Source organism: Furipterus horrens, unplaced genomic scaffold (genome assembly GCF_987537825.1).
Source record: "Furipterus horrens unplaced genomic scaffold, mFurHor1.1.pri manual_scaffold_13, whole genome shotgun sequence".
In the NCBI taxonomy this organism is placed as follows: Eukaryota; Metazoa; Chordata; class Mammalia; order Chiroptera; family Furipteridae; genus Furipterus; species Furipterus horrens.
The window spans coordinates 13,558,513-13,629,987 of NW_028327183.1; the positions used below are offsets into that span (position 1 = coordinate 13,558,513).

General features: G+C 49.9%; 1 protein-coding gene, 1 non-coding gene and 1 pseudogene across 2 annotated transcripts; all 3 read left to right on the forward strand.

The window, feature by feature from the left end:
- Positions 1–11,178: 11,178 nt before the first annotated feature.
- LOC149994041 (small nucleolar RNA SNORA66) lies at positions 11,179–11,311 on the forward strand. Its single transcript, XR_016507921.1, has one exon. It is a non-coding gene; the product is annotated as a small nucleolar RNA SNORA66 (small nucleolar RNA).
- Positions 11,312–26,073: 14,762 nt separating this feature from the next.
- On the forward strand, positions 26,074–51,324 carry CDH5 (cadherin 5). Its single transcript, XM_090260254.1, has 12 exons — positions 26,074–26,181; positions 30,702–30,921; positions 36,211–36,499; positions 37,409–37,525; positions 38,354–38,518; positions 39,202–39,389; positions 40,755–41,005; positions 44,054–44,196; positions 45,149–45,273; positions 45,608–45,716; positions 47,794–48,039; positions 49,909–51,324. The coding sequence occupies exons 2-12, from the start codon at positions 30,721–30,723 to the stop codon at positions 50,427–50,429; spliced, it is 2,355 nt and encodes a 784-aa protein (XP_090116380.1). The 5' UTR covers positions 26,074–26,181; positions 30,702–30,720; the 3' UTR covers positions 50,430–51,324.
- LOC149994043 (protein mago nashi homolog 2 pseudogene) lies at positions 33,862–34,319 on the forward strand (annotated as a pseudogene).
- Positions 51,325–71,475: the final 20,151 nt, after the last annotated feature.

The following is a 71,475-nucleotide window of genomic DNA, read 5'->3' on the forward strand; positions in this document are numbered from 1 at the left end:
TTCAGTTCCCTCCCCATCCTCTCTGCTAGAACCCCCCGGGGTCCTCGCAGGCTGCAGTATCACCTTCTCCTCCACACGTCCCTGCCCACTCAGCCTCCTGTATCTGAATGCTTAGTACTTGCTGAATATTGACCAGCTGCCCCCAGTGCAAGACACTTGCACAATCAAAATCCCACTTAACCTCAGAACAAGGTTTTAAAGCTGACTGTAGAATTATTCCCACATTTCAGATGCAGACACTGAGGCCCAGGGGCTTCAGGTCCCTGGACAGTTGACAGCAAGCAGGTCACATGGCTGGAGGAGACTCAGGCTGTGTGCTCCTCCTCATTGCCAACAGCATCGCTATCCCCACTGTTGGAGAGGTAAAGGGACCGTGCAAGCTGGTGCCATAAGGCCAAACAAGCACAGACTCTGGAATTAGACAGACCTGGGATAGAAGCCTGACTGCCACCCAAAGGCTTTGGACCTGAACAAATGGCCTCATCCGGCAGGGACTCAACAGTCGCAACTGCAAACTGGGGGCAATGTCATCTGACCTCATCGAGTACTCAGCAGGAGATGATGAGGTCAGGTGGACAAAGCTCCTTACACTGGGCCAACAGAGGTGGCATATGGTCATCACCACTGTGGTGGCATGTCACAGAAGAGGAAACTGAGGCCCAGAGAGGACAAGCAACTTGCCCCAGATCCCATGGCAGGCGGGCGGCCGAGTGGGGCTTCAGGCTCAGGTCTCATGACCCCACGTTCAAGGCTGTTCTTTCCCCCTCTGTCTCCCTCTGAACTTGGTTTCAGGACAAAGAAGACTGAGTAGCCCAGAGCTCAACTTCTGCAGAGACGAACAAACGAGGATTTTTGTCTCAGCCTTGGATTTGCTTACAGAGTAGCCATAACCCCCCCTTCCCCTCATCTCAGGCAAAGAAGACAAAGCTCATCAGAGACTGTTCTTCTGGCTGTTCCCCCAAGGCTGGCTGGGCATTAGCCACAAGTGAAACTTTGGCAGGGGACTCAGGAAGCCACCACGCACCAGGCATTTCGGAAGTGCTGCCCTCCAGTGTCCCTGTGCAGAAAATCAATAGCTCCCACTCCTGGAGTTCATGAGCCCAAGAGAAAAACAAAAACAAAAAACAAAACTGTTGCGTGGTGGAGAAGGGGGTCGGGGGAAGGGAGGAGAACTACAAAGAAAGAGTTGCGATGCTTTGCTACTGGTGCAAAATTGGATTGTGCCACTTTCACTGCTTGCCATCCTCTAGTGCTGCCCTCTAGTGGTGGATCCAATAGCATCACTATTAATCCCAAGTGGCTGAATTTAAATTTAAAGTTATTACAATTAAATAAAACTAAAATTCCAGTTCCTCAGTCACACTAGCCACATTCCAAGTGCTTGGGAGGCACATATGGCTAGTGGCTACCACCATGGACAGCTCGGATACAGAACGTCATCACAGAAAGTTCTACTGGACGCGACGCTCCAGCAGCTTCCCAATGTTGTGATCAGGTAGGGACGGAACTCCGGCACCGAGCCAGCCAGCCCTCCTTCCTCTCCAGCCACGTCTTGGGCTCTTAGCCTCCTTCTTACGTGGGTCTCATTACCCCCAGTTGGCAGATGAGAAACTGAGGCTCAGAGAGGGGCAGCGATTTTCCCACAATCAACACAGCTAGGAAATGCCAAAACTCAGACTTGAACCCAGGTCTGGCCCATACACCTTTGCTGTTTCTGTCAAGTTCCTTATTGCCCCCCAACATTCAGAAAGAGCCCTTCATTCTGCCTTTCCCCAGCACAGCTCAACCCCCTTCAGGCTCCTGCCCAGACAGCCTCTCACACAGCAGGAGCTGAGGTGCCCCTCTGCCCGTGAGAGGACCAAGGTCAAAGTCAGAATGTCTAAGGTGTGGCCCAGGCTCTTCTCTTCTATCAACAGAAGGAGCATTTCCCGGGTGGCTGGCTCTCGTTGGCCAAGAGACAAGCAGACAGCAAAGGGGCCAGGGGACCCTATTAAAACAAGAAAATGGCTTCAAATAAATTTCTTGATGGCAATACACGTAAACACATGTTTACACACAGGAATGCACACGCTGGCTGGCACACACTCAGGGGCCTTCACATATGAGTGCATTCAAGGACACACAGCTCATCAACTCCAATGGCAGTGCCCACACCCAAAGCATTTCAGAATGACAGCCAGGAAAGTGCCCCACATGTAAGGCAGAGCTGCTTCTCTGAAGGCAGTGGCCAACCCACTTTTCTCTCTGCTGAGAAACATGCCCACAGCCTTCCCAAGTGGCTGACAGTCAGTCCAGGCCGGGTACAGGGGGAGGGACAGGGCAAAAACACCCCTGTGGGGAGCCTCGGTACTCAGAAGGGAAACTGACCACAGCCATGAATACAACTGCTCACAGTTTCCAGGGATTAATGTGGACGTATTTGGGAGGCCATTCATTCTGCCTACCACAGCCCCTGAATGAGTCATCGGCCCTGGACATTAGTGTTCCCACTTTATAGCTGAGAAAAATGAGGTTCAGAGAGTACAAGCAATTCACTGGAGGTCACACAGCATGGGGCTGAGATGTCAGCTCAGTCTTGACTGCCTTTGAAGTCAGGGGTGGGGTGGGTGGCTGTGGTCAGGGTTCTGGGGTAAGCCACAATGGCACAGTAAAGCCACCTGCACCTATAGGTGTGGCACCTGGAAGGGCTGGGTTTGGTGGGGAGGGTGGGTGGCTGGAGGGCAGGGGCTGGCCCAGCCCTTCAAAGCTTCCAGTGCTCAAGCAGGAAGGGGATACTGGCAGGCACCGACAATGCAGGGAGCGGGGATGGGGGTGGGTTTGCCAGGGGCCCAGCAGATGCCTCCCTGCACCAGTGTGCTGATTGTTAATAAAGTACATTCGTTTATCTCTGACATTTATGACCAGGGACAGAAATCATGTTGAGGAAACTGTATTACTTTTCAAATGCACATTTGTTTCCTTCTCATCACCTGCCAGTAAGCAGATGCAGGTAAGAGTTATTTATCTGAGATTCCTATTAACTGGTAATTAAGTTGCTAACACACTATGACAAATACAGTGAGGCGGGCAAGGGCATCCTTTTCGGGACAGGCAAGCAGGACTGCAGAACTGGCCAGAGACCATGCTATATCCCAGAGATGTGGGGACTGTGACCCAGAGCCCAGAGAGGCCGAGAGTTGGAGGGGGTGGTGTGTGGAAGGTATGTCCAGCAGAAGTCAAGGACCCTGAACTCTGAGACTGGGAATTGCAGTGCTCAAGGGGCACCAGGGAAGGTGACAATGGATCATCCTGGGGTCACAGTGGGGCTGGCAGCAGTACCCAAATGTGGCGAGGAAGGAGGAGGGTCCAGGACTTGAGGGTGGGGGCCCAAAGCTTATAGTGCACCCCCAGAAGAGTAACACCTGCCATTCCCACATCTACTGCGCGCTGGGCACTTGGCAGACAGATCGCAGTGTGAGCCGCAGCTGACACGTCCTGGCATCTGACTGTGGGTGGCAGTGTCCTGTGTCTCACAAAATCCTGCCAGATTCATATTCAGGTGAGTGGGCACCAAGGGCAGGAGGGGCAGACCTCCACCTGCTCTGTCAGGCTGGTCTGAGCAACCAAGAGTCCCAGGGGGACCCCAGCTCCTCCTCCACTTCCCCGAATCTACCGCCCACATCAGGCAGCCCTGCCAGGTCTCTGTGGCTGCCGCCCACCCTACCATCCACAAGGGTCTCAGGCTGGGAGCAGAAGGGAGGTGGGTGAGGGAGTCGGGAATCACCCCCCTTCGCCTGCTGCCTACCCTGACGCCCTCACAGATAATCCCCCTCTGATGTTTACTGCCTTTGCGCTTATTTATTAGCCCGGCTGACTCAGAATTTACGCCAAATCAATGTCGCAGGAACAGCTCAGCTCTGAAGATTGAATTCTCCTATTTAAGGTGAAACCAATTTGGTTTCTAGGCCCCGAGCAAAATCCTCACATCTACTGAAAAGACGTTGCTTGGCAAAGGAAGAATCCAGAAAGCTGCAGCCCTCTGGGTGAGCTGCCAGCCTTCAAGGCTCCCAGTTCCCGAGGCAGCACCCTCAATGCCAAGGACAAAAGAATGTAAAGATGTGTCACTGAGGACAAGAAGTGCCACACATGGCACCTCAGTAACGCCAGGAAGGCATGCCTCCTCTCCTCCTATTCCTAAATGAAGAAACTGAGGCACAGAAATATCGAGAAGCTCATCCAAGCCACATAGTGGACTAGGTCTGTCTACCTCTAAATCCATAGGACACTCCCTGAACCCAGTGGCAGCAGGAATTTTTTCCTTAAAGGAAACTTGCTATTTCTGTAACCACATCCTAAGACGAATTGCCATACAGCAGGCCACGCGTTCCCACAGGAATGATGTAAGATGCTCAGCTTGGGTCTCTGAGCAATGACTGGGCCTCCAGGACTTCATCCCTATGACTAACCCTGTCTTAATAATCAGCTAAAACATAAGCTCTAACTGGTCACGCAAAATTTTATCACAAGTCCCAGCACTTGGGAATAAATACAGGGTACATATTTGTCATAGGAGAAGCCCTGAAGTATTATAAATAATGCATACATTCAGGGCGTAAAAAATAGAGTTTTCACGTGTCATAAACTTGACTTTAAAGTAATAAGCTGCTGTAGCAGAATTATAGGATCGCAGAGGATGGAGGAACCTTAAATATTGTTTATCCTAGTCCCAATCTGATGTTGTTATCCTCACCGCAACAGTGCTGTCAGGCTCTTCCAGCCTCTGCTTGTACATCCCCAGGGACAGGGAGCTCACTACCTCCATGGCCTCCTAGCCTTCTTGAGGTTCAAGTTCCCTGTAGCTGCTCCCCATGCATCCTATGGTTGCTTGAAAGGAATGAGCACAGCCCTTCACCCAGGGTCTGGTCAGGGCAGGGCCAGCAGGCCTTGAAGGAGGTCCTGTCCTTGATTAATGCTCTGTCACCTACCAGTTATGTGACCCTAGGCAAGTTATTACGCCTCTAAAAGCCTCCATCTTCCTATCTATTGAACGGGCATTGGTAATAGTACCTACCTACCTACAATAGTACACTGTTATAAGGGCCAAATGAGGTAATCCACAGTAGCCAGCATTATCTTTATTAATATTAGTATCCCAGCCACTGAGCTGGTGTCCTCAGTCTCTCCTCATAGGTGTCTCCCCTGTCTTTGGGCAGCTGCTACTGATTTTTTTAAAGCCCAAACGCAAGGCCTTCGGTGCATCCCTGTAACGCTGCATGTTGCTGTTTTGAACCATGTCCTCACCCTGCCAAGACACCTGTGGACACTAGCCTGTTGCCCAGTGCGCTCTCCATCCCATCAGGGTTTAAACGGCCTGCTGAGTTGATGAGCAGACAATCGGTGTTTTTTCTGTTACTGATGGAAAATGCGAACTGAGATGGACCTGGATAGAGCGCGGTGGCCTACGGCTGCAGACCTCCCTCTGCAACACTCCCCAAACTGTGTCCCGTGGAACTTTTCTTTTCCGCGAGCTACAAATATGTGTTTCGGAATAAAGGAGTCTGTGGTCAGGTGAGGCTGACACACAACAGGTGCCAACGCAGTACTTTCATGGGAAAGCGAAGAAGGACTCCCTGTCCACACAGAGGTTTGACAGACCCTGAGGGTGGGTGGAGCTCCACTGCAGGGCAGGGGGGGTCTCTCTACATTTTAGATCCCTCTCTGTCTCCCCTTCCCTCCCCTACCTGGGAGCCAGCCTCCCCAGGGTTAAAGTAAAAAACTAGTAAGACGGTTGTTAAGATGGCAAGGCAGACTCTATCCAGGCCCACCACAACAGGTGCAGGGACCACTGCAGCAGGGTTCTGCAGTCAGGGGTAGAGCCCGGGCTCAGCAGGGGCAAGTGGGGGTTCACAGGCAGGTGGCAGCGTGAGCAGGGGTCAGTGGATGGAGAACTGCTAGGAGGGAACATCAGGGGTAAGGGGCTTCCTGGCTAAACCAACCCAACAGGATTCTTGCTGATCAGACGTCATTGGCGGGGGGGGGGGGGGGTCGGATCAGACGTCATTGGGCGGGGGGGGGGGGCGGGGGGGAGGGGTGGCAGGATGAGGGACCTGATCAGATTGGAGGATGATCATATATCGAAGTTGGAAGGTCCTGGTTAACCTGACTTAGCAGGGTTCTTGCTGAAACGGGACTTTCCAAGGAAAAATGCACAGATGGGCCTCGGAGAAGATTCTGGAGCGTGACCAAAGGTTAAACTGAAACCCACCGCCATTCCACTCTCATTTTCTCAAAGGATGCCTTTTGAAAAAATGGGCCCAAGTCTCCAGAAAAACGTCTTTCTAAGCAACTATAAATGGTCCCCTTTCCTCCTGCCAGGTGGCCCCTGAGAACAGCCATTTGAAGTCCCGAAAATGCTCGGCAGTTCTCCTCAATTGCCACTAGATGACGACGTTATGCATCGTTTGCTCTTCCAAAGAAAGCAGCCTGGGAACCAACACACAGGTGATAAATTTTCTGTGATTATTTTTAACAGGTTCTAAATTAATCAGAAGGTTATGAATGGAAGGAAGGAAAGGACGTGGAAGGTAGGGACTTTGAATTCCAGCTCCCCCTCCTTCGTGGCTATGGAACCTTGGACAGGTCCTTTAATCTCCTAGCACTTCTGCACCTATGAAGTGGGGCTGGGGTGGTACCTACTCCCAAGGCATTGACCACATCCCTGGGTGCATATTATGCTCTTCTGGGGAGCTTTTTAAAATGGTGTCCCCACCCAGACCAATGAAATAAGAATCTCTTGGTGTGCCCCCCCCAAAAAAATTCTGGTATTGAGAAACAAGAACAAAACAAAGCTACCCAGACAACTGCAGAGTGTGGGGGTGGGGCCAGGGCGGGGGCACTGCTCTAAGGCAGCAGTTCTCATGCTTGAACCCCATCAGAATCCCTTGAAACTCTGGGCCCCACCCCCAGAGTCTCTGACTTAGCAGTTCTGGGGTAGCGACCCAAGAATTGGCAGCTGCTGGTGGTCAGCGCCACAGTCTGAGAGCCATGGCCGTGGAGAGAGAGAGGAAATGAGTTAATGCATATGTAAAGCACTGCGCCCCTGATTACTCCTTTCCTTAACCCACACCTGTGTTTCCAGGCTACGTGGGGGTCACCCTGGCACCCACCCGGGCCCAGCTCTGAAGCTAGTAGACACCCGGCCCTCTACTAGCTGTAGGCCCAGCAATGAATCTTTGAGCCTCGATTTCACACCTGTAAAATGGGAGTAAAATCCCCTGCCCTGCCAGGCTGAGATGAGAGAAGATGATATACATAAAGAACCCGGCACAGGGTAAATCTCAGGAACTAGTTGTTAATCTTCCTGACCTTGGACTAGACCATGATTTCTTAGGTTTTATACCAAAAGCACAAGAGACAAAAGAAAAACTATATCTAAATTGGACTTCATTATATTTCAAAGGACACCGTCAAGAAGTGACGACAACCCAGAGATGGGAGAAAACATTTGCAAACCTTATATTTGATAAGGGGCTTCTATCCAGAGCATACAAAAATTCTTACAGCAAATAATTTGAAAAGACATTTTCCTAAACAAGATATACAAGTAGCCAATAAGCATGTGAAGATGCTCAATAGTTTCAGTCATATGAGAAATGCAAATCAAAACCACGAGATACCACTTTATGTCCACAAGGGTGGTTAGAAACAAATATTTTTTTAAAAGCAGATATTAACACGTGCCGGTGAGAATGTGAAGAAACTGGAGTGCTCACATAAAATGGTACAGCTGCTTTGGAAAACAGTTTGACATTTTCCAAAAGATTAAACTTAGAGGTACCATATGATCCTGCAATTTCACTCCTAAATATGTACCCCAATAGAATTCAAACTAGCTTCACATAAAAACTTATACACGAGTATTCATAGCAGTCTTGTTCATAACAGCCCAAACAGAACAACCCAGGTGTCTACCAACTGATCAATGGATAAACAAATGTGGTATATCACACACCAGAGTATTATTCAGCCAAAAAAAAAGAATGAAGTTCAGATACATGCTACCACATGGATGAACCCCAAACCATTGTACTCATTGAAAGGAACCTGTCACAAAAGGCCACATATTACATGATTCCATTTGTATGAAATGTCCAGAACAGGCAAATCCCTAGAGACAGCAAGTAGATTAGTTGTTGCCAGGGCTTGGGGGGGAGGGAATGGGGAAGACTGCTAATGGGTACTGGGTTTCTTTTGGAGGTGATGCAAATGTTCTAGGATTAATTGTTGGTGACTGCTATGCAAGTCTGTAAATATACTTTAAAAACACTGACTAGTATGCTTTAAAAGGGTAGCTTTATAATATATGAATTATATCTCAATAAAGCTGTAATTTTTAAAGGGAGAATATTTATATTCTTTATTTATCATGGATATATTTAGATTGGATTTCAGGGAGCTGGAGGGGCTAGAGGTTCTTGGTGAAGTGGAATTCTAGGCAGTGGAGGCAGCACATGCAAAGGCCCTGTGGCCCAACAGAGCACTGCGCTCACAGGGAACACCATCCCCAAGCACACTGGGGGCAGCAGGGCCTTGAATGCCAGGCTAAGAAGCCTGTACCTTGCCCCAAGGGAAGATGGTGGCCGTCACATAGGAACTGGCGCCAACAGCAGACTGGTGAGAATAAAGGTAGGATGGGAGGAGGCTATGCATGACCCGCCAGGGTGAGGGAGGACCAGAGTGGAGATCCCAGGACTGAAGGCCCTGCAGGACTGGCCTACAGGGCAGAAGGGGAGGTGGCAAGCCATCCCCCATTGAGCTTCCCCAGTCCCAGGACTCCACATGCCCCTGCCACCCCCAAAAACTTTGGCATCATAACGCCATTCCTCCTTTACTCCAATCAAGACCCACCATGTGTTTCCTGTGAGTGGTCCCAGCCAGGACTCAATAGGAAGGAAACTTCCAGAAATACAAAGAGGACTGAGGGAACTGTTCTCAGAGATGGCCCCTTAGCCCAAGCAGGGAAACCTGGGATGGTGGCCAGATTCTCGGGCACAAGGGAGTGCAGAAACAGCACATACAGAGAAAAGATCCCCAGCTTCTTCCTCTTGGCCAGTCCCCCCAAACCCACCCCCACTGGTTCCGACAGAATTGCCCCAGCACTGCCTCGCCCTTGCTTGCCACCAGACTCGTTAAAACTGTATGCAAACTGAGAGTTAACAGGCACAGAAACACCCCTGTGAGTACGAGCTTTGGCACAGGGGCAGGGAGGATTCCTTCTGGCTGCTTAGAGTCTCTAGTTTCCCCCTTGGTTCTCAGCAGCATGGCAGGTGGGCAAGGCTGGGGGATTCCCCAAGACCTCCACCAGCCTGAGCAATCAGTCCCATCCTGTCTGCCTTGGGTTCTCCCTTCCCCAGGACCAGCTCAGACTCTCCCTGCCCTACCTGGACTGTGCCCAGAACACCTGCCTCAGGCTACAGGGTCAAGGGCAGTATGTACTGAGGAATCTGGGATGGCCTGGAGAAGGGACAGACCAGGACAGGCAGGAGGCAGAGGTCCCAGGCTCACCAAGTTCTGGCCCTGCTGCCACACAGCCATGCCTCAGGCAGGTGCCAGAGCCACATCTGGATGCCCCATCAAGAGGCAGAACTGGCCAGCCCCTGTCCCACCTTCCTGCCCCACAGATGATGAGGCCTCTGACCCATTGTTCTCCAGAACACTTTGACGGAGGACACAAGGAATGTGGGGACTGGAGACAGGAAGTCCTGGCTTCCGTGGGGGGGAGGTCTCTCTGCCAAACTCAGACCTGTCCTCCAAACAGAGAGGCCTTGGTCCCATCATGTTCTAGCTTGCTGAGCCATGCTGCAGCAAGGCCTTGACCTCTCTGTGCCTCTGCAGGAGACGAGGGCACAGAAGGCTTGGTCAACAGGGTAACGGGCAGGTGATTCCAGATGATGGAGGAAGGTGCTGCCCCAAGGCCTGGCTCTCCCTTGGCTCAGCTGCACCTCTCAGCCCACTCATGCACCCTAAACACACACACAGTCACATCCATGAGGGTGCCTCACAAGTTCCATGCATGCCCTTCCATGTACACCTATAGCTACACAGCTGCCAAACAAAGACACAAATGGTGCCTATGCTCACACCCTGATGTGAGTACACATGTGACAATGATGTGGCATCACTGTCATGACTCATGTTTATTGAGCACCTACTGTATGCCAGAGACTACTCTAGGCACCTTATTGGAATCTTCTCAATGCCTCCTTCCAGCAACCCCATGAGAAAGACATGCAATCACTCCCATTTTACAGAAGGGGAAACTAAGGCACAAAGGCCGTGTGGCTTGGACAGGATCGGCAGGACTGTAAGTGGCAGAGGCAGATGCGTCCAGGATATAGCACGGGACACCCTCCGCACCCTCACGCTCATCTGCTCCCCCCTGCTCACCAGCATGGTTTCCTAACAGGCTTCCCCGGACGCTGTGAGAGAAAAGTGAGGCACATCTGGGAAAGTGCTCCGCAGATGAGGTATTGTTCCCAGTGCCGGGAATTCAGCCCCGGGTCGGCCAGTCCTTTCCTGGTCACAGAGAAGCCTCTCTCAGCTCCCGTCCCCCCTCCCAGCTCCAGCAACCACCTGCTCTGTGGCGCTGGCTTGTGGTTCTCTGGCCTGTGGCCTCTGCCTGGGCTGCCCACAGGACACCAGCCTGGTCGGGGCGATTCTCCTAAAATTCAGGGCTCCTTGGACCCCTGCTTAGGGTGAGGCACCCAGGGTCCCTCTACCTGAGCTCTCAGTGAGGCACAAGAGGCCCCACCACCTGGCCTCATCCCTAGACAGTGCCTCCCTGAACCTCAGGGCTTCCTTCTGATGGAATGGCTTCTCCTTCCCAAACAGACCTCTGTGCCTTTGCCCTTGCTGTTCCCTCTGCTCGGCCAGTCCTGCTCTGCTGGGGACTCCATGGGCCAGCTCAGCTTGGGGACTCAGTAGTCCAGTGGCTGCAAGCACACCCAGCAGGGGGTACACACCTCAGCCCCCAACCAGGTCCTACCCAGCACAGCACACACTGGGCATCTGTCTCTCCCATCAAAGTCGGGACCCATAAAGGACAAGGACCCAGCCTGAGTCACCTCTGTGTCCTCCATACCCAGCACAGAGCTATGCAAAGTTTGGGCACTGTTAAATGTAATTTTAAATACTGATGGAGTACAAACTCGATCACTGACTCTGCATGATGTCGCAGAAGTGAAGGCAACCAGGTTTACTAAAGTAATCGTGGTGATAGAAATGTATTAGCCTCAGAAACTACTGAGGTGATCCATTCTATCCTAGTCGTCGGCAGCCATCCGTCTCGAGAGACGATGGTGTAGCTTCTTAAGAGTCTATCTGCACCGCCGAGAATGGCTGTGCAGTCCGACTCGGGAGTGACACGGTATCTGTCTCCTCCCGTGTTGAATCGACATCTTGCGATGACGCTGGAGTGTCCTCTCCAGTGAAGCTGAAGCTACAGAGCCTGGGCAGGGTGATATGGAGGGTCTGCTGTTGCCCATGCAGCAGACCCCCCCTCTCTTCGCAGCTGAAGGGTCCAAGGGAAAGACGGAGTCAATAAAGCTTGGCTTCAGGTGCGCCGCAGGAGTTGCCGGTGATGACTACAACGTCAAACCGCCTTAGGGACTCCGGCTCCGGATTTTCTGTCGGGGTTTACTCCCTTAGCCTTTCCCCTGAAGAGGTATGCCGCAAGGCAGCGGAGGTTTTTTGGAGTCAGAGTTTTCCTTCTCTGATGTGCCCTGACTGGAAGATCGAACCAGCGACACTTAGCTCGCAGGCCGACGCTCAATCCACTGAGCCAAACCAGCCAGGGTTCTATCCTAGTACAGTGTAAAAAATAAAAATAAATAAATAAAAATTTGAAAAAAAAATATTGATAGAGCATAAAACATTGTGAAGCAATGACAGGTTGTCAGGAGTAGGATGACGTAGAGTAACCACTAAACTGGGAACCGAAACATGAAGGTTGATCCTTGCTCTGCTACTCAGGAGCTGTGTGACCTTGGGTAAGTTGCACAGCCTCTCTGAGCCTCGGCTCCCTTACCAGGGAACATGGAGAGTATGTACAACTCTCTCGGCTGTAGTGAGGAATCATTAGCTACATGAGAAAATCGGGGAGGGGCCTATTTAAATGGGGTGCAGGGTGGGGTGTAAGCTTCCCAGGGGACAAAATGCTTTCCAGAATGGAACTCTAGGAGGGCTGGATGGAAGGGTAAGCTGGGCACTGGAGGGCTAGGAGGGCTTGGGCTGGCAGGGTGGAAAGGGAAGGGGACCCGGGTGGCAGGGAGTGTGTGGGCACAGGCTAGGAGGCAGGAACCTGCGGCATCTCAGCCTAAGAGCAGATCCAGTGTGTTCCACAAGGTTCAGCATGCTCGTTAGAGCCCTGGTTCAAGTGGGCAGGGACACGGTGGCAGGCCACTTAATGCTGTAAAACGGGCACATCCACACCCTACCTCAAGGTCACAGAGTTCAGCTCATATCGGTGTTAGTGACTGTAATTAACTCTACCCCAGTGTGTCTTTCACTTCCCTGCGTGCCACCCTCAGTCTGGCACAGAGCAGGCAGAGACTGATTGATTGACTGGATGACTCCCTGAAGCCTTGAGAAAAGGACTCACTGTGCGCAGAACACAAGTTCACACCTGGCCCTGCGCCTGTGTCTGCCTCAACGCGCCAGTGGCTCATCCACTCATTCATTCACTCATTCGTGTCCTCATTTGTTCAGCGCCTCCTGCTCTGTGCCCACCCCAAGCTCAGCTCTGGAAACTCAAAGGTGAGCCCAGCCCTGTCCCCCTGCTCTGAGGTGCTCTCCCTGTTTCTGTGGGACCACAGCCATTCCTCCTTCCTGCTCCTCCTCCCTCCGGAGCCTCCAAAGACCACCCCACACTGACCCCTATTCTCCGTTTCCACCCTCATCAGCAAAGCCAAGGAGCTTCTCCAAATCCTGCTGGGCAGTAACGCAGCAGGCCAGCAGGTCAGCCCCCAGGCAGTGCTGCCCTCTCTCCCTGCAGTCAGGAGCCCAGCGGGCTGCCTGTGAGCCCAACACATGCAACTGTCCCCCTCTGCCAGGGCTTTGCGTAGGGGTCCGGGGCCACTCGGTGCAAGGGAAGAGGCCCACACCCATGTTGCCCCTACAGAAGCTGCAGATCTGGCCCACGGTGTGCTGACTGGCATTCTAAGGAGCCCAGTTTCAGATTAGCATTTATGGGGCACCCATCCTGCGCTGGGTACCCACCAGGAACACACATACTAAGGAGACACACTCTGGGGGTGATGGGGAGCGAAAATGAGCAGATGAGGGAGGTGGTGGGTGGTGAAGGGGTGCTTGTAATGCTCCCAGAGCCCAGAGAAGGGTGTGAAGCAGAGGGGGCAAGATCTGGGTGGAGAAGCCTTAATGGCACTCTGTTTGCAGGTGAGGGGCAGACAGAGGCCCCGGGGCAGGCGGCTGCATGGCTACAGGCCCACGACCTCTGCAGAAACCAGTGGCACAGCCTGCAGCTGTCCTTGGGCCTCCGTGACCACCTTGGAAAAGAAAGAAAGGGGAGTGCAGCGGGGCAGGGGAGCCTGGTGGAATGGGGGCCTTGATTCAGAACTTCCATCCCACCATGGCCAGCTCTGATCGTGGGCGCACTTAATTCCTAGTCTGTTTCCCCATCTGTGAAATGGGGGTGACAACAGTGCCGCCGCCCAGGGCTGCCTGGAGACTGAGGAGACCCTGGAGAGAGCCCAGGGCACTGCCAGCACATACAGACCACGGCCCTCGCCACGAGCGCGCGAACACTGCCGGGAGCTGCAGACTGTGGGTCTCAGGGTCCACGGCCAGCAAGCCTGACCCCACTGGCCTGGCGAAGGGCCCAGGAATCTGCATTTCAACACACTCCCTCCACCACAGTTGTTCTAATTCTGAGACAGGTGGACAGACACTTGCTCAGCAGATGCTGTTGTTACATTGTCTCACTTGATGCTCAGGACAGTCCTGCAAGTCTGACCTGTAACCTGCCTCCCAGGTGCAGAAAGAGGCTCGGAGAGGTCAGCCAACAGCCCGCCGAGTCAGCGGTGGGCCAGGGAGGACCTGGACTGGGTCTGCCAACCCCCAAGGCTGGGCCTCTCCAAGCAGGACATACATGCCAGGGCCCCCTCCCCAGGCAGAGGCTGGGTGTGTGTCTCCAGGCTGCCCCACCGCCCCATTGTCACTTCCTCCTCTGGCTGCTAATCAGGTCTCGCACACCATCCCGTTTCCTGCCGGCCAACCAGCTGCCTCCTTTGCTCCTGATGGCACTTCCTGGCCTTGCGCCTTCCCATTACCTCCTTTGCCTCCAGAGGGGCTGGAGCAGGGGATGGGCAGTGGCAGAAATTGGGCATGAGATCCTCAGGGGCACTAGCCTCCCTCCTGGGGCCTGGACGACCTGTGTGTGGTGACCCTGTCCCCACCCCAGGGGCATATGCCTGGATGGCCATCCCTTGTTTACAACATGACAGGAAGAGCAGATTTCAGGGCAGAGTCAACTTCCCCACAGAGCAGAAACACAAAGGGAACTGGCAGAAGGTGCCAGCACAGACCCCGCCACCATCGGCCACCAGCGCCAGGTCTGAGACCCAGCAGGAAATTATGCCCTGTGGGCATGTACACCAGGAAGGCAGGCAGCTGGCACAGGCAGGGGTAAGGGGCTGGAGCACCAGGGACAGAGCACCGGCCTGGCCTGGCTCCTCTGCGGTCACCCCCATGCTCCGCGGCAGGAGAAGGCAGAGCTAATCCTGTTGGAGAAGGAACCACTGAGCCTTCTTTATTCCACAAACAGTGATCAAATGTGCTGGACCCCATTCAGAGGCCACCTCAGGACAGAGACCTCCAGCATCACCTGGCCTCCAGACAGCTGGACATCCCCTTAGCACAAAAACACAGCTTTATAAAATGTCTGTAAAACCAGGAAACCTCCCACTCCTCTGCTCCTGTTTGCTGCAGGCCCTATGACAGGAGCTGTGATCACTCAGGCCTCCACTTCCTTGCCCCCCTCCTCCAGCCCCCCAACTTGTCTCATCCACGTCTGTCCATTTAACCTGCTCTGGTCACAGTCATCGTTGGCCTCCATCTTCCAAATCCAGCCTCACTTTTCCAAGGTTGACCCCGCTGATGCCCCATTCTGGCCTTGCTTCCCTGGCTTCCCTCCTTCGATGGGCTCCCTTCACTAGAAGATCTACACACCTCGGAGGCCCACGGCCTCCCTGCCTGTAAGCGCATCCACTCCCAGGGCTTCCAAACCTCATCTCCAGGCCAGCTGTACTCCCCCATCTCCAACTGCCAACTTGACATCGCTGCCTGGGTGTCCGAGGGCCCCTCAAACTCAGCATGCCCAGAAATCTTTATCTCCCTCTCCCCAGAAAACAACCCCCCATTCCATGCCCCATCTCCAAACCAGTGTCCACTTGACTTACTGAGTGACCTGGGCAGGGCCCTTCCCCTCTCAGGTCTATCCCGCTGTCTGACGGAACCATTTGGGGACTTCCCAACCATTCACTGACTCGTGGAAAAACGGGGGCAGCTCTTCAAAGGACAGACTCCCACTGCGCACCCTGGGAGATTCCAAATTGGTTGGCCTAGGGTGGGGCCCAGTATCTGCAGTTGGTAAAAGTTCCTCATATGACTTTCATATGCATCAGAGGCACCCACTCCCACCTGCCCACCCAGCTTCTTGGTTCCCATGAGCTCTGGTCCTGCCTCAGCTTCCCCAGCTTCCAAGCTGCAATTTGAGTCCTGTTTATCTCTACAGCCCTGCAGGGCTTCGGCTCTGATTATCTCCATTTTGCAGATGAGGAAACTGAAGCTCAAGGGGACATGACTGGCCTACAGTCACATCAGGAGCAGAACCAGGGCACTTGACTCCCCCTGATATCCCTAAACCCAAACAGCCCCCACACACCCAGGATGGCACTCTGAGCTGGAACCCACGCCACCTTCACCACAGAGAAGCTGGTGGGCCCTCCAGAGCTGAGAGATGCTGTCTGTTCCCCTTCTCCCCCTGCCCAACCACCGCCCCCCTGAGGCCCCTGAAGCCTCCCCAGATCCTGCAAAGTCTGCTCCGCCCTCGGTGTGTCAGAGGTCACCTGGGAGAACCTGGGTCTGAGCCCAGGCTGACCCTGGCTGGATCTGATTCTGCTGTGCCCCAGCTGGGTGGACGGGCTTCAACTGGCTGAGCCTCAGTGTCCTGAGCTATAAAATGGCAGTGATAACACCTGCTCTTGGGGTTACAAGAAGGATGGACTAAGGCCCATGGCAGGTGCTAAGCATGGGGCCCCAGGTTTGAGGCCCGGAGTCGGGGTGTGAATTGAGCGTCCCAGGCAGGTCCAGGGCTAGGCCTCTGTGGGGAAAGCATTGCGGGGCCGGGCAGCCGCCCACCATGGGGCCTGCCTTGCTGCAGCCAGCCCGGCCCTCACGCAGAAACAATAACAGGAAACCATCCCGGGGGGAAGTGGGCCAGGGCCAGCTGGAAACCCTGGAGGGGCGGCGGCTGGCCTCCCTCGCTGCCCTGCGGGTGTGGCTCCCCTCGAGAGGCCGCCAGAGCTGCTCCACAGAGCTGCACAGCACTCAGCCCCGACATTCTGACCTGCGGGACACGACAGCTCCAGCCCAAGGCGCGGTGAGTGAGCGCTCCCCAGACCCCGACCCACCCACCGCCACGTGCCCAAGGCGGGAGGGTCCTTGCTGTCCCCACCTGTAGAACGGTTGCTGTTGGGGCTCCTGGGAAGAGCCAGGCCCCAGGGCACGGGGTCTCCTCCTGGCCCAGGGCAGCACTGGGAAGCACACAAATGGGCGTCCTCGGGGCTGGGGGAGTGAGCAAGGGTAGGCTCTCCCACATGTGGACTCTCCCACTCGTGACTCGCATCGGTGCCGGGCTCAAAGAGGGCAGGGTGCCACCTGAGTCGCCAGCAGGCCAGGGCCAGAGGACTGGCACCCAGGTCTAGGCTCCCCTTGGGGCCTCTTCCCTCAAGGCTCTGTGGTGGGGCTGGGAGAGAAGCCCTGGATGGGGAGCTCTGAGCCTCCCCCCGCACCCCCCCATCAGAATGTGCCCCATTTTCAGAACAGGCAAACTGAGGCTTAACTCTGGGTACTTGAGACTGTGCCAGTGGACGCCCCTCCTCTACCTACCCCGCTCAGAGCTGGGGAGCTGGGGTCAGGAGGGCTGCCCACCCTTTCTCCCCTAACATCCAGATACCCACAGCCCTCATATTTTAGGGGAGCCCCTCGAAAGGACTTGACTCGGGTGGTATAGGGTGAGAGCCCAGGCCGGAGACAGTCGTCCTGGGGGCAGATCCCAGCTCGCCACTCACTTCCCGCGTGACTTTGGGAAAATGACTCCACATTATCAAACCTGTTTGCTTGTCTGAACAATTTGTGTGGGAACTGGAGGCGACACACAGAAGGCACTTATACAATGGAACGCCTTATCTCACTGCCCCCAACCATGCCATGGGTTAGCTACAGCCTTTCTCCATTTCTCAGTGAAGGAAACTGAGATCTGGAGAAGGTAAGCAAGAGCTGGGGTCCGGGGATCGGACCAGGACCTCGTACCGCAGAGCTCAGGCTCTTTCGGGTACCACATAGCTTCTCCATGTCTCAGCTTTCTCATCCATAAAACAAAGGAAATGATCTCTTTGTGAGTAAATTTAATGAGGCGAAGTACACAAAAAAGGTCACAGGTTCCATCCCCAGTCAGGGCATGTACAGTAGGCAACCGATCGGTGTTTCTCTCTCACATCCATGTACATTTCCCTTTCTTTCTCTTTCTTTCCCTTTCTTCCTCTCTTCCTCTTTCCTTCTCCCTCCCTGCCCCCCATTCCTTTCCCCTCTCCTCCTCTCTCCCTCTCTCTCTAAAATCAATAAACAGGCCTGGATGGTGTCGCTCAGTGGATTGAGTGCCAGCCTGCTAACCCAAAGATAGCCTGTTTGATTCCCAGTCAGGACACATGCCTGGGTTGTGGGCCAGGTCCCCAGTGGGGGGGTGTGAGAGGCAACGGATTAATCATCTTTCGCATATCAATGTTTTTCTCCCTTTCTCCCTTCCTTCCCTTCTCTCTAAAAATAAATAAATATTTAAAATCAATAGACATATCCTTGGGTGAGATTAACAACAACAACAAAAAATTACAACTGAATTGACCTGCTACCCCAGGGCTGACCAAGGCTGTGAATGTCATAAAGGTGTTGGCCCCTCAGGTCAGGAAGCCCCCAGCAGGTGAGAGCAGGAGGGGAAGCGAGAGGACCTCAACTCAGCTCTGCCTCTGGGGAGCGCTGGGGGAGCTACTCTGAGCCGAGCGCCATGCTTGTCCCCCAGCCCCTACAAGGACGTGTCCGCCATGAGTGACAGACAGACAGAACTGACAGGAGAGAAAGGGCATTCTGGGGGAGGCTGCTGTGGCTGGTGGCTTGTGTGGAGCAGGGCGTGGCAAGAGGGCTAATGATGCTGACGGCCAGGAGTGCCAGGACCAGGCGCCTTGGTTCACCTTCAGGGGACAGGGGGCAGGGTCTCTCCCATCTGGCCTGAATCCAGCCAGCTGTGGGCTTCAGCCTGGAGGGCAGCAGGTGGCCTCCAGCGGCCTGGCAGCCCTGCCAATTCCGGCTTACTATGGTGAGGGGGCAAGGGAGGCATCCACTGGCCTCGAAGGGGTTAAACTGCCCGCCCTGCCGCCTGGACCTGAGCGATTGTGCTGCTGAACAAGGGCCGGACATGGCCACAGGAAGCTAGAGGGGGCCATGCTTGTTTTCTCCCAACATTAGATGACTCACAGCTGTGCTGCTGCCTCAGGGACGCAAGGTGGACCCAGTGGCCACCAGCTTGGGAAAATCTTGAGCCCCTTAGCCAAGTGGACCCATGCCTGCTACATCCATCATTTCTCTGCACCTCCCCAGCCCCAACCCCCCACCCCCAGCAACCCTCAAGCTACTGAAAGAATGCCCATTTGACAGACGGGACCACAGAGGCTGAGTGGTCAGCCCAGCGTTACAGGATGAGACGAAAGTAGGATATGAGTGAGACTAGATCCTTCTGACCCCACAGCACCTACCCCACTCCATAATCAAGCTCAGCAAAGGGAGAGGTCAGGGAGGATTGTACCTGACAGTTCAAGCCACAGAAGCAGGTATCAGGATGAGCCAGGAGCCCAATGACCCTAGGGAAAGAATGTTCTAGGAGACAGCTCCTACCCTGAGGAGCTTGGATTCTGGCTGGAGAAATACTGAAGAGCCCATCCTCACGCAGGTCCAAGATGATGCTGGATGGAGAAATCATAGATGGCTTCCTGGAGGAAGAGCAGAAGCCCCATATATATTGGCAGGCCTTGGTTCCACAATCTGATTCTCAGCCTTATCTCTCTAAGGCAGTGCATGAACCCAAAGGGCCCTAAACATATTCAGGGACCTCCAGATTGCCTGTGGGGGACCCAGTAGAACAGTCAGATCCTGGCAGGTATAGATACCAGGAAGAGGAAGAAGTGGGCCCCGTGGACCAGGCCAGGCAGGCAGTGAAGGAGACGTCCTTCTGGGGAAGAACAGAGGGGAGTAGAAGGTGGACCAGGGCAGAACCAGGAAATGAGGTCAGGTATGAGTCGGCCAGTCGAGTTCATAGCCTTCTAGGCTTGAGGGGGTGAGTAGTTGAGGGTCAGGACACTTACTGAGCACCTACTGTATACTGAGCTTCAAACCAGTGATTTCATTTAATGCTCCTGACGAGGGAGGCAGTTATTACTGATGAAGCAGTTAGAGCTCAGAAAGGGCAAGGGATAGGCCGAAGGCCACACAGCTCATGAGCAGGTTCAAACAAGTAAGTAGGGGGCGCTAATTCTTCTGCCCCCACTGCCTGCCTCAGAGCCCCAGTCAAAGTCAGGAAGGCCAGAGGAGCCTAGCAAAGGCTCTGTAGAGCAGTGTTCTCTCCTGGAAGCTTGTCTCCCATTAGGAGACAGCGGCATAGACTGGATGATCGTAGAACCCAGAGACCTCAGCACAAAATTGTTTCAAATCCCAATCCAGCTCTGATGAATTTTAGTACCGACTTCAAAGTTTGTATTAAGGATTCAGGGACTGAGTGCAAGTTCAGTGGGAGTAAGCACTGTGGTTGATGAGTGAAAAAACCCCAATCCCAACACACCCCACCCTTGAGGTTCCCAGTGCCTCCTCACCCTGCATCCTGGCAGTGTCTGCGGCTGCCAAGGCCCAGCCATAAATGCTGGGGTTTAGCGGACACTTTGGGAATCCCTGAAGGAGTTTGGGGATCCCTGGTTCCAACCTCTGCCCTGGAGTGAGGTTGTGGGGTGGGAGGGTGCTAGGAAGAGCTTCCCAGGGCCACACAGGGAGCAGGGATGGGGGTGGGGCTGGCCCAACGAGTCCCCTCCCAAAGACACACCTCCTGCATACTCTGGGCCCAGCCCCTCATCCCTGACCCAGGGCCTCTGGGCCAGAGCCCAGAGCCTACAGGAGGCTGTTCTGGGACTAAGTGTCCAGTCCCCCTTCTGGGGCTTTGCCTGGGGCTGGGCTCAGCTGGCAGGTCTTGTCCCAGCTGACAGTGAATGTGCTGGGTGGCCACAGAGGGGCCAGACCCCAAGAGCAGAGACCTCAGGAGCTGGCGTGGGCAGACTCCTGGGGACCGGAACGTGCACTGTGTAGGCACATTTGAGGGTGTGGTGCATCCGTTTGGCCTGAGGATGTCATGTGTGTATCCCTGACCTGGAGGCTTCCTCCACCCCACCCCCAAGGGCCCTTGGTCTCCTCAATAAACCCCAAAGCGCAGACTCAGCCCCAGAAACCTCAGGCCTGAGCGGACCCTGGCCAGGTCAAGGTCTGCCTGATGGTCAGGGCAGGACCAGCCCAGGGGTGCCTGCCAGGCTGCCCCACTGAGTGGCTCCCAGCTGGGTACAGGCTTCCTAGGGTCGATTTAGCTGCAAACCAAGCAGCTCCAGCCCCTCCCTTTGTGCCCTGTGACCCCCCGAGCCTCTCCTTTTAAAGAGCACAGAGCTAAGCAGATCTCAGAGCCCCAGCTGCACATGGGGGCCACAAAGAGAAAAGGAGCAGAGACAGTTTGACCTGATGCCCCTTTTTACAGCAGGACAGAGAGAAGCAGGACTCCCTCCAGGACTGAGACCCTCAGACCCACCACGGCCCTCCCCTCTTGGCCCTCTCACATCTTCCTGACACCACCTACCCCCCCCCCACCCACACACACACAAAGCATGTATCACGATCTAAAGCTGCGCCTTCTGTCAAACGGTAGTGCCCCTCTCTGCCACTGGGATGCAGCCTGGGTTTGCTCCCCATCCTAGTTCAGTGCCAGCCACGTAGTCAGTGCTCCACAAATGTTTGCTGAGTGACTGTGTAACCCCAAGGCTCTAGAGAGGGCTTCAGAGAGGCAGCGACCTGTGAACTAAATCCAGGCACAGGAGAGAGAATGGTGAATGCAAAGGCCAGGTGATGTGACCGAGTCTGGGGGGTATCATCCCACAGGTTGGAACTACTTTTGGAGGCTCACCAAGCTCCCCTGGGACCCAGACAGGTCACTGGAAGGAGCAGAGGCACAGGACTCCCCCTTGGATCAGCCCTGAGGGCCCCACCTCAGTCCTTGGGCCCAGCCCAGGCATCTAGGTTTTAACCTCACTGTGGACACAGCCCCAGTGCACCATCCAGGCACGGGAGAGCCCCCCCACTCCCGGGGGCCTCCAGGCTCCCCTGCCCCTGCTCGTGGGCTCTGTGCCCGCTCCCTGGGGGCTTTACGCCACACTTTGTCCTCTCATTTGGGGCCCTCCAGACCTTCCCAGATTAAGGGCACAGAGGGCCTGCCCACATCCACAAGTCTATCAGGAGCTGCCGCCCAAAATCTCTAGCTGGCCTCCAGGGATAGGCTGGTCCTGGGTCCCATGTGACAGGGACACGGGCAGGCACTGGCCTCTGCATGCCCAGCCCGCACATCTGAGCTGCCACGCAAACCTTCTCCCCCCTCAAGGCGAGTTCTCAGGCCTGCCCGGCTAGGAATGTCTGAGCATGGAAATCACGTCTAGAATCTTTCAACCTCTGCATAGCTGTCATACCCAACCCAGCCTGCACCAGCTGGCCCGCTCTGCAGACTGTGAGAGCACCCAAGGGATGTGACTCCTGTCTGGGGCAAGGTTGGGGGCTAAAGTGAGACCTCAGCAGTGGCTCTGATGGCAGGGAGGTGCGGCCAGGGGAGCCCTGCCCTCAGCTGTGGGTACGGCCTGTCCTGCCCCCGGGCTTTCTCTCCATTAGCAGCAGGAGAAGGAAGGATTGTTGGTAAAGCCCTTCCCCTGGGCACCAGTTTAATGGTCAAATTTCTAACACAAAAGGCAAAAGACACAAATGAACATGGCTTTTCAGGTGGAAAAGTCCCTCAGGCCTCACTGAGATGGGGTGTAGGGGTCTGGAACATAGACGAACATAGACCTGGGAGAGGGATACAGATCTGCCCCTTCTTAGTCATCTGTCTTGAGCCTCAGTTTCTTCCTCTGCGCAATGGGGCTGACGATTCCTACCTCTGGGGTTAGTGGGAGAACTGCCTGAGATGGTCTCTATGAAAGCCCAGCAAGGAGAACAGTTTATTGTTGTTATTGCATGACTGTCCCCCAAGAGATGGGGGCGTGGTGGCAAAAGCGCTGTGTGGGCTGAAAGGCAGCCTGAATTCAAATCCTGATTCTGTCTCTTGCTGTTGTGTGACCCAGGAGGACTTGCTCCACCTCTCTGAGCCTTGCCTGCAAAATGGGGTTACTTACAACTGCCTCGAGATTTGACCCTTTGCCACTGAGGAGGTGCTCAGAAACATCACTTACAGCTTGCTGAGCACATAGAGCACCCCTTACCACCCAACCGAGATACACTGGTGATGTGGGGTGACTCTGAGGGGCCAGTGCCGGTCCTGTGTGCAACGGAGTTCTCTCTAGGGCTCACATTAGGGCCTCTGCTGGACACAGATGGATTCTAAGGGACCAGTCTGCACATTGAGAGAAAATTTTGAATGTGGGGCCAGCCAAAGCCCACTGAGGGGTTGCTGTCCCCCGTAAGGTGTAGCCCAACCTCTGACTGGTGACCTCTGCTTTATTTAAGTCCAGTGTGGTTATTTATTTGTTTGGCTGATGGCTGTCAGCCCTTGGACCACGAGTCCATCCAAGCAGGCGCCAGCAAAGAGAGCGTGGTGCTCCCCTTCGCTGTGTCAGAGAGGAGACAGTATTGTCCCCGGGGGTGCAAACTAAGGGACTTTGTGGAGGGAATGCTTACAGAGCTGTGAACGAGGGAAAGGGGACAGGTTGTTGTGGCACACGGAGACCAGCAACAGTGAGAGCCATCACTGCCTAGGGCCAGACACAGGAGAGAGAAGGTGGTTTCCAGAACCCAGTGAGGGACAGAGCCATGGAGGGGCTGCCTGACGGGGGCTGTCAGCATGGAGACAGGCAGCCGCAGCAGAGAATACGAACCAGCACAGAGAGCCGCAGGAAGAAATGCCGCTGGCCTCTCCTCCCACCCTCAGAGCTCCTGCCAAGCTGCTCTTGGCCGAACACCAGAAGCCAGGGACAGGAGGCCCGGGGTCAGCACCCCGCACACAGAGCAGAGGTCAGAGGGAGGTGCAGAGGTGCGGGGAGAGGGGGGCATCTGGCTGGAGGGGGCCTGCAAATCCCTCAACCAAGGGACTGCACGTGAAGGAACAAGAAAAGTGAGTACTTGGTGTAAGAGAACCGGAAGGCCAGTGAGGGTTCATACACATAAGATGTCGTTCCGAGCTCCTGCTTATTGGCCATGTTGCAAATAATTTCCAAGTCAGCCTGAAAACAAGCCTGAGAGGCAGATGCCAGTGTTCCCACTGTACAGGTGACAAAATGGGGGCTCAGAGAGTGAAGTGTCTTGGGCACAGTCACTCAGGGACAAGCAGCGGTCAGAGCCGGGACCCTGCACTGTGTGGGCCCAAAGAGGAAAGACCCGTTGTGACCTGTGGCTCGACCATGGGGAGGCAGAAAGGTCTTTCCAGGAAGGAGAGGAAGTGTGGGGCCTGGATGTGACAGCCCCAAGCTGTGCTGCAGTGGAGATACCCAGGGACATGCAGGGCCAGGGCGGGGGTGGCGGCTATCACAGGCCACTTCTCCTCTCTACCACCTGCTCTCCTTACTGTCCCAGCCTCGCAGGTTAAGGGCCATCCGCTCACAGCACCCTCTGCTCCGGCCCTGCCTCCTCCCGCAGACGTCCAGGCAGGTCTCCAGGAGCTGCTGGCTGTGGCCACAGAGACATTTAATAGGCAACTCCAACCCGACACAGGCCACACAGACAATTTTGGTTTCCTCCCCTCCAACGTGCCACCACCCCAGTCTTCTGAAGGCCCTGCTGACCCCCAACTGCTCAGGCCAAAGACTGGGAGTTGCCCTGATTCCTTCCCACCCCGCACCCCCTCTGGCCCCTTCCCTAGCGAATCCTGCTGACTCTACCTCAAGAACACATCTGGGGACCACCCCCTCCGAAACCCCTCACCTGGGTGGCAGGGACTGTCTCCCCTGATCTCCCGTCGCCCAGCCAGGCCCCTCCCCACTGCCAACTGCACAGCCCAACTGCATGAGCTGTCTGTGCTGCTGGAACAAACCCCCCCAAACATGGCAGCCTAAAGCAACACTGATTTGCAGTTCTGGAGATCAGCAGCCTGGAAGGGGCCGCAGTGGGCTACGGCCAGGGCCGCGCTCCTTCTGGGGGCTCTGGGCAGAACCCAGTCCCTCGCCTTTGCCTTTTCCGTGGCCTCCGGCCCCACAGCATTACAGCCTCGGTCTCTGTTGCCATGTCTCCTTTTTCCTGATTCTTTCCCACCCACCCCCCACCTTCATGCTACCCACATAATCCAGGATCATCTCTCTAGCTCAAGATCCTTAACTTCGATCTTATCTGCTAAAAGCCCTTTTGTCATGTGCAGGTCCCAGGGATGAGGAATGTGGACATCTTGGGGCGGGGGCGTCATTCACCCTGCTGCGTGGGGCTGGCCCCCTCTTCTTGCCCCCCACTCTCCCCAACAGTTCATTTCTATCTGACTCAGGGGCCTTCTTCTGGTTCTTTAAATACATTAACCACTTTTCTACCTCAGGGCCTTTGCCCTTGTTGGTCCTTCTGCTTAGAATTTCCTTCCTTCCCCTGCATTTCTCGGGCTGACGCTCAGATATTGCCTGGGGTGTCATCTCTGTGCAGCCTGCCCTGGCCTCTCCGTCCCAGCCAACTGCCCCCTCTGTTGCATCCTCCATGGTAATCCCCTGAGCACCTGGACCACTAGCTGATGCTTCTTCTCACGTACTTGTTTTCCCGGTGTTCCCACTACAGTGAGTACTCCTCAAGGGTGGGCCCCGGCTGTACCCCCGGGGTACTCAGTCCTCATCAAGGCTAGCACCCTGTCCGGTTCAGAGGCCTGAAAATTCTCCTGCCCCGTTTCTCAGATTCAGTTTGGTTTGTTTTACTTTTTCTTTTTTGAATCACTTCTCACTTGAGGGAGGAAGAAAGAACCAAGTCTTGTAGTTCCTTTCTAGGCAAAGAAGGAAATGACCCATCGTGCCGGGTCCAGAGAGGCTGGGACAGGGGTCATGCCTGCTGCCTCCCCTGAGTCAGGACCAGCTTCCTGGCCGCGACTCCCAGCCGCCCAGCCTCCCAGCCTCCCAGGCCTTTGTTCACTGCTGCCCTTCCCAAATCCTACATCACAGGACACCAGGTCTCTCCCAAGTAAACCGCCTCCTCTGTGGCTAAGGAATGTGATACGCAAAGGCAAGAGGGCTTCTCCCCCAGGCACAAGGCACTTGCGTTCTGGGGCCTGCTCGGCTCCACCCCAGCCCTCACAGGCTACTTCCTCATGGGCCAGTGGCAGGGGCCATGAGATGGGGGCTTTGGATGCTAAGATCAGCAGTCCAAGAGGCCAGGCTGGCCCAGAGCGGACATCCTCAGCCCTCACGGAGGCCAGCCTGACGCCAGTGTCTTGGAGGAAGTTACTGGAGTTTGGAAATCTCCTGTGATGTGCAGAGTCCAGCCTCTCCCCTAGACCTGGGCTGTAAAAGAGGCCTCCTATCCAGCACCCTGCGGGTCTGCATCTCTCCAGGCAGGAGCACTGGTCCCACTACCGCCCGCCCGCCTTCTTCCCCTGAACCATCCCAGGGGCCACAGGTCAGTGACACAGGGACCCAGCAGGGGAGGACGGACGGGGTCAAGGCTCGGAGGGCACAGTGATAGCCAAGGTCAGAGCTCCCACCCACTGTGGGACAGTGGGGAGATCCCACTTCCTGGAATCCTGGATGAAGCCAGGCCCCCATTGATGGGTGACCTCTGGTCCCAGTCCAGGCTGATCTGAGGGCTGCCTTCAAGGGCGTGCGCCTGGGCAATGGTGGGGACCCTGCGCTTGCAAGGCCCCTGTGCTTGGGTTCGTGTTCTTTTGTCTCACTCTTAACATTCTGAATAACATTTAAACATAGGGCGCCACATTTAAACTTTGCACTGGGCCCCGAAAGTAATGAAGCCAGTCTTGTGAGCCCAGCCTCTCAACCCACACCCTGCCTCACCCTTGCCTGTGTGACTGCTGCTAAGCTGATCCTCTCCAGTGAGTTCTGGGGTGAGGCCTGACCTTCCAGGTGAGGACATCTGGTTTCCTAAGAGCCTTCTAAGACAGCACCAAAGCAGTGCTGCCACGGACAGGGGCGCTCGGGCTGGCAGGGCACAGGTTTGTTTAGAGGAGCCTTAAAATCCCACACCGTAGCAGCTGCTGGGACAAGAGAGAACGGCAGGTTCCGCTCAAGATAATAGCAGGTAAATGCAGTACACGCATCCTCCCCCAATCTCATCAAAATTACTTCTGAACTACAGAACAGCTCTCATTTAGAAGCACCTGAAATCTAGCTGAACAGAAGTCTTATGACTAAGGATGTAAAGAAGAAACCACCGCAAGGTGGTGGCGGGGAGGGGGAGCAGAAGGGGCTGGTCCCACATCCATGTGTGGTGGTTAAAAATTGAGAGGGACACCTCAGCTACAGAGGTATCACCCCCCTCAAGGAGCACGGGGTCTCGACCCCAGACCAGGCCCCCCAGCCCAGAATCCTAGTGTAAGGAAGAGGAGTCCCCCATAACTTCTGGCTGTGAAAACCAGCAGGAATTGGGGCTAAGGGAGACAGAAGGAGTTCCTTTTTCTTTTTTATTGGGGTGACATTGGTTAATAAAATCATATAGATTTCAATGGTACAACTCAATAAAACATCATCTGTACCCTGCATCATGCGCTCAGCACCCAAAGTCAAGTCTCCTTCTGTCCCCATTTATCCCCCCCTTGCCCGCTTCCACCTCCCCCAACCCCTCTTTCCTTCGGCTGTTACCATACTGTTGTCTGTGTCTATGTGTCATATATATATATATTTTTTTTTTTTTTTTGCTTAATCCCTTCATCCTTTTTCATCCAGCCCCCAGCACTCCTCCCCTATGTATCTATGCTTCTGTCTCTATTTCGTTTGTTAAATTATTTCGTTAATTAGATTCTACATATAAGTGAGATAATATGGTATTGTCTTTCCCTGACTGGCTTATTTCACTTTGCATAATAATTTCCAGATCCATTCATGTTGTGGCAAAAAGTAAGATTTTGTTCTTCTTCACAGCTGAGTAGTATTCCACTGTGAAAATGTACCACAGCTTTTTCATCCACTCATCTACTAAAGGGCACTTGGCGATTATAAATAATGCTGCACTGAGCTCTAGTGCTGGGGCAGCAGCTCAAAAGGCACCAGTAACATATAAGAAGGAACTGAAATGTCTGGCATTATGGCAGGGGCTGGAGGGGCAGCCTTCTCCCAGACAGAAGTGCTGGTAGAGGCCATTGTTCCTTTGCTGAGCCCTCCTCTCCCATAGAGCTGGCAGGCGGGCATCATATCTAAATTTCCATCAACCTGGCTCACACTGTTTGCGCTGCCCTGGAGATTCCCTGAGACTCCACCCCACCCAACTTGCAGCAGACCCAAGCCACTTCTAGTGCCATTTCCATACAAAGGCCTATCTTGGCTCAAGCTGCAGAATTTCCTAAAATCTCTCAGAGGTTCAAAAATCCCAAACAAGCAGCTTCTGGCCTCAGCATGCCCTTTACTTCTTGTAAAGTGGCCCCAGGCCTGTCACTAGGGGCAGCCGGCCTTGGTTCATAGCTTGGCTCTCCCAGGCACCTCCAAACCCAGCACAAGTAGCAGCCATCTGCAGGTCACTTTGTAGCTCCTGTCAGGTGCCCCAGGGATCAACAGTGGAGTAGATGAAGCGGGGGATAAGAAAGCAGAAAACATCCAATCAGAAAAGCAAAAAGAATACCAAAAAAATGAGGATAGTGTATGGAGCCTCTGGGACAACTTCAAGCTTGCCAATGTTTACATCATGTGGGTTCCAGAAGGAAAAGATAAGAGAGCAAGGATTGAAAACCTATTTGAAAAAATAATGACAGAAAACTTTCCTAACCGGGTGAAGAAAAAGACATACATGTCCAAGAAGCTCAGAGAGTCCTGAACAAGGTGGATGCAAAGAAACCAATATCAAGACACATCATAATCAAAATGCTAAAAGTTAAAGATAAAGAGAGAATCTTGAAAGCAGTTAGTTACCCACAACAGAACTCCCATAAGATGTCAGCTGCCTTTTCAATAGCAACTTGGCAGGCCAGAAGGGACCAGTACAAAATATTCAGTGAGGAAAAGTAAGGACCTACACCTACAAATATTCTCCCCAGCCAAGGTATCATTTAGAACTAAAAGGCAAAAAAAAAAAAGCTGAAGGAGTTCATCATCACCAAACCAGTATTATAAGAAATGGTAAAGGGTCTTCTTTAAGAAGAAGAAAAAATCAAAATACAAAACTAAGAGAGCAATAAATTCACATCAACAATTACTTTAACTGCAAATGGATTAAGTGTTCCATTCAAAGACATCCCATGGCTGAATGGATAACAAAACAAGATCCTTCTACAGCCTGTCTACAAAAGACTCACTTCAGAGCGAAAGACACAGACTGAAAGTAAAGGGATGGAAAGAAACATTTCATGAAAATTGAAATTTAAAAAAGCTGTGGTAGCAATATTTATACTAGACAAAATAAACTTTAAAACAAAGGCTAGAACAAGAGATAAAGAAGGACCCAGCAATCCTACTGCTGGGTATTTATTTGAAGAAACCCAAAACACTAAATCTAAGAGACATATATATCCATATGTTCATTGCAGCATTATTTTTTTTTTGAAAGATTTTATTTATTTTATTTTTAGAGAGAGGGAACAGGAAGGAGAAAGACAGGGAGAGCAATCTCGTTGCGTGAGAGAAATATCAATCGGCTGCCTCTCACATGCACCCCAACAGGGGACCTGGTCCACAACCCAGGCATGTGCCCTGATTGGGAACCGAAACAGTGACCTTTCACTTTGCAGGACAATGCTCAACCAATGGAGCCACACAGGTCAGAGCAACTGCGGCACTGTTTTCAATAGCCAAGATCTGGAAGCAACCTAAGTGTCCATCAATAGAGTGAAAGGATAAAAAAGAACTGGTGCATTTATACAATGGAATATGAGTCAGCAAAAAAAAAAAGAAGAAGAAGAAGAATGAAACCTTGTATCTGCAACAATATGGATGAGCCTGGAGGCTATGGTGTGATGTGAAATAAGGCAGACAGGGGAAACAAATGCTATATGATTTCACACATATGTGGCATCTAAAAGACAGAATAAACAAGCAGAACAGAAACAGACTCACACATGCAGAGGAGATTTTGACAGTTGCCAGACAGAAAGCGTTTTTTGGGGGGTGAAGAAGGTGAAAAGATGAGTAAGTACAAATCAGTAGTCACAGAATAGTCATGGGCAGGTAAAGTACAGCATGAGGAATATAGTTGATAATATTGTAATAACTCTGAGTAGTGTCAGATGGGTACCAGATTTACTGGGGGTGATCATTTCATAATTTATATAAGTGTCTAATCACTGGGTTGTACACCTGAAACTAAGTTAACATTGTACATCAACTTTTAATAAACAAACAAACAAAGAGAGCAGTGGGAAAAACATTGATTTGGGGGCCCTCCCGACTCTGCTGCTTATAGTCTGAAACGATCTCAGAAATGTTGCTAAACCTCTCTGTTCTTCAGCTTACCCGCAAAATGAGAATTATAACTGTAGCCACCTTGAGGGTAATGGGGAGAATTAAACAGGATAACACGAAGTGCCTGAACAGCATCAGGCAAACAGTCAGTGCTAGGTCAATGTTAGCTGGGTTCCGTCGTCTGCCCCACCAGGTACTCCGACATGAACTTAACTCCTTTGTATGTTGGCTTTCTCGGGTATAAAATGAGGGTAACTGGGTGCCCGCTGCACAGGGCTTTGGGAGCAACCGTCAGCATCAGCACCACCCACTCCTCTAGGAAACCTTCCCGACAGCCCCCTCTGGGCCCGGCTCCCACCTGCGCTTGCTTCCACACGAGCACGTGACGCTTAAATTCTCCCTGTGTCTGCCTTCCCCTCCCAGACCTGGAGCTCTCTGGGGCAGGAACAGAGTCTGGTTCAGCAGAGGGTGAAGGATGAAGGGGTGAACATGTGAGGGGAGTTCAGCTGTCCCTAGGAGCTGCGCCCTCACACGGGCAGTCACCAACATGCCCTGATGGTGTCTCCTCTCTTTCCCCAGGTCCGTGCCTCCTCGGAAGATGCACTTGCCCCTGATACTACTGGCTGCAGTGGGCACCTGCCCAGGCCTGCTGACAGCAGCTGCCACAAGCACTAACCCTGACCAGCTGGACAGTCCCAGTATGCTGCCCACCCACCGGCGCCAGAAGAGAGAATGGATTTGGAATCAAATGCACATTGATGAAGAGAAAGACACCCCGCTGCCCCATTATGTGGGCAAGGTAAGGCTCAGGCCCAGAGTGGAAGAGGCCTCGGCAGCAGGTGGCCCATGCTGATGGTGGTGGTGATAAAGATGGTAGTGACTGCAGGGGTGGGGATGGCAGTTGTGAGGGTAATGGCACTGGTGGCAGAGATGTTGGGGGTGGTAGATGTAGTGGTGGTGGTGGTGGTCAAGATAATGAAGGGAAAGGTGATGTCATGATGATGATAATGATGGTGAGATAAAGAGGATGGTCACAGTGATGGTGGTGGTTATGATAACGGTGGTAATGATGGTGATGGGGAAGAGGAAGGTGGTGGTGGTGATCATGTAGGTGATGGTGGTAGTGACATGGTGGTGACAGAGGTGGTGATGATGGTGATGGTGGTGATAATGAAGAGGAAGGTCAGAGTGGTGGTGGTGATGATAATGGTGGTAATGATGGTGAGGGGGAAGAGGAAGGTGGTAATAATGGTGGTGGATATCAAAAGAGGAAGTCAGTGGTGGTGGTCGTGGTGTAGTGACTGTGACAGTGATGGTGGTCATGGTGACATGGTGTTGGTAATGTAGTGTTAGTGATGTGGCTGTGGTGGAAATGATGGTGAAAGCTATGGTCCAATTTGCTCTTCGATCTCTGTCTGGGGACCAGATATCACCGGTGGAAGGGCCACCCCATGCACAGGCTGAAAAGACCAGTCCAGAGTTAGGGCAGAACTAGCCAAGTCTGCCACAAATCTTCCCACCTGAGAAGTCTGGGAAACCTGAGCGGCCTTCTGCACAACTGCGCTGGTGATCAACTTAGTCATCCAGGCCACAGTTTGCCAGCCCTGGTCTAGGCCTTTGAACTTCCTCAAAAGAAAAACCTTTCTCTCAGACCATCCCTCCTTAGTTTTCTGTCACCCGACACAACTCCCCAGATTCTACGACATCCACAACAAGGCACCTAACACAAGCCTGCTCTCCAGGGCTCCAACTCCCTACATCCATCTTTTTAAAAACTTGTTCATCCCCAGCCACCTTCCTAGAACTAAGAGTGATGACTGAACTGTCTTACTATGTCACATTGTTATTGATGTCAAAACCAATCATTCAAATTGAAAAGAATGGCTCTAGTGGTGGAATTTCATACACAAGGACAGGTAGAAGGACTAGGTATTTTGAGTTTTCAATGAGGAAAAAATCTTCTTTCAAGTGCATAAAATCTCACTATGTCAGTTTCTTGGACTCTAAACATGATTGGCTAAAAAAAATAATAGATCAATATACTGATGAGAGGGAATATGGTGCCAACCACAGTGGGCAAAGACAACACAGTCCCCATCCTTGTGGAGCTTTTGGTCTAAAATAGGGGCTGGCAGAACCAGCCCACCAGCTGGTTTTGTAAATGAAGTTTTATTGGAACAGAATCACACCCATGCACTCTTTCACGGTGGCTGCTTTCATGCTATAATCGTGTATTTGAGTAGCTGTGATGAAGACCATAGGACCTACAAAGTTGAAAACACTTACTATCTGGCCTGTTACAGAAACAGTTTGCCCACCCTACTCTAGAAGAATAACACACATTAGACAAAGCACCTGCCAACAGTGGTGGTGGAGGAGCTCTACAGTTATAGACAAACAGACTGGACCGGACCCTTTGATGGAGGGTCCAGTCAGACCTTGCATCAGAAATGCCACAGCAGCTGGGGGAACCCACTTGCAGCCCAGCCGAGAGCCAACTGACTGTGTGCATGGGCTCATCTAGCTCCCAAGAATGACTGGGAAATTTAAGTCCCTTAGTATGGCTACCCATAGAGAAAGATGCTTGCCCAGGACAGAGCCCTAGGAGAACTCAGTCCCAGGAAAGCATGAGATTCCAGACTCACAACACGAAAATCAACACTTTGTCTTAGAGGAAAATGCCATCAACCGCCCACGTCCTTTGAAATGGAATAATTATACCATGAATCACCGGCTGAAGAGAATCGCTGGCCCCAAGGATGAGTCAGGGAGAAACAGCAGAAACACCTGCGTCACACGCAGCATGACCAGGCAGCCCTTAAAGGGCTCACCCAAGGGTCTTCGAGTGGGAGGAAGAGCGTCAGGCCTGCCGTCATCTGCCATCACTGGTACCTGGCATTAAGTTGGGGGGCAGAGGGGCCACAGCAGTCCCTACCCTGAATAGAAACAGGGGTGACTGGGAGGGATGAGGACAGGGCTCCAAAGATCACCTCCCGGCTCCCAAAGACGTCACCTAAGGGGAAGGAAGTCCCTGTTTATCAAGGGCAGAACACAGAGCCTTTGTTTACAGAGCTGGTGGGCAATGGGAGCAAGCCCGGGGCTGACTTCTGAATCCACAGATATGGGACCTTAAGATGCTATGTCCAAATACAGTGATAAGTTTTATTTTTATTTATTTTTATTTTTTTATAACAGAGAGTTTATAACTCACAGAGGTAGGAAAAGTGAACCAGCTGGGCATGGGCTCAGGAAGCAAGTTACAGAAAGACACCAAAGATGGGCCCTTGGAGCTCAGGAGGAAGAAAAAGCAAATGACACTCGAAAAGAAGATTCAAGCAGGCCTGCTCTAGAGAGCGAGAGCATGCCCAATTCTGGTGATAATTTCTAAGGAGGAGGACCCCCCCCCAAACCCATAACCTCAATCTAATTGTGAGAAAAATGTCAGACAAATTGCCGTAGAAGGACATCCTGCACCAGGACATCTCCACCCGGTCAAGGTCTCCAAAAACACTGCAAGTCTAAGAAATTGTCACAGCCCAGAGGTGCTTAAAGAAGCGTGAAGACTGGATGTAATGTGGTGTCCTGGATAGAATCCAAGAACAGAAAAAAGCGCATTAAGTAAAAAATAAGAAAAATGTGCAAAAGTGATGGACTTCAGTCAATAATAATGTATCAGTGTTGGTCCATTCATGATAACAAAGGTACTATTGTAAGATGTTAATGACAAAGGGAGGGGCTTTCAGGGAACAAAAATGGCTATGGCCAGCGACTTCTACCTGCGCTACTATGTAGGGCACAAGGGCAAGTCTGGACATGAGTTTCTGGAGTTCGAGTTTCGTCCGGACGGAAAGCTTAGGTATGCCAACAACAGCAATTATGAAAATGATGTCATGATCAGAAAAGAGGCTTATGTACATAAGAGTGTAACGGAAGAACTGAAGAGAATGATTGATGGCAGTGAAATTACAAAAGAAGATGATGCTTTGTGGCCTCCCCTGACAGGGTTGGCCGACAGGAGCTTGAAATTGTAATTGGAGATGAATACATTTCTTTTACTACATCAAAAATAGGTTCTCTTATTGATGCAAATCAGTCAAAGGATCCTGAAGGCCTGCGAGTATTTTCCTACTTGGTACAGGACCTGAAATATTTAGTTTTAGTCTTATCAGATTACATTTCAAGATTAAACCAATCTAAATTATATGGTTTTTGAAGATGTTTTTATATTTAGTTAAGGGATTGGTAAGGGGGGGGCGTTATTTGTCACTCACAGTATTTGGATTTTTATGTATGTAAAGCAAACATTTTTTTGTATACAAATTGAAAATAAGAAAATACATAAACAGGCTTAGTGGTCATCTTCACTGTGTCCAAGTGGGTTGGACTGTCCCCACACATGATAAGCTCTGTAAATAAAAACTACCTTTTGTTGAAATTTTGCTCCAATAAAACTTACCAAAGCCTGGGGAAAAAAAAAAAAAGGGAAATTGGTAGCAGGATAATGAGAACTCTCTGTACTATTTTTTTCAACTTTTCTATAAATCTAAAATTTTCTAAACATGAAGTCTATTGAAGAAAAGTCAGGGGAAGGAAAACAGAAACATATTCAAGTGAAAGCTTATGTAGAATTCTAATACAATAGATCAAAGCTGAGTCATCCCCCATCATTGTTCCTGTCCAGTGGATCCTCACACACCCACTCATAACCAAGCTCAGAACCACCACCTTATCCTCACCCTGAGCAACTCACACAGAGCCCCAGACGGCCCCTCCTCCTGAGTCCTCACAGTCCCTTCAGGCCACAGGTTACAGAGCCTAACGGTTCATCACGTGACTTGGCCACTGAGCCTTAGGACCTCCCCATGAGCCCACCTGCCTGTCCCTGCACCCGGCAGCGCTGTTCCAGAAAACTCTGCCACCCCCCGCTGCTCCCCTGCCTCTCTCCCTCCCTCCCACCCACCCACAGAGAGTGTCCTCACTCCGGCCCTACTTCCTTACCTCGCAGACTCTTCTCTGCGCTCTGTTATCTGGCTTCTCACCCCACAACCCCCTTGATGCTGCTCCTGCCAAGGGCTCCAGTGACTCCTAATCCCAAGGGACATGGCCAGACCTCATGCGACTTGACCACACCCTTCCTGAAGCTCCCTTTTCTGTCTAAGACCCACTCTTCCTTGGCCAACAGACATGAAAAGATGCTCAACATCACTAACCATCAGGGAAATACAAATTAAAACCACAATGAGATATCACCTCACACCTGTCAGAATGTCTATGGCCAAAAAGACAACAAAAAACAAGTGTTGGCGAGGACGCAGAGAAAAGGGAACCCTCGTGCACTGCTGGTGGGGTTATAAATGGTGCAGCCACTGTGGAAAAGAGCATGGAGCGCCCTCAAAAGACTAAATATAGAACTGCCACATGACCCTGTGATTCCATTTCTAGGTATTTATCCAAAGAAAAACAAAAACATTAATTCAAAAATACATATGCACCCCTATGTTTGTGCAGCGTTTTTTAGGGCAGCCGTAATATAGAAGCGACCTAGGTGTCCACTGATAGATGATTGGATAAAAAAGATTATATATATATATATATATATGGCTTATTTCACTTACATGTGGAATCTGAAAAAACACAAACCAGAAAAGAAACTCATAGATTGAAAGAACTGATCGTTGTCAGAGGGGAGGGCGGTGGGGGATGAATGAAAAGGGTGAAGGGGAATAAGAGATAAAACCTCCAGTTATAAATGAATAAGTAAGTCATCAGGATGTAATGTACAGCATAAGGAAAAGAGTCAATGGTGTCATAATAACTTTGTATGGTGACAGATGGTGACTAGACTTATCACGGTGATCACATCATAAGGAATATAAATGTTGAATCATGATGTTGTACATCTCAAATATAATATTGTATGTCCAGTATACTTTAATTTGCCGTGTCTCATTTAGGACCCCAATGCCACACACATGTGCACAAAAATGCCTGTGTATACATGTACACACATGTGCTTGCACACTCACGTGTGTACACACACACAGCCACCACTGCCCATTCCCAGCTTAGGGCACCTCTCCTTTCCTAGATCAAATCAAGTGTGAACAGCAAGAACGCCAAGTACCTGCTCAGAGGAGAGTTTGCTGGCAAGGTCTTCAATGTCAATGAGGAGACAGGGGATGTGTATGCCTTGGAGAGGCTCGACAGGGAGAAGATCTCCGAGTACCTCCTCACTGCCCTCGTGGTGGACAAGAAGACCAACAGGGACCTAGAGCCTCCCTCCAGCTTCACCATCAAAGTCCATGATGTGAATGACAAGTGGCCCGTGTTCAATCGCCGGCTTTTCAATGCATCTGTGCCTGAGATGTCGGCACTGGGTATGTACTCAGTCTGTCCCTCTCCCCTCTTTCTCCCTCACCCTCGGCCTGAAGGCAACTTCACTGCCGGGGGCCAGGATTCAGTCAGTTCACGGCAGTGATTGTGATGACCCTAGTCATGGACTGAGCCCTGATCCTGACCATGGACTGAACTCTCATCCTGATCATGGACTGAATCTTAACCATCAGAGAAACACATGTGTGACTACTCTTTAGAGCAAACCCCACCATTGCTCTGACTCTCAGCACTAATACAACAAGAGCGTAGCTTTTACATGTGAATAATGCCAACTCTGTCACCATGGCAGGAAAATCCACGTCTGGGGCCCATGCAGTAGTAGAGGGGGAGGACTAGAGCCCTCACCCCAAGGTGTGTCTCCAGCCTGGAACAGGCCTCCAGAGGTTACATACTCTTCACTCCTCAATTCTACTCCAAGCCCCCGGAGGTGCCGGATAGGGGTTCCCTTCCATCCCCTTAGTGCAGGGTCCCTGGCCAAGGCCCTGGGACCAGACCTTCCTGCTAAGTATTGGGCTCCTGAAGTTCAAGGGGGAAAGAGCTGGGACACGCTTTGGGGGCACCTTCCCATTCCCTTGTTTCCGCCCTTCCAGAGGAGGAAAGCAGCAGCCCCTCACTCTCCTAGGTTTCTCCTTGTGACCTCAATCATGCACCCCTCCCTCATGTCCCCATCAATGAAAGCCACCTGTTCTCTCTGCACGCTTCAAGGACCTCCTCCCCTGCCAGCACTTTGTCCCTGTGCAGGCTCCTCAGGAAACAAAGCAGCCTCTCCTCCCTCCTGACCTGGGGGAGGTGGGTTCAGGGAACACCCTGAGCCCCATCTGCCCTCACACGGGACTGGGGTGAGGGGCTGGCAGGCACAAGGCTGCAACCCCTGGACTCTCTCTCCACAGGGACCTCGGTCATCCATCTGACCGCAGTGGATGCAGATGACCCCACTGTGGGAGACCACACCACTGTCATGTACCAAATACTGAGAGGAGGCGAAAATTTTGGCATTGACAATAAAGGTATGACTAACCCTCCTGTGGCTTGGGGGGAGGGGAGAATATTCCAGGTGCAGATGCTGAGGCAAGTCCAGTCTGACAGATGTCACCAACCACCAAACAACACTGTCCTGTGGAGGTGGTCAGTACCACGTGTTAAGACAAGGTGGCTGGTGAGGTTAGAAGGAAGCAGACAGGTGCCCAGGACATGGACTCAGATTCTAGGCACCCAGTCAGGACCCAGGCGGTGACACACGAGGCAGGAGTGAAAGCTGGTTGGCAGCTCTGGGTGCAGAGTCAGACAAATATGGCTTCCAAACCCAGCTCTTCTATTCACCTTCTCTAAAGACCTCAGGCAAGTCAAGGAACCCCTGCAAGCCTTGGTTCCCTCCTCTAAAAATGGGAATGCTGATAACTCATCCTGCGTGGTAGCTGTGAAGTTTGAATCGGATAATGTATAGAGAGGACGAGGCCCGTTGTAATTATCCACTCAATGACACTTTAAACACTGTAACGCTGAGTCTCGGGAGCAAGACAGGCCTGGAGAGATGGCAAGTGCACAGCACCGCCCCCGCCACCGAGGCCCTGAGGCCCCGCGCTGCTGCCTGGAGGGGCCTCACGCTCTTTCTCAGCACAATGCTCCAGGCAGCCCGGGCTAGTACTGCTCCGACCTGTTCGGGCAGCTTCAGCCTCCTGGACGCGGGGGGGGGGGGACACCAGTGTCCCTCAGCTGCACACTGGAATGACCCAGGGGGCTTTCAAGCCAGGTGCTCTCTGTAGAGAGGTCTGGACAGCAGTACTTCCTCCAAGCCCCCCGGGGTCACATGGCTCCTGCTGGGACACTTTTTGCAGGACTCGTCTACACAAAAAACAATAACTTGGACCGAGAGAAGCAGGCCAGGTACGAGATTGTGGTGGAAGCACGAGACGCCCAAGGCCTCCGGGGGGAGTCAGGCACGGCCACCGTGCTGGTCACTCTGCAGGACATCAATGACAACTTCCCCATCTTCTCCAAGAGTAAGCCCCTCCCCTGGGGCCCTGGGGAGGGCAGGGGCAGGGAGACACCAGGGAAAGAGCTAGGAGTCCCTCTACCTCTCCCCCTACCCCAGGGCGGGCCTAAGACCCAGGGAAGTCACTTTGGTGAAGGGAGGGGACCTGCTCCCCATCCATGCTCACATTCCCAAGGCTGTCCTACTGCCCCCTGACCCCACCCACAGACTAACTCTCCCCAAAAATGTCTGACAAGAGCTTTTCACATGCCCTGGGTGGGGCTGGGGAGGAAGGCAGAAGGCTCTTCCCTTGCACCCTCCAACGCTGAGGCATAATTCAGAGGCTCAGCCACCCCGAGGACAGCCCAATATTCCTGAAGTGGCCTCGCTGTGTATGGCAGAAGCAGAACTTATCTCCTTGTCTCTCTTGTCAATGAGTAACTCCCCTAGCAAAGCACCTGGCACACAGTAGGTGCTCAATAATCAGTTGGCTGGAAGGAAGGAAGGAAGGAGGGAGGGAAGGTGGGAAAGTAGGAAGGAAGGAAGGGAGGGCAGAATCGCTTTGCCTTGGACCCAAAATTCTAGTGACATTATTATTATTGTTATCCCATGTCCATTTCCTATATGAGAATATATTAGGGTAATAGGAGGGGCGATCACCTTGTCTACCTCATTAACCCAATGCCCTTTGGGGTGTCCTATTTGCACCAGACACGTACACATTTACGGTGCCCGAAGACATCCGTGTGGGCAGCCCCCTGGGCTATCTGCTTGTTGAGGACCCAGATGAGCCCCAGAACCGAATGACCAGGTACAGCATCGTGCATGGCGACCACAGGGACACCTTCGCCATCCAAACGGACCACACCCACAACAAGGGCATCATCAAGCCCACGAAGGTTGGCAGGCCTGGGGTGATGGGAACAGATGTGCAGTTGGGGTCCCCCAGCATCCCCAGAACTTGCCCAGGGGCTGTTACCAAGTCAGAGGCCATCAGAGTTCAGTCTGTGTCAGGGTGGAGAGGCCGTATGCCCGTGGAGACTGGGACAGGGGAGCCAGGAGAGAAGGGCCAGTGCCTTAGGCCGGGCTGCCCCTGAAACAGACCCTGAGGTGCAGATTTCCGCGTAAACTGTTTATTTGTAAGGTGACCCCAGGAAGCCCCAGGAGCAGCGACACATGAAAAGGAGGAAGCTAATGTGGGGATCCTTGGTAGACACCTTTTCGCTGTGAGCAATGGGGGTCCAGTCCCACTGGGGACACCTGGGGGACGACTGCCTCAGACCTGCAGCAGCTGAGGGTGAGCCGGGGTGTGGACTGAAGGCTGCTCCCGGGGGCTTTCGCTCCCTGGCACTTCCCAGCCTGCCCTGGGCACCCGCCCCTAGAGTGCCAGTAGAGTTACAGGTGCTTGCAGCAGAAAGCCGAGCTCACAAGGAAGCAGTGAGTGCCATGGGGTTATCGGTGGCCATCGGCAGTGGCCGCTGACAGAGCAGTCTGATAGATTGAATCCTGAAGGCAGGGGAAGGTCCTGCCAGGGGCCCAAAGTGCCTCCAGAATGTCCATGCAGAGGACTAGACGCCCTGGGTCAGGGATGATCCATCTCAGATGGAACATTCCAGAACCCTTCTGCCCAAGCCAGACCTCCAGCAGAACTCTCCTGAGTGCGTCTCTGGCCCAGCCCTGTGCTAGGGACTGGAGACACCCAAGGGAGTCAGCCAGCCTCCACGGTGCCACAGTTCTCAGCGAGCAGGGAAGACGCTGAGGACAAAAAGGGTCGGGGGTGTAAGTGCTACAGCACCCAGGCAGGGACAACTTTCTGTGGCAGGAAGGGCCGGGTCGGGTTCTGAGAGAGTATCCGATGCCTTCGAATAGGCTTCTGGAGGGGTGAGAGTAGTAAGTGGGCAAGTGAAGGTTCTTAAGAGGAGACTTATCCTTAAGGAGCTGTGGCTAAAACCACTCGTCTTTGATCCCCGTGAGAGCAAGGCCGGGGTTTATCCCTGTGTGTCCCCAATACTTGAAACAGGGCCGGGCACAGAGCCAGGCTTGAAGGTGCGGCCACAAAGCACCTGACGTGGAATTATGGGATGGGGGCAGCTGAAGGCAGCCAGACCCAGCCACTCTCTTGATGACCCTGGGAATGTCCATTCTGCAGGCCTCAGGCCCCTCGTCTATAAAATGGGTGTCATCCCAGAACTATGTCGCTATGAAGATCACAAGCCACATGCTTGGCTCTGAACAGGGGCTCTCCAAACTTTTCCCTCCCACAGCCCCTGGACTATGAACACATCCAGCAGTACAGCTTTGTCATCGAGGCCACGGACCCCACCATCGACCTCCGCTACTTGGGTGTCACCCCTCCCAAAAACAACACCCACGTCACCATTCACGTCACAGACGTGGATGAGCCCCCCATCTTCCAGCAGCCCTTCTACCACTTCCAGCTGCAGGAGAACAAGAAGAAACCTTCAATTGGCTCAGTGCTGGCCAAGGACCCTGACGCCACCCGGCGGAGCATCAGGTAAGGAGGGTGTGATGAAGGGGGTGAGCATGATCTTGACCTTGGGGTTCTTCTGCCTGCTGGACTGAGACCAGGGCTCAAAGGAGAAACCTGCTCCTCCCAGCATGTGTGTGGGAAATGGTAGGGACAGGACTAATAGCCCAAGCTCTTCCACAGACCCATGTGGGATCTTGTCCTGCCTGAGCACCCACCTAGCACAGGCCATCAGAGCCGCTCAGCCATGCAGGGCCTCTTCTTTGGACCCTGGCTCCCACAGGCCCCATCTAGGGAGATCCGATGGTCAAGAGGGCAGCCAAATAGATAATGTGTGTGAATCCTCTTCACCAAACATGTTTTATTATATTTGTCTTCCCAAAACCACAAGAGGAATACGTGTTCATTTCACAGAGGAACAACACAAAGATTGATAAAGAAACATCAGTAAACCCCACTCCCAATAATTCGTGTTCACCAAACTCATGTTTGATGTGGTCCTATCACACCTTTCTTCATGACCACACAAACATCAAGGTCCATTAATGGCAGATTTGTTGTTTGTCTGGTTTTGGTGTTTGACTTTTAAAAAAATTTTTTTTGTATTATACCATGCCCATTTCACCACTACTTATTCTTCTGACTCAGCTAGACTCCTGTCTTCTACCCTCTGGGACAAAAGATATAGTTCTAATCCATACTTCCTAGAGGCTCTTAACTTTTGAGAGCAAATATGAATTTAATCCAATCTCATTTTATTCCAGAGGAGCAGCCAACTGGGCCGGCACCACATAAATAACTCACCATTTTCTGACCTTCCTTATATACTAAGTTCCTGTGTGTACCTGAATCTATTTCTGAATCCTCTGCTCCACCTAGTCCATGGCAAAGCCATTCTGTTTTATTGTAGCATCTTTACAATGAAACTTAGTACGTCTAAGTCAAGCCCCTCCCTTATTGTTTGTTTATTTTAAGAACTTTTAAAAAAGATTTTGTTTATTTATTTTTAGAGAGATGGAAAGGGAGGGGAAAAGAGAGGGGGAGAACCATCAATGCAAGAGAGAAACATGCATCGGTTGCCTCTCGCCCACCCCTAACCAGGGACAGGGCCTGCAGCCCAGGCATGTGCCCCACCAGGATTCGAACCAGCAACCTTTTGCTTCGTGGCAGGACGCTCAACCCACCAAGCCACACCAGTCAGGGCTCCTTTACATAATTTTATGCACTCTAAAACATTCACTTTTCATATGAGTTTTAAAATTCTTTATCCAGGTTTAAAAAAAAAAAAACACTGGAATACTAATGAGAATTGTGTTTACATATCAATTTTGGAGGAGTTAATGTTTCTATGTTGTCATGTCTTTTACTAAGGACAAAGTATGTCTCTCCATTTGAGCCACATCTCATAAGTTTTGGCTCTACTGTTTTTATAGTGATTCTATTCTAAATAGTCTGTTAGTGATCACTTTTAGTCCTCCATTGATCCAAGTGTTTAAGAGATTTATTTTTTTCTTTTCATTTGTAAGTGGTAGGGTATTTTCTATTTTTGCTTTAACTTGTCTTCTGATATAATTGTATTTGTGTTCATTTTTTCCTAGCATATTTTGTGTATTTTAATGTTTCTACTCTGTTAACAAAGATTTATAACTATTTTACCTGCATTACAACTTGTAACTTTTATCCTTATGACATTACCCAGTTTGTTCAGCTTAAATATTTTGCCTTCAATTCCATGTTAACTTTGTCAGTCCCAGATTCATGTTATCTGCATTTGCCTGACAAAATTTTCCATCCTTTACTTTTAACTTTTCTAGGTCATTTGGCATGAAGTTGTCTTTCAGAAATGCAATGTAGCTGACTTTGCTTTTTCATCTAAACTGGGATGCTTTGTGTTTAACCTATTTACATTTTTTTCACCATAAATGATGTTTAATTTTACTTCTTTTATCTTGTTTTACATTTTCCATTTCTCAAACTTAAAAGATTTTTTTTCTTTTCCCCAAACTATTTTTTTCTCCTAAATATTTGGGTATAGTACATTCATTTTTACTTTTATCAGTGATATTTACTTCCATCTGTAAAATTATGTTTTCTTGGACCTATCTTTCCTAGTTAAAAATCTCTCACTCTCTCTGTCTCTCTGTCTCTCTCTCTCTCTCCCACGCACACACACCACTGCTTTCCTATGTATAACAATAAATCAATAGTTTCCTTTTTATTCCTTCCAAACCAAGTTGTTTCTTTATATTGAAACATTTCTCAATGAGATGGAAGTTTTCAAAAAAAATTTTTCAGGACACATCTTTGTGGGTGATATACTTCCTGATTTCTTGCATATTTACAAATACTATAGTTCTTTTGCCTCTTATGTTCATAACACCTAGATTGGCTCTTATAATACTCAGATTATAGACACTTCACTCCAAATCTACTATCAACGTGGTCTAGCATTTAATTTTTATGGGGACTTTCTGGAGTAAATCTAGTTTCTCTTTATAAGAATGCATTTTTTTCCTGTCTAGACTCTTTTCCATTTCTTTGTATAGTCTTGAAATTCAAAAGTGTTGACAGGATATACCTAAATGTTGATCTCTTTTGCAAATTATGCAAAATATCAATGGCCTCTTTTAATCTGTAGACTCAGGCCTTTCTTCAGATCAGGAATGTTTTCTTTTATGTATCTCTTGTTATTTCTTCTGTTCCATCTGTTCTGAAGTTTTCTTCAGTAGCTCCTTCTTTATTTGCTCCTGGGTCTTTCCCAACTATCTTTTCATCCATCACATAAAGCAATCCCAGCTACAGTGTAGTTGATTACAGTGCCTCCCGCCTCCGCTCTGAAAGTGCTGCTCATGGACTCTCATGCGTCACCCTCAGTCTGATGATGGCAACGTCGCTCAAGTCAGAGGGCTCGCCTCCCTACTCTGAACCCCTCTGGGTGGTGGGGTGTGATGAGCAGGGAGAGGAGGATGAAGGAGGGTGCAAGGGACAGATTCTGAAGAGCCTTGCCTGTCATGCCAGGAATTTCAACTCAGGAAAGAACACTAGAAAGCCGTGGCTCTCTCTCCCCCTGGGCAGGTATTTCATCCGCAAGACCAGTGACAAAGGCCAGTTCTTCCAAATAAACAAGGATGGAATCATTTTCAATGACAAACCACTGGACAGAGAAATCTACCCCTGGTATAACCTGACTGTGGAAGCCAAAGAACTGGATCCTACTGGTGAGTAGCCCCGCCTGCCAGGGTACCTTTTCTCCTTCTTCATTCATTCAAAATCAGCATCATCGGTCACGGTGGGTCTCTGGAGGTATTATAAGCTCCTAGCAAAGTACCACTTGGCTAGGATGCTATAGAGCCTTCATCCCCAAGTGTGGCTAGACCAGGAGCATCCATATCCTCTGAGACCTTGTTATAAGGGCCAAATGCCAGGCCTCAGACGAAATCAGAATTTCATGCCCAGTACAGTTTAAGAAACACTGCTAAAAAAACAGTATGCCAATGTCCCTGTAATGAGAATCCCCTAGGGGTCACCTCTTAACATAGAGCTTCTCAGATCCCTCCCTGGAGGTTCAGGTCCATTGAGGCAGAAATGAGGCAAAGGAATACACACTGAACGAGTGTCACAGGAGTCTTATTGTCGTGGATTTTGGATTACCATGTTTGGGGAGCTCTTTATGTTCCAGTTAGTTTATAATATTTGTATAAAATCATATCCTGCATTTTTACTTAACCTTATTCCAGACCCATTTTCTCATGGTACTAAAATATCTTTTTCTTAATTACATTTTTAAATGTAATTTACATGAGCATGATAAATGGCCACATTGTCCATTCTTTTAAAATGGTATGACTTATTAACCCAATATCAATCACTTAGGTTGTTTACCTTTTAAATCATTTTGTAATTAATTAATTTAATAAATATTACTTGCTCAAATTAATTTAATTACTTAATTCAATTAATTTAATTAAACTATTTTAAATTCACTTATCTTTTTATTCTTACAAATAATTCAAGCATCCTTGCGCATGAAGCATGACCCCTATCTCTTCCAGTCCTTTCATCCAGAACACCATCCAGTCCCCTCGTCCTGTTAAAAAGGGCACCCCTGCAGAAGTCCCCATCCACATGTCATTTGTGCCAATGGCAGTGACAAGTCCTTTCCCCCTTCAGGGAAACCCACGGGCCAAGAATCCATTGTACAGGTCCACATCGAAGTTTTGGATGAGAATGACAACGCCCCCGAGTTCGCCCAGCCCTACGACCCCAAAGTGTGCGAGAATGCCCCTCGGGGCAAGGTGAGTCTGGCTCAGGGGGGAGGGCAAGGTGCTGCCTGCCTGGGACGGGCTTCAGGGGCAGCACCTCCCACCCACAGTCAGCCGCTTAATGTAACCTGTACAACAGCCTTGAGAAAAGGTGGCATTATCCCCACTTTACAGATGGAGAAACTGAGGCTCAGAGAAAACATGTGGAGGGGAGGGGGCTAGTACAAAGAATATCTTTGTGCAGATGACTTAGGTGAGTGTTGCAAGTGAGGGGCAGCCATGGTCAAGTCAAACCCAAAGTCTCTATCACTGAACCCCAGGTCACCCCAACAGCATCACTGACCATCCCCCATTTTCCACTCTCCAGCTGGTGGTGCAAATCTCGGCAACAGACAAGGACATAACGCCAAGGAACGTGAAGTTCAAATTTTTCCTGAGCACTGAAGACAGCAACTTCACCCTCACGGATAATCGTGGTATGTATGCAAGAAAGTAGTCAGCCTGGCTCTTAGGGAGTCAGGGGTGGGGTTATTTAAGTCCTGAAGCACCAGGACCAAGGGCCAAGGACCAAGCCAACAAACTGGGGGCGGGCCCTCGCTGGGTTTCCATGCTATGGCATAGTTTACACAACTTCTGCCACATAACGTACTGGTCTGTACCATGGTCAGAGGTGCCCTGGCCAAGCTGTCAAGTCCCCATGGCCTGCCATTCCCCACAAGATGCTGGTGCACAGAGTAGATACAGGGTGCAGACTGCTCCATTCATGAACTAGCCAAGGGATTCTTTCCCTCACAGAATCTCTGCGCTCAGCAACATTACAAATTACTCTATGACATGGAACTTTGAGGTCACTCCCAAAGAGTCACAGCCAGAAATGTGAAATCCAAAATGCCAAGGATACAGAAAACTATGTCTGAATTCAGTTATAATAATTACTTACCACTGGGTGGGGGTGGAGGACCTGGGACAGGATCTGGTCTACGAATCACAGCCCAGAGAGTCCTGTGATGTCAGTAGTAGCCAATCAGAGCTTCCGGTGAGTATGTGCTTAGGCCAGGGTTCATGCTGAGTTGATTGAATTTCAGCAGCCAATAGTAGACAGGTTTCCACAGCTTCAGCAGCTTCCTCAGGAAAAAATTAAAAAACTCTTTTAAATCTAAATAGATTCACCCAGCATGGGTGAATCTATTCACCCTGCCTACCCCTGATTGACAAAGCTATGGTTAATGAGGATCCCTTTATGGAAACAGCCATGGCAACTGGTGGACGAAAGTGGGGATGTGGGGTCTCTGAGAGTGGGGGCATGCCCAGAGATCAGCCACAGCCTCCTGTGGGATGGGGAAGGTGGACATGGCGTGCTGACAATCAATGAGAGACCATTCCATGTTCAGCTGTCTTTATTAGTAAATAATGTGGTAAAAATACCCATCACCTCATCCCCGAGGTCCGCCTCAATCCCACTTCAGAGGGGGTCTACAATGGGGTAGAAAGCTTAAGTGCTACCCCAAAGACACCCATGTGTGACCAGGAGGCAAGCTTGTTGGTCTTGGGTTCACTGAGAGCATGAATGTCCCACTACAGCTTTCAATGAGTACAGTGAGAAATCTCTCATTTCTCCCATAAAGTGTCAGCGGCCGTATCACATACTCTCAATTATAATAGACAAGGCTATTTAACAATGAAATGTAACCGGCTTTCATTTCAAATCCAAAAGATGGCCTCCTTTGCTTTCAGCTGGCTTTCTGAGTGGGCTGACCCTACATAGCTGCTCAAATTCTCCCTCCAAATCCTGGAGCAGGGAATCCCTGGGCCCACCTCTGACCATCAGCATATGATATGTTGCAGGGAACCTGCAAAAGGCAGATTACCTGACCTCTGTCCAAAGCCACTGAATCAGAAATGTGGAAGGGGGAATAGGGAGGAATGGAAAGAGGTGGGGGGGGGGGGGGAGCTAGGAGAAAGGGCCAATATTTGGGCCAAAGCACAGTCCCTATTCCAGCCTGCCTCAGATACTCTCATTTCTGTATGTAATCATTCCCTCATCGCCCCGGGAACTTAAGCATTGTTTTTACTTTCTAACCAATTTTCAGGGATAACAGCAAGAGCCTCAGAAGTTAGCCTGATGCTAAAAGACTTTTTAAAATTGCATATTCCCCCTGACTACTTATCAAAGCTTGAAATAATATAGTACATTCATTACTTGAGCTGAAAGAGACTTGCCTATTATCAGAGTGAAGTTAAGAAAGAAGGGGTCAGGCTTATCAATTGCCCACAGAAATGGAAAGCAAGGATTTCACATTCTGGCCAAGCCATTCTTAGAAGCTAAGTCAAAGCTGCTGCCCAAAATATTCCCTCTCTGGAGGAGCATACTTGTGCTTAAATGGCTGAGACATAAGGCAGGGGATGGAAAGGACACAGAAGCATCCCCTGTGGCACATGGGCTGGCACAATCAGGGAGGACTCGCTGGAGGAGGCAGGCCACACTGTCAGTGTGGACAGGGGGACGGGCACCCCAGGCAGCACGACCTGACTCTGAGGCCCTGGTGCTTCCAGATAACACGGCCAACATCACAGTCAAGTACGGGGAGTTTGACCGGGAGCATACCAAGGTCCACCACCTGCCTGTGCTCATCTCAGACAACGGGAGGCCAAGCCTCACAAGCACTAACATGCTGGCCGTGACCGTGTGCAAGTGCAACGAGCATGGCGAGTTCACCTTCTGTGAGGAAGCAGCCGCCCAGGCGGGCGTCAGCATCCAGGCGCTGGTAGCCATCTTCCTCTGCATTCTCACCATCACAGGTCAGTGCCCAGGAAGGTGGGGAGGTGACATGGAGGGAGCTGCTCCAGAGGAGGAAGAGGCCAGGGATCTAGGTCCAATCCTGCCTCCAGCCCAGCGCAGCCCTGGACCAGTACCCCACCCTGGGCCGCAGCTGGATATGGGACCGCCAGCTCCATCTCCCTGGGTGCCTATGGACGGGGGTGGACAAGGGGGGACTGAGAGAGGTGGGGTTCAAGTCCCCTCCCCACTTTAAAATATTTTCTATATGACATTCAACTTATATGTTTTGAACACTTATTGTGTGCCAGGCACTGTTGTCGGAATTCATTTACAGAAAACCTATTTTGAAAACAGAGGATCCAGTTCAGTTCATCTTTTGGAAAGAAATGCAAAATTTAAAAAATTCTGCTTTAGATTATCTCCAGGAGCTTTCTTTTCTAGGATCCTCCTGCAATGATATCTTTTTTTCTTGTTTGGGCCTCTGGAATTTTAGGAGCATTTTGGACAAGGACTGGGGTGCAAGTGGTTTATTTGGGAGTGGCTCCCAGGAAGCCCAGAAGGAAGAGAGGGTGTGAGACAGGGAAAGCAGGCAGTGGATAAAGGGTGCATTTTCACACAAGTTACCACCATGGGTACCCGGACCTTCCTCCCTCTGGGGCCTGGGAGGCAGTGTGGCACTCATAGCCACTTTTATCCACCAACTGCCACCACCTGGTGGTTGGGGCTCCTCCTAGAGGTGCAGATTCTCCTGCACTTCACCCGCCACGGGTGGGGCAGGGGCCAGCCAGTCCTGCAGAGGACACCCTCAGGTAGACACTACAGGGATAGAACACACATGATCTGCTCCAGGCCTTTCCTGCCAGTGGCTCCCCTGAGAAGGTCCCTGGGTGTGCTCCTCTTCTGGGGGCCTTCTGTGGAAGATGGTCCAGACCCAGATTCCCCCTTGAGTAACAATAATAACAATAAGGGTAGTGGCATCGCCACACACATAGAATTGCACTAACATTAGAACCACCTTATCAGATATAAACAGAGAAAAGTCATCATTTCCATTTTACAGACAAGGAAGCCGAGGATCAAAGAGGGTGTCCCAACTTAATTTGTATATGTCCTGGTTTGTTGAAGACAGAACCTGGGGGGTGATCTGAGCCTAATTTTAGGAGCTCTCTGCAGCACACTGTCCACCCCTGCTTGGGGGTTAGACGCTCACACCCTACACCCCTCAGAGCCTTGAGCAGAGCCGACATCTACACCCCGGCCTGACCGTGAGACTCCGGGAAGTCACTCTGCCTCCCTGAGCTCGGTTTGCCGAACTCTGACGTGGAATATGAATACCCACCTTGAGTGAGATAACATGAAAAAGTGCCAATATCATGCCAGCATGTATACAGTAGGTGCTCGAGCGTGATAGCTTCTCCTGCAGTGAGTGCCGCGACTGCCGGCACCACGGGTGTCCGTGACCATCGTCACAGCCGCCAGCGAAGCCAAGGCTGAGCATCTTTGTTCTCCACCTTCCACCTCCATCCCTTTCCCCATTGCTGCCCTACCTCTGGCCTGCTGGCCTTCAGAAGGGACAGAGGCCACAGTGGCATGAGAAGCGAGGGGATGAGGCCGCAGGCAGATGAGGCTGAGACCTGAGGGAGGCCCGCCCTGTACGCCCCCCCCACACACACCCTCTACCAGTGGCCGTGGGAGCCGGTCAGGGCCGCACGGGGCAGGGGGCAGGGGGGCCCGCCAGGCGTCTGGGCCAGAACAGGCCAGTGTTGGACTCGGGCATCGCTGGCGAGGCGGAGGAATTCCCAGGGAAGCCGGGAGGGCGCAGGGGAGACCCCGAGGCTTGGGGGCAGCCAGCGGCCGACCCCCTCTCACGGCTTGCTGCTCCCTGGCAGTGATCACGCTCCTCATCTTCCTGCGGCGGCGGCTCCGGAAGCAAGCCCGGGCCCAAGGCAAGAGCGCGCTGGAGATCCACGAGCAGCTGGTTAGCTACGACGAGGAGGGCGGGGGCGAGATGGACACCACCAGCTACGACGTCTCGGTGCTCAACTCCGCGCGCCACCGTGGGGCCAAGCCCCCGCGCCCCCGGCGGGACGTGCCGCCGGCAGTGTACGCGCAGGCGCAGAAGCCGCCGCGGCACGCGCCCCTCGCCGCGCACGCGGAGCCCGGGGACATGGCCGCTGTGATCGAGGTGAAGAAGGACGAGGCGGACCACGACGGCAGCGGCCTGCCCTACGACACGCTGCACTTGTTCGACTACGAGGGCTCCGAGTCCGTCGCGGAGTCCCTTAGCTCCCTGGGCACCGCCTCCTCCGACTCGGACATCGATTACGACTTCCTCAACGACTGGGGGCCCAGGTTCAAGATGCTGGCCGAGCTGTACAGCGCGGACTCCCGCGAGGAGCTGGGCTATTAGGGGCGGTGCGCCTCTGGGCCTGAGGACCCACGCCCCTGCAGCCGCAGCCACTGGACACCAGGCCCTGAGCCCTCGAATAACAGCGCTGACACCCCAGCCCGGCAGCCCTTCCTGGCGGGTCCCAGGGACCTCACCGCCTGGGGAGCAAACTGCAGGCCCCTGAAATGTCCAGGGACCTATTTCAGGGATGGCTACCCCCAAAATGCTGGGAAGTTCAAGCTAGTGTTCTGTCTGGGCTCAGGCCTCCATGTAACTCTGTCACCGGGGACCACAGGTCCAACTCAGACTTTTTCTCTGGCTCCTCAAAGAGCTTGTGTTCAACTACCCAGGAGAGGTCTTCCCCTGAGGTCCCTAAACCTTCTGGTGATGCTGGGGAGGCCCTGGTGCCCGTCGGCCTGGAAGCAAAGGGCAGGGCAGCATGACCTGTGGGTGGCACTCCCTGCACCCCAGTCCAAAGGGGGACTGGGACTGTCCATCCTGCCTGCCCTGGTCAGCTTTCTCACACCCTCCCAAGTTCCCTACCACTCCTAGGCCCCTCCCCTGGCCTGTCAAGAGGCAGGAAGGGGCCTTTGGCAGCTCCCAACCTCAGGTCCTCAGGTGACCTCACTGGCCTGCCACACCAGTAACCGCACTGCACTGAGCACTGACTGACCCTTAGAGCAACTGTGAATTCATCTTGGAGGGACAGTGGAGACCACGTATGACAGATCATAGCCTGAGGGCCACCTCCACACCCACCCCCTCCAGAGAGGGCCTAGAGTAGTGGTGACCCCATTTGAGACTCTTGACACTCCTTTAGCTCTGCCTGGGACGTGGGAACAGATGCTCCTGAGCACACCTTTTCCCATCTCTGCCTCACCTGGTCATTCATTCCTGCTCCCTCTTTTCCTTCTTTCTCTCCTTCTTTCTCTCCCCCTCCTCCTCCCCCTCCTCCTCCTCCTCCTCCTCCTCCTCCTCCTCCTTCTCCTCCATCTCTTGACTTAGAGGCACTCAAGAAAGGCCCACAGCAACAAGCAGCTCTGGCCAATGTCCAAGCCCAAATATGACTGCACAATGGAGCCACATGGTTTGCCTTTACACCTCGTTGCTGCCACATCTCAGGGAACCCCATCCCGCAGGCACACCCTATGAAAGGCAAGGCCTCTGCCCAACCCAAGCCCTGCAGTCCTCCGGGCATCTCCTGCTTCCAGCCACACGTGGCACGTCCCACTGCAAACACCCCTTGGAGAAGAGGCATCACTCAGAGGCGGGGGCAGGGAAGGAGGCAAGACCCCAACGCACCCTTGGTCATGACTAAGGTTCCCTCTCTGGCAAGACCCCTCACACATCAGGGGATTGTAGATAACACTGAACTTATTTTTAACCAATAACTAGTGTTTTTATCTTTTTTTTTTTTTTTTACTAATAGTACTTACACATTTCTAGCTCTCACAAACGTATAAGATGTTTTTGCTTAATAAGTTTTCTATTTAGGTTAACAACTTTAATTCAGGTGTTTTAGTTGAATAAACAAATTCCTGTAATCTTCTGTTTCCTATCATTGTCATGATTGCTCTAAGGATAATGACTGTATATTGACCACACTGGTGCATGAGACGTACTGTATTTTTTTTTTTTATATACCTAAATAAAGATCTTGAAATTCCTCCATTTCTAGAGCTGAGAGAGTGCATGTGAAACACACACACACCCCCATCACGATCATCAGAGGAACCCAACGAGCAAGGGGACATTTGCCAACAGGATTTCAGAAACACTCGCCATAGAAAAGGGACTGCAGCAGATAACAAAAAGGGACACCTAGTCCAGCCCCCTCTCTTCCCAGAACCCCATACCATCCCCCAGTCTCTGTACATGCTCCCCTAATCCCACCCTGCACACCAGGCAAGGACCTCTGGAAGCTGAAGCCACAGTATCATTTCCATTTGGCAAATGAAGGACCAGGTTGGTGAGATACATGAGCAATGAGGGAGGAAATCAAATTCCAGTTAGTTGGTTGACAACAGTAAACAGCTGGAACGTTATTGGGATGTGTGGAACCCAACATTGGGATCCTGACTGGGAAATCTCATAATCAAAACAAGAAGCAACGCCTTCATGTCGGACTTTGAATTGGGGTCTGGGGGCTCATCAGCATGGCCCCTGGTCCACGGCCCCCACAAACAGTGTTTCCAGAGCAGTATGTCCCCCAGGAATGATACTTTGCAAACTATGCTCTACACAAACACTACCTTTTGAAGGTCTCAGGGATCAATTTACCTCAATTCCAATTTTGGCTCTCATTTCCTTTGTGATTTCTTATTTTTGATACATTGGTCATGTAGGAATGTATTGTTTAGTTTCCACAAATTTAAGGATTTTTCAAATTTCTTCTGTTACTGATTTTTAATTGACTCCACTGTGGTCAGAGAACATAGTTTTTAATCAGTTCAATCCTTGTAAATTAATTGAGACTTGTTTTATGCCCTAACATATGTTTCATCCTGGAGAACATTCCATGTGTGAGAGGATTGTGTATACTGCTGTTGTTGGATGAAGTGTCCTATAGATGTCTACTAGAGTTTGTTGGTTTATAGTGTTGGTCAGGTCTTTTATTTCCTTGTTGATTTCTGTCTAGTTAGTCTATCCATTATTGAGAGTGGGGTGAGAAATCAACTATTATTCTTGAATTGCCTATTTTCCCTTCAATTCTATCAGTTTTTGCTTTGCATATTTTTGGTCTCTCTTGTTAGGGGCCTGTAAGTTTATAATGACTGTATCGTCTTGACAGATTGACTCTATTAGCATTATAAAATGTACCTCTTGCATCTAGGAACAATTTTTATCTTAAAATCTATTTTGCTTGAATAGTCATTCCAGCTCTTTTTTGGTTACTGTTTATATGGTATATCTTCTTCCATCTTTACTTTCAACCTATTTGTGTCTTTTAATAGTGTGACTTCTGTGTACAAAACATAGCTGGATCATGGCAGTTTATCCATCCTACCAATCTCTGCTTTATTTTTTTTTTAAGATTTTTTTTTTTTTTTTTTAGAGAGAGGGGAAGGGAGGGAGAAAGAGAGGAAGAGAAACATCAATGTGAGAGAAACACATGCCCTGACTGGAAATGGAACAAGTGACCTTTCCTGTTCACAGGCCAGCGCTCAACCCACGGAGCCACACCAGCCAGGATGCAATTTCTGTTTTTTGATTGAAGTGTTTAATCCTTTTCTATTTAACATAATTGGCAATAAGGTAGGATTTATGTCTGCCACTTTCTACTTGTTTTCTATATCTTCATTTTTTTCCTCTATGACCCCAATACTGCCTTTGATGTTAAATAGATATTTTCTATGTAGCGTTTTAATTATCTTGTCAAATCTTTTACTCTATTTTTCGAGTTATTTTCTTAGTGCTTCCCCTGAGGATTATAACATTTGTACCAACTTAATACAAAATTTTGTTCCTAGCCTGACCAGTGTGGCTCAGTTGGTTGGGCGTCATCTCGGAAAGCGCTGGTTTGATTCCCGGTTAGGGCACATGCCTGGGTTGCAGGTTCGGTCCCCAATCAGGGGCACATACAGGGGGCAACCAATCAATGTTTCTCTCTCACATCAATGTTTCTCTCCCTCCCTTACCCTCTCTCTAAAAATAAATAAATAAAATCTTAAGAAAAACAACTTTGCTCCTGTACAGCTACACTACCACCCACTCGTTTGTACTACCATTGTCACATATATAGCTTTTTTATATACATTGTATGCTCATCACCATAGATTTATAATGATTGTTTTAGGCAGTTGTCTTTTAAACCATATACGACGGAAAAGTTACAAACGAGAAAATACCTACTTAAACTGTCTTTTCTATCTACCTATACAATTATCTTTACTACTGATCTTTATTTCTTTATGTGAATTAAAGCTACCATCTAGTGTATTTACATTTCAGCCTAAAGGACTTCCTTTACTATTTTTTATAGAGAAGGAGTTCTCACCATTTTGTTTATCTGCAAATGTCTTTATTTCTCCTTTATTTTTGAGGGATAGTTTTGTCAGATATAAACTTCTGGGTTTATAGTCTTTTTCTACCAGCACTCTGATGTCAGCCCACTGTCTTCTGGCCTCCCTGGCTTCTGATGAGAAATGGCTGTTAATCTTATTGAGGACACATAGTATGTGTAAATTGTTTGTCTCTTGCTGCTTTCAATATTTCCACTGCCTTTGATTTTCAATAGTTTCATTATGATGTGTCTATGATAAATTCTAATAGAAATTCTTATTTTACTTTGAAATCATTGAAATTCTTGGATGTTTTAAGTAATATTTTTATCAAACTTGGGAAGTTTGGGGCCATTATTTCTTCAGTCTTTCTGCCTCTTTCTCTTCTCTCCTGTGGGACTCAAGTTATACATATATTAGAGAGCTGGCTGGACTTCAGGTCAAGATGGAGGCATAGATAAACTCTTTAGGGCTCGCCTCCCCGCACAACCACAGCAAAAATCACAACTAGACTGCAAAACAAATATCACCCGGAATTGTCAGAAAATTGAGCTGTATGGAAGTCTGACAGCCAAGGAATTAAAGAAGCCACATTTATCCAGACAGGTAGGAGGGACAGAGATGCAGAGAGGTGTGAAACAGAACAGGAGGTCCCACACCCACATGCGATGGCTACAAAATGGGATGGATACCTTGGGAGCAAGGGATCCCCGCCCCATACCAGACCACCCAGCCCAGGGTTCTAGTGCCAGGAAGATAAGTCCCCCTAACTTCTGACTATAAAAACCAGTGGGGGTTGGGGTGGCAGAAGAAACCACAGGATTCTCAGGAGACTCCTCTTAAAAGGCCCGCAACAGACTTAGGACTTACACAGACCCACTCCCTCTGGGCTTCAGCACCAGGGCAATATCTGGAAGAGCATCAGTGGCATACAGGGAGAAATTGAAGTAACTGGCATCTGGGCAAGTGCCAGGAGACAGCTTTCTCCAAGACAAAACTCCAGAGGCAGGCAGCAGTGCTGTTCCCTGAGCCCTCCTGTCACACGCAGCCACAGAGCAGTGACTTGGGTTGCACTTTTCTACAATAGGCCACACTACTAAGACAGGGAGTCAAACCAGCTCTACTTAATACATAGAAACAAGCACAGGGAGTCTGCCCAAATAGAAGACAAAGAAATATGGTCCAAATGAAAGTACAGAACAAAATCAAGGGAAAAAAAAAGTCTAAATGAAATGGAGATAAGCAATCTATCACATGCAGAATTCAAAACACTGGTTATTAGGATGCTCAAGGAACTCAGTGGGTACTGCAAAAGCACAAAGACCCAGGCAGAAATGAAGGTTACACTAAGTGAAATAAATAAAAATTTACAAGGAACCAACAGTGGAGGGGATGAAGCCAGGAATCAGATCAATGATTTGGAACATAAGGAAGAAAAAGACATTCAGTCGAAACAGCAAGAAGAAAAAAGAATACAAGAAAAATGAAGATAGGCTAAGGAGCCTCTGGAACATCTTCAAACATACCAACATCTGAAACATGGGGAGGGAGGAAGAAGAAAAAGAGCAAAAAATTGAAAACTTACTTGAAAAAATAATGGAAGAAGACTTCCCTAATTTGGTAATGAAATACAAGTCCAGGAAGCACAGAGAGTCCCAAACAAGATGGACCCAAAGAGGGCCACATCAAGACACATCATAATTAAAATGCCAAAGTTTAAAGAATCTTAAAAGCAGGAAGAGAAAGGCAGAAAGTTACCTACAAAGGAGTTCCTATAAGACTAGCAGCTGATTTCTCAAAAGAAACTTTGCAGGCAAGAAGGGACTGGCAAGAAGTATTCAAAGTGATGAAAAGCAGGGACTCACAACCAAGATTACTTTATCCAGCAAAGCTATCAATGGAAGGGCAGATCAAGTACTTCCCAGACAAGGTAAAGCTAAAGAAGTTCATTATCACCAAGCCCTTATTATGTGAAATGTTAAAGGGACTCGTTTAAGAAAAAGAAGAACAAAACTACAAACAGTAAAATGACAACAGGCTTACAATTATCAACAACTGAATCTAAAAAAACAAAAACAAACTAAGCAAACAACTAGAACAGGAACAGAATCATAGATATGGAGATCATATGGAGAGTTACCAATGGGGATGGGGAGAGTGGAGAATGGGGGAAAAGGTACAGAGAATAAGAAACATAATTGGTGGGTACAAAATAGACAGGGGAATGTTAAGAATAATATAGGAAATGGAGAAGCCAAAAAACTCGTATGTACAACCCATGGGTATGAACTAAGGGGGGTTGGTGACTGCTAGAGGGAAGGCGTGTACTGGGCAGAGGGGAGCAAGGGGGAAAAATTGGGACAACTGTAATAGCATAATCAATAAAACATATTTTAAAAAAGAAGTACAAATTGCTAGTTACAGAATAGACAAGGGGATGTTAAGAAGAGTATAGGAAATGGAGTAGCCAAAGACTATGATCTCTTGGCCACCTCCTCTCTCTGGCTCCTGCTTACCCTGAGGCAAGATGAGTGATCCTCGTGAAGACAGAGGGCTCGCCTCTAAATCTGGAGCCTTTAGTGGACACCACGTTAAGGCACAAACCCATTGCTCCCTGGAATCTGCTTACCACACTGCACATCCCTGCTCCAGCCAACCCTGGGCCTGACCGAAGTGGGTCTTCCCTTACCCAAGGTCAAACTTATGAGACCAGCATGGCCTCATTTCACAGATGACTAAAGTGAGACCCAAAAAGGGGTTTCATGTGGCCAGAGCCATGCAGCAAGTTAAAGGCGTTGCTAGAACTAGAACCCACCTCCTGGCTTCCAGGAAAATGGGGATCTGCTGGAGACTTCCCCAGAGTAGCTAGCGTATGGAGGAGGCTGGATCAGCAAACACCATCCAGGCTCATTGTGGAGAAATGACCGCTAGGGGGCGCGCCGCATCAACAAACGTTCAGCGCTCACTAGCATCCTAGGTGCAACAGGCAACACAGGGCAGACGCCAAGGGTCCTGAACCTTGATAGATCACCTGGGTTAGAGAGGCAGCTGCGGAGTCCCTCACCACACGCCGCCTGGGCTCCCGCTCCGCGCCTCCCCTCATGCCAGGCTCTGATGGGGAACAGAGAGTCAGGGACCCACTTCCCAGCCTCCCTGAGGATATGGGGTACCTGGGGCTTCCAGCAGCCCTGCTGCCACCCAGAATCTCAATCACAGGAGCAGCTGGCCCCAGATGCCAAATCCCTGGGCTTGTAAGGGTCACAATACACCCCCTAACCCCTGCTGGCACCAGGAGCCCCACCTCAGTGTCCACACCCAGCCCTCCTACTCTGCCCTCTCCTACTTCTGCCTAGACCGTCCTACAGCATTGGCTCTGGGCCAGACACTGTGGCCATGCCTGTGTGCTCGGATTCCAGGCATCTCCCAGGTCAAGAATCTTTACAATAAATCTTACTTTCCTCCCACTGATGGGCTGAGTCTCTGATCTCCCAAACCCAAATCGCAGACTGCCCAGCAATCCCTCTACAAGACATGCACAGAGTATATCTGCCATGATATTAATTTCAGGTTATGTACCAAAAAATAAAACAACTCTGGAAAACGTAGAAATGTCTGACAATAAGAGACTGGTTGGGTAAATTACAGTGAATACATAAAATAATACTGGGCAGCCATTGAAAGTCATGCGACATGGTGATCGGGAGCTGAATTCAACATCAAACCAAAAGGCAGAACCCAATGCATTCGTTACAGTCAGATCCCCAATGTTTCTTAATGCGTGGATATTTATCTTCAGATTTTAGAACTATGAATAATTTTTCTTTTCCTCTTAATTTTGTATTTTCCAAATTTTCTGTAATCAGCACACATTATGTTTATAATCAGAAAAGATGCTATTTTAATGTTAATTTGTAAACACTTTATTCTTGTTGAAGAACAATGAATTTGATAAGCGAAGTTTGTTCCCAAATATCATTTTTTTAACACTAAAAGTTTTGTTTAAAAATAACGTTTTGAGTTTACTATTAGTGCAACAGGCACTTTTTTAAAAATTAACTAAATTGCTTTTGAAATCATTACATTTGAACCTGGCAAAACTGCTATTGGAGGGTTCATTAATTTTTTGGTTTAAAAAAATTGTTTTATTTCTGAAAGCATATCTTTGAACTTGATCATGTGGGGCCTGCACCTCTTACCCTTTGGAATTCCTTAACCTCAGATACCTAGCAACTCTCTGGATCAGAACAATCTCAGTCCACGGGATGAGGAAAACCTGGTTTTCAGCCAGGTGACTCCCATAGGATTCTGCAGTGCAGAAATACTCTATATGACTCTTTCTCAAAGAAATAAGAGAAACAGCTAGGACCAATTCCCACAGACCAACCAGAGCCATCTGGGGGTGTCTGGGAAAACTAACTGCACCAATGCTGACAACTTCAGGGGACTTTGCAATGTGTTTTTGTAGCCTAGGGTGTAGACAGTGCAGTTAGCTTATGCTGCTCCTGAGTGATGGTTGCCAGCAGGATATTTAAAGATGTCACCTAGGAAGCTGTGCGAGGAATTTTGTTTTCATAAGAGGCTCTGAGCAGGAAGTTAGTCTTCACATCAAAACTCTACCTTTGAGGAATTCAGTCAAGATGGTGGCATAGGCAGACATGGCTCGCCTCTTTGCACAACCACATCAAAATTACAACTAAAACATAGAACAACCATCAGCCAGGACCGTCAGAAATCAAGTTGAATGAAATCTGACAACTACAGAATTAAAGAAACTGCATCCATCCAGACTAGAGGGAGAGGTGCAGATGCAGAACAGGCTGGCCCCTCACCCACGTGTGGTAGATAAAAATTGAGGAGGGGTATTTGGGAGCAAGGAGTCCCAGCCCCACATCAGACCCCCCAGCCCAGGGTTCCAGTGTCAGGAACGTAAGTCCCCACAATTTCTGGCTGCAAAAACCAGCAGGAATTGAGTCAGTGGAAGAAACTGCTGGAGCCCCAAGCAGTTCCTCTTAAAGAACCCATACATGGACTCACCTACTCAGACTCACTCCCTCTGAGCTCCAGCACCAGGGTAGCAGCTTGAAAGGCACCAGTGGCATACAGGAAAAAACTGAAGTGTCTGGCATCAAGGCAAGCAGAGGCCATTGCCCCTATTCTAAACCTACCCCCCACAGAGCTGGCAAGCTGGTGCCATATACAAGCCTCCATAACACTGTTTGACCTGCCTTGGAGATCCCCAGAAACTCTGCCCCACCCAGCTCACCAAAGTTACTTTTCCATATGAATGGCTGGTCTTGGCTCATGCTTCACAACTTCCTAAATCAAACAAGCAGCAGCTGGCCTCAATGAGCTCCAGGCCTGACAGTACCAGCAGCCAGCTTAGATTCACAGCTTGGCTTCACCTGGGAATCTCCAAGCCCAGCACAAGTAGCAGCCATCTCAGATTGCTTTATAGCTCAGGCAGGGAGGCCCCAGGTAAAACACAGGTGAGGACTGACCTTGGCCTGCACCACCTGGGAAATCCCAGGGCCAGCACACCCAGTGGACAGTTACAGACCATGTCAGAGCACCACCACCCTACCCCTGCACAGCTGATCCTCCATGGAAGGTGAAGGTTGGTGGTTAGCGGTCATAGCCAGTCCTTGCAGCTGACTGGCCTGGGTAAATCCCTCCCATTGATCTGCCAACAGCAACCAAGGCTGGACTGCAAGAGGAGAGTGTACTCAGCCAAGATGAAGGGTGCACCTCGAGTACCCAGCCTGGGAGGTACCCTCCCCAGGGTGATAGGGGAGGCAGTGCCACTGCACCCTACAGGATGCCTACTACATTAGGCAATACTACCAAGACATGAAGTCAAAGCAGCTCTACCCAATATACAGACAAACACAGGGAGGCTGCCAAATTGAGGAGGCAAAGAAATATGGCCCAAATCAAAGTACAGAAAAAAAAACAACAAACAAACAGAAAAACAACTAAATAAAACAGAGATAGCCAGCCTATCAAATGAAGAGTTCAGAACACTGGTGATCAGTATGCTCAGAGATATGATTGAGTATGGTCACAAAATAAAGGAAGAAGAAAAGGTTATGCAAAGTGAAATAAAGAAAAATATACAGGGAACCAACAGTGAAGGGAAGGAAGCCAGGATTCAAATCAATGATTTAGAACAAAAGGAAGAAATAAACATTCACCCAGAACAGAAAGAAGAAACAACAATTGAAAAAAAACAAGGAGAGGCTTAGGAACCTCTGGGACAACTTTAAATGTACCAACATCCAAATCATAGGGGTGCCAGGAGAACAGTAAGAGCAAGAAAAATAATATAAGAAAACTTCACTAATTTGAAGAAGGAAAAAGACATACAAGTCCAGGAAGCACAGACAGGTCCAAACAAGATGGACCCAAAGAGGACCACACCAAGACACATCATAATTAAAATGCCAAAGGTTAAAGATAAAGAGAGAATCTTAAAAGCAGCAAGAGAAAAGAAAGGGGTTCCTATAAGACTAACAGCTGATTTCTCAAAAGAAACTTTGCAGGCAAGAAGGGACTGGCAAGAAGTATTCAATGTGATGAAAGGCAACCTGCAACCAGGATTACTCTATCCAGCAAAGCTATCATTTAGAATGAAAGGGCAGATCAAGTGCTTCCCAGACAAGGTGAAGCTAAAGGAGTTCATCACCACCAAGCCCTTATTATGTGAAATGTTAAAGGGACTTATTTAAGAAAAAGAAGGAAGAACAGCCCTGTGGTCTGAAAGGATGAAGAAGGGTTCCCTGCCTGTCCATTATGAGGTCTCATGTGAAAGAAGGTGCCATGCAGTTTTGAATTTAGAGTTGGAATAAGAAAGAGGAGACTCACTGGGAAACCTGCCTGGAGAACATGGAGGCATGGTGATGAGTCTGAATTGTGGGGACCTGCCTAACCAAGCACAGATTAGTGGGAGATGCCTGAAATGCTGAACTGTGACCAGGAATGCTGAGCCTTGGACTTCTGCTTTTCTGAGAGAAGGTAGCTCAGACTGGTGGTACAGTATTCTGAAACTGGCCTGGTTTGGCAGGGGAGGCAGGACCATGTGTTGTGAGTTTTTTTTTAAAGGGAGTGAGACTTAATGGCAGAAACCCGCCATTATTCTGAACCTGTGAAACTTAAATATACCCTTTCCTTTTCCACCAAAAAAAAAGAAAAAAGAAAAAGAGGATGATCAGAACTAGGAACATTAATATGACAACAACTATTAACAACAGAGCCTAAAAACAACTTAAAAATTTTTTTAAAAATACTAAGCAAACAACCAGAATGGGAACAGAATCATAGGGATGGGTATCATTTGGAGGGTTTTCAGCTGGGAGGGGGAAGAGGAGAAATGGGGAAATGGCGCAGGGATTAAGAAGCATAATTGGTAGGTACAAAATAGATAGGGGGATGTTAAAAATAGTACAGGAAATGGAGAAGCCAAAGAACTTATATGGACAACCCACAGACATGAACTAAGGGAGGGGGGACTGCTGGAGGGAAGGGGGTACTGGGCAGAGGGGAGCAAAAGGAAAATAAATTGGGACAACTGTAACAGCATAATCAATAAAATATACTTAAAAAAAGAAAAAGAAAACTACAAACTGTGAAATGACAACAAACTCACAACTATTAACAACTGAATCTTAAAAAACAAAAACAAAAGCAAACTAAGCAAACAACTAGAACAGGAACAGAATCATAAGTATGAAGATCATTTGGAGGGTTATCAGCTGGGAGGGGGAAGGAAGAGAATGGGGGGAAAGGAACAGGGATTAAGAAGCATAATTGGTAGGTATAAAATAGACAGGGGGATGTTAAGAATAGTACAGGAAATGGAGAAGCCAAAGAACTTATATGGACAACCATGGACATGAACTAAGAGAGGGGGTACTGCTGGAGGGAAGGGAGGTACTTGGCAGAGGAGGGCAAAGGGAAAATAATTGGGAAAACTCTAATAGCATAATCAAAATATACTTCTAAAAAAAAAGATGTCATATAGGAAGCTATGTAAGAAATTTTCTTTTCGTAAGAGCGTCTGAGCATGAACTGAGTCTTCACATCAGAACTCTACCTTTGAGCTCAGAGAACCAGAGAATGCTTTTCTTTGCTGAACCGAGGGACACCTACAGGCACAGGGACAGAAAGGTCCCACCCGTGGTACGACATAAAGCAGCCAAAGAGTGAAAAGTGATGTGGGATGGTTTTTTGTTAACCAACTGTAGTACAGGCATACAATGAAATACTACTGAGTAATAAAGAGGATGGAAACACGGATACACGCAACAACTTGGGGGAATCTCAAATGCATTCTACTAAGTGAAAGAAGGCAGGTGCAAAAGACGGCACATCCCATGACGCCATTCATACAGCGTTCTGAAAAACCACACAGAGAACAGATTAGGGTCTCCAGGAGCTGGGGAGGGAGAATTTGACTAACAAAGAGGAGCTACGTGAGGGAGACTTGGGGGGTGGGGGGATAGAACTGTTCAATATCTCATTTCTGATGGGGGTTACTCAATTCTATGCATTTGTTAAAATCATAGAACTTTACTCCAAGAAGTGGAATGTGATTATATGTAAATTAAAAGTAAAAATTTTAAAATCATCAACATTTTTTTTTAAAGAGAGAGATCCTGGATTAGGGTCTGTCTCACTTTATAAGTGATCAAATGATTAGTCACTTCATTGGTGCACAAGGTCCCAGTGCATGTACGCACTGATTCACTTTCTTTCTAAAATGTTTGTTGAATGATGTGCCAAATTCCCTTGATTCCATCCCTGACATCTCTTGAAACCCTCTCCTTCTCTACTCTTCCAGCCTTAGCTAGGCCCGCTTCACTCTATGATGAATGTCCCAAATTTCCCAACTGTTCTTCCTATCTCTAGCCTCAACTTCTGCAAGGAATTCTTCTACCAGCACTGAAATGATTTTCCGAAGTGTAAACAATATCTCGCCCTCCTTTGCTTAAAACTCAACAGAATTTTTCAAATCCTCCTAGCTCTCTACTGCCAGACAATAGAGCCCAAAGTCTTCACCCGGTACCCACGGCCCTGCATGATCAAGCTTCCCCTTAATGTTTCCATCCCTTTATCGTCCTGTCTGCCCTGACACCGTATACTCCACCACATTAAGCTGTTAGCCTTTCCTCACACATAAAGTAGGTGGTCTTATCAGTCAAAATATGTACTTCCTTCTCTGCGGGAGGACTGCACATCCCTGACCCACTGATGCCAAGCTTGGCCATGGGACTCGCTTTGTCAACTATAATGTGAGTTGAAGAGACACTTGCCATTTCAGAGCAGGATCATTAAGAGCCAGCTCATGATGCCACCACCTCTCTTCTCTGCCACCAGCAATGAAGACCTAACGAGTGAAAAATAAACCTTTACTGTTGTAAGCCACTGAGACTGGGGGTTGTTTGTCACCCAAGCATAGTTTAGCCTAAGCTGATTGAACAATCCATGTAAGCGCCACAGTTAATCACTTTGTAACTTCTATGCCTGGTCCAGACACATGGCTGGCATTTAATACATATTTGTTGAATAAATAACTATACTGAGAAAATGAACACATGATTTCTGTTGTTACTCTCTCTGTGAAGAGTGACAATCTCTGCTTCTTCACTTGCCCAACTCCAACTCCTCCTCAAGTCAAACCTCAAATATATCCTCCTCCTCCCAGAAGCCTTCCATGTCCATCCTTCTCTCCTCCGTGTACATTTCTGCTCTGGTGATAACTGTCTGTCTCTCTGCCCTGACTATGCGACCCTTAGGCAGTGTCAAGTCTGCCTCGCCTTGGTGGCCCTGTGTCCAGCACAGAGCCTGGCCCAGATAAAATGGGTGGATGAGTGAATGCAGGAGCAAAGGTGTGGGGAGTTTCTTGTTCCTTCAGGTGGCCACAGGCTTTCCACTTCCAGGCCTTTGCACAGGTTGTTCCCCCACCTGGAGCATCAGTCCCTCCCCTGTGTGCCAGCCTAACTTCTAAATCCTTTAGTATCACCTGCCCCACCCACTGCACATCCCCACAGTTAAGGCACTCCTTCTCCTGTGCTCCCACAAACTTAATACCTCCCTTTGACAGAGCCCTTGACACATGATACTGAGATTTCATATGGTCCGTCTCCCTCTCTGAGCACTCCAAGGACAGAGCCTCAGTCATTCGTCCCTATGTCTTCATACCTAGGACTTAATGACAACAACAAAGGCAATCACCAACCAGGGCTTACTTTGGTCAAATGAATGGAGGAATATGTGAGTGAATGAATGAACGAATGTGAGTAGGTTTTAGCATGTTCATCCATCATCCCTCGGAAAGCCCAGGACCATGATTGGAGGATGACTCTCTGCATGTGATGAGGGCTGAGCTGATGGACACTTTGTTACCACAGCTGACTCCTGTCCCAGGACTCTGCTGCTATCCCTACCCCATGAGCTCGGGGCCCCATCATCAGTGAGCACATGGGGGCCGTAAGGCTCAGTGCACAGTCCCACTTCCCAAATCCACCATCTGCCTTCCCCAGCAGACGTGGCAGAGATATCTCAGGATGCATGACTGCAGAGAAGTGTATGTACCAGGTCTGCCGACCCTGGAGCCCCCCTCTAATCTGCTACCAACAGAAGGCAAGTGGGAGATGGAAGGAATGGAGAAAGATATGCAGAAGAGGAGGAGGAGCAGGAAGGAATCTGCCTCTGTCCTGAGGTCACTGTGCATGGCTAACTGCATAATCGACTGCAGATGTGATCGGGACCTCTGCAGATGACAGTGGGCACCCAAGGACAAGAAGCACTAATCACCTCCACAAATGCCTCCCTCTTCTAACTGACTCTTGCTCCAGAGAGTCCCAAGGGAAGCAAGCAGACTGAGAAGGCGAAAGAAAAAGAAGCTCTTGTCTAGAACCCATCCTGAAGACAGACCTTCAGGAACTTCAATCATCTGGAAACCAACCGGGAACCGGAAGCAAATAAAAAGCTTCCATATAACTGATTAGTACTCATTAGAGAGGTCAAGGTCATGAAGGCAAGGAAAGAAGTTAGGAACTCTCACAGACTGGAAGAACCTCAGAAGACACAACAAGAGTGAGCAATGTGGGGATCCTGGAACAGATCCTGAAACAGAAAAGGAACATTAGGTGAAAACTAGTGAAATTCACATCAGGTACAATAATAGTGCTGTACCAATGCTAATTGTACCATGGCTATGTAGGTAGTTACCATTAGGAGAAGCTGGGTGAAGGATATATGTAAACTCCATTTCTGCCATTTTTCTGTAAGTCTAAACTTATCTCAAAAGAAAAAGGGTGTTCTGGTTTGTCTCCCAAAGGACTTCTACGCAGCTCCCAGCCACGTCCTGGTAAGAATGTGGTCACTCTCACCAAACTCAGTTTTGCTGAATTGTCTGTAGATACAGCTTATTTATTTAGCAATCATGGATATTGTTCTCTCAAGAAACCTACAGCTCTTCTGTGAAGCTTAGAAGGAGCAAGTGGAAGGAGGAGGAGGCCCGGCGGTGGCACACGGAGAAGTGCCGGGAGAGAGAAAACCGCCACAACGCAGTGGGGGGCCGCCTGGTGCAAGGGCAGGCCCGCCTGTGCCCCTGGAGAGCGGTGGAGGCAGCCCCGGTTCCTGCACAATGGCTGGAGTCTTTGGGATCCCATTCCACTTGTGGAGCCCGGACTGGACCCTGAGCTGGGAACACAGTGTTGAACCAGACTCGGTTCCTGCCCTCGCAGATGAGGAGGTGCTATACACAAACAGGGAAGAAAACCTATGCAATGTCTATCACCCTGAAATGTGAAGTATATGATGGGGCCTCACATGAAGGAGTTATTAATTCAACCTGAGGGAAGACCAAAGTCAGCAAAGCCACTGACAAAGTGGGGTTTGGGGTGTCAGAGATGGCTAGCACCCAGGCGTTGAGGTGGAAAGTGGTTGGAATAGAACCTTAGGGAGGTGGGCTGGGAGCAGATCAGAAAGGATGTTTTGCTGTCCTTTCCAGGGTAGACTTGACCCTGTAGCAAACTGGGAAACTACTGAAGAGCTTACGCAACGGTGGGTGCGGCCTGATTTAAGGAAGCTCTGAGGCTACGATGTGGAGGGATGTCCTTTTTCTAAGACTGACTAAGAAGAGGCTATACTGAGGCCAGACTGGACCCTGTTTGGGGGGCGGGGCGCTGACAGCACACTGTGTGACGGGGGAAATGAACAAGGCAGTAGTCCAAACAGACGATGAAATACAGCCTCTTCCCCTCGGGCCGAATTCACAGGGCTCCCCTGCCCACCATGATGTCCTGCCTGCCCCCTCCCCGCCCCCCGCCCCCCATGCACAGGCTCAGCTGCTCCTGGCCAGGATGCAAGTGGTTCATGCACTGTCCTGTGTTCAGGTGACACAACTGATGGACCTCTCAGGGACAAGTTCCCCCAGCAGCATTTCAGATTCATCCTGGGCAGCTCCAACAAACAGCAGGCTGCCTCCTAAAGGAGGAAAAATGGGGCCCCGTACGGCTCTGCCTGTCCAGATTACTCCGCCGTCTCACATAGCTTTCCGAGGTCCCCCAGCTGCTGCACCTGCTTAAGAGGAGCAGACACAGGAGGCAGCCGCTGAGGAGGGTTCCAGGATTCCCTGTTCTGTGGGTGTGTGGGGGTTACGTGGAGCTCTTCCTGAGTTCCCAAGAGTCGTGGAGAGAACCAGGACAGAGAGGAGAAGCAGAGTTACGAGTCCCCTTCACGCGGTGCCAACCACTCTGGAGGAGGGGCCCACAGGCTGCAGATGCTGGACAGGATACCCGGGCCTGCCCACTGGACCATGGTTCTGAAAGGACAAGGGATTTGCCCCAGGACCCGCAGAAGGTAAATAAATGGCAGAGCAGGGAACTGGACTGGCTCGGGAGCTCTGAACCCAGAGATCCTGACCCAGTCCAGAGTGAATGTTTTGTGGTCCCTGGAGACCTCATGTGGTCCCCTGTGTCCCTTCCCTGTCCCTTCACTGGCCAATGCCTCACAAGTGCACTGGGTACCTACTCTATGCCAGGCAAGCCTCCTCCAAACCACAGCTCTTCCTCTGTACCTATCCTCTGAAATGAATGGGAGAAATTTTGCCTGACATACACTCAGGTTTTCTATAAATGTGTTTTGCACCGCTTGGTTTATTCATATGCCATCTTCTTCCAAAAAGAATCAAAGCCACTTAAAACACACACACATGCTGTAATGTTTTCTCGAACAAGTGAGTAACTGGGGACAAAGAAAAAATACACACATCTCAATTTTTTTTTTAAATAAGTGGGTGAATTGGGACAACAGAAAGAATAAGGGTAGGAAATAAAAGAAAAAGTCAGGCTGACAATGAGTGACACCATTCCTGCACTTGCCAGAGGTGAACCCCCAAAGTTGGCTTTCAGTAGCAGCCACCATAAAGCACCCTCTGTTGAAAGATTCACAACCTTCAAGAGATATTGTTAAATAAACAAAAAAGAAAAAATTGTTGCTCAGAAGAAGTGGAACTATTTTTGTCACCTAACCTGGAGAGGAAGTTCTCCCACACAGGCTGGAAAACTATTAGTTGCTGTCCCTTTTGCCCCATCTCCCTAGAATCCAAATTCTCCTCCATCTTCAAGCTAGAAGCCTGTCTCTCCTTGCTTGGCAGGGCAGGCACGTGAAGATGGGGTACCCTTTTTCCTTTTTAAAAACTTTTTTATCGAAGTATAGCATACGTATATTAACACGCGCTTTAGTGTAGTGTTCAGTGAATTTTCACAAACTAATACACCCGTGTAACCCAGCACCCAGACCGAGAAACAGCAGAGCCAGCCTGTCTGAAGCCCCCTCTCAGCCAATACCCCTCCAAGAGCAAACACTGCCAAGACTCCATAGATGTGCTTTTCCTGTTTTGGAACTTACTATATAAATAGAATCACTCAGTGTCTGGCTTCTTTCATTCAACCTTGTGTTTGTGAATACCCATACATTGCTTGTTGTATTCCCTCGTGTGTCAATACTACAAATTATTCTCCTGTAGATGGGGAGGGTCCTTCATTCTTAGTCAGAAAAATAAAGACAATCACAGGTTGCACGTGGGTATTTTTAATTGAGGTGAATCTTAATAATTCACTTATGTGCTTGATTTCGGATGATGCCAATGTTATTTTTCTAAACTTTTAAGTTAGACTCAACTGCAGCCTGTGAAACTGTCACTCTGGCTTGGCAGCTGACACTCTTTGGATCACTGAAATCTATTTTTGTAACCAAATATGTCCATTCCTGTGACCAGGCGACCAGAAACATATAGAAAAGCCATAAGGATTTCTTTCTTCCTTTCTTTCTTCGCTCTTTTGCAATTAGACTGTCAACATTTGAAGGTAACATTTATTGAGATCTTACTATGTGTCACTTGACCCTGGCTGGTTTGGCTCAGTGGATTGAGCGTCGGCCTGCGAGCTAAGTGTCGCTGGTTTGATCTTCCAGTCAGGGCACATCAGAGAAGGAAAACTCTGACTCCAAAAAACCTCCGCTGCCTTGCGGCATACCTCTTCAGGGGAAAGGCTAAGGGAGTAAACCCCGACAGAAAATCCGGAGCCGGAGTCCCTAAGGCGGTTTGACATTGTAGTCAACACCGGCAACTCCTGCGGCGCACCTGAAGCCAAGCTGTATTGACTCCGTCTTTCCCTTGGATCCTTCAGTTGCGAAGGGCAACAGCAGACCCTCCATATCACCCTGCCCAGGCTCTGTAGCTTCAGCTTCACTGGAGAGGACACTCCAGCGTCATCGCAAGATGTCGATTCAACACGGGAGGAGACAGATACCGTGTCACTCCCGAGTCGGACTGCACAGCCATTCTCGGCGGTGCAGATAGACTCTTAAGAAGCTAGACCATCGTCTCTCGAGACGGACGGCTGCCAACGATGATGACGACTATGTGTCACTTTGCATGTATTATTTCTTTCAATTCTGACAAGAACGCTGTAAAGTACTATTACTTTTATGACTCTCATTTTTCAAGCTTTGTCCTCAGCATTTATTGTAGAATCTACTACAAACCAGGTATTCATTAAGTACTTATTAAACAAGGCAATGAATAATAGCTGCTACCAATAATAGAGCCCAATGTATGTACAAAAACGGTGCCAAATACTTACATTCATTATCCTATTTCATCTTCTGAATAAACCTGATGTAACACAGGAGACACCTCTGGGGGTTTTGTCTAGCTCACAAGTCTGCACTTTCTCTGAAAAATAATGCATATATCCACTAGCTGCCATGTTTGTGCTATATAACCCCACCCCTTTGGTCACAGTTGATTGGACCAGACATGACACCTAATGCAGCTCAGCCAATCATATTCTCTCTTGGGAATTTGGACTTGTAGTTGAAAGATGGTCAGTTAGGTCTGCTTGTAGCTAGGACTGAGGTGTTGTGAACTCACTCCCAAGCTGCAGTGTTGACTTTTTTTAATGGGATAATGAAGAAAGAAGGTCTGCTGGTTAAGAAAAATTAGGAGACAGAGCAGAGAGGTACAGAGACAAGAGACAGAGTCCTCCCTTAGTCCCCATTACCAGAACCCAAGCCCAGTAATCTCTTCTTTTCTGCTTAACTTGGCTCAAGCTGGTTCCCACTAATTGCATTAATTGTTAATATATATATATGTGTGTTATATATGTGTGTATATATATATATATATATATATATATACATATATATATCGTATCGGCAGCCATCCGTCTCGAGAGACGATGGTGTAGCTTCTTAAGAGTCTATCTGCACCGCAGAGAATGGCTGTGCAGTCCGACTCGGGAGTGACACGGTATCTGTCTCCTCCCGTGTTGAATCGACATCTTGCGATGACGCTGGAGTGTCCTCTCCAGTGAAGCTGAAGCTACAGAGCCTGGGCAGGGTGATATGGAGGGTCTGCTGTTGCCCATGCAGCAGACCCCCCCTCTCTTCGCAGCTGAAGGGTCCAAGGGAAAGACGGAGTTGATACAGCTTGGCTTCAGGTGCACCGCAGGAGTTGCCGGTGTTGACTACAACGTCAAACCGCCTTAGGGACTCCGGCTCCGGATTTTCTGTCGGGGTTTACTCCCTTAGCCTTTCCCCTGAAGAGGTATGCCGCAAGGCAGCGAAGGTTTTTTGGAGTCAGAGTTTTCCTTCTCTGTGGAATACAGTATTTCCTCACTTATTGTAGGTATTACGTTCTAGACTCCCCTGCGATAGGTGAAAATCCATGAAGTAGGAACCTTACATTTATATATATATATATATATATATATATATATATATATATATATATATATATAAAGGCTTTATAAACCCTTCCCACACACTTATAAACCGTTCCCAATCCCTTATTAACCTTTCCCACTCCTTTATTAACCTTTTCCACACTTTTATAAACCCTACTTATGTTCTTAAACATATTCTACACTCTTAAACCTACGTCACTTTAACAACATACGTATACAGTACTGCAAAATCCTGCGATATTGCGAAAAAGCCGCAATAAATAATTAAATATAATATTTTTTTAATCCCACAATACAGTGCGGCTGTGATAAGTGAACCGCAATATAGAGAGGAACTATTGTATTTTTGTTTTTGTTTGTTTGTTTGTTTGTTTTAGAGAGGGGGCAGGGAGGGAAAAGGGAGAGGGAGGGAAAGAGGGGGAGAGAAACATCCATGTGAGAAAGAAAAATTGATCAGCTGCTTCTCATACGTGCCCTGACCTGGGAAGGACCAAATCCACCATCGAGGCATACGTCCTGGCTGAGAATCCAGCTGAGACCTTTTGGTTTACAGGATGACCCTCTAAACAACTGAGCCCAGTGGCAAGGGCAGACGGTAGTTTAAACCAACCGTTCTGATGGCCTTTCCCCCTCCCCTCCTCCATCCTTTAGTATCAGAAGATTCCCCCGACAGGATAAGTTAACCATATGCTGTGACAGGGGTCATACAGCGCACACTCAAGGGCAAGTCCCCAGAGCTTGACACTCGGGGGCTCTCAGGGAACCTCGCTGTCCTGAGATGGCACTGCATGACTTCCTTCCAGCCTTCGACCC

What these genes read in the sequence shown, in the direction of transcription:
- CDH5 (XM_090260254.1), top strand. Translation starts at nt 30,721, where the DNA reads ATGCACTTGCCCCTGATACTACTGGCTGCAGTGGGCACCTGCCCAGGC. An exon ending in GCATCATCAAGCCCACGAAG is followed by an intron (nt 39,390 to 40,754) that starts GTTGGCAGGCCT and finishes TCCCTCCCACAG; the next exon opens with CCCCTGGACTATGAACACAT. An exon ending in GCCACCCGGCGGAGCATCAG is followed by an intron (nt 41,006 to 44,053) that starts GTAAGGAGGGTG and finishes CCCCCTGGGCAG; the next exon opens with GTATTTCATCCGCAAGACCA.